We start from the raw sequence: 72,089 nt of genomic DNA, 5'->3' as shown, positions 1-72,089 counted from the left end.
GTGTACGAATTTTTTTAAGATTTCTCAATTTTTACTGAAGTTACAGCTCGCAAAGTTAGAAGGACGGACAGCTAGTCACCCGCACTTTAACTTGTCTCTTAATTCTTATCTTTTATATATATATAACGTTATAATTGACTCTATTAGTTTTAAGTGGTTCAAACATCTTTTAGGTGAAGAAATCTATTATACTCTGTAACAGCAGGTGTACCGGTATGGTGGAAACCTCCTTCGATTTGACACCCACGACTGTATGATGGAGTCAAGGTTGCCTTTCTGCACGAAGGATCCACAACTGGTGTGCCCGTACGATGTAGTTCCAAAGAAGAAGAGATTGGGAAATACTGGTGCAAATACCTTTTTTTTTAAATGCGCATAAACTTCCAATCATATATGAAAATAGATAACCACGGCTTTAGTCACATGAAACATTGAATATATTTCTTTTTGGGTACATAAAATTTCCTCACTTGCTCATATGTTGAGGATTTTCCCTACCGCCTCGTACAATTTTCCACTCTTATGTTCTGGAAATATCAGACACCCATTTAGCACTATGCCAGCCATCTTCGTGTACAAGTGAAAAAACTTAATGGGAAATAAAGAGAGACCCGAACCGTTGCCATCCCAAAACTCTTAACATATTAGGCAAACACTGTTCTGACGCCTGTTGACCGTTTTTCCTGTTGCTTGCGTTGGCCACCCACTGTGACTAGGTTTCCTGCCATTAATTAAAATAATTACTACATGTCTAATAATAATTTGCACAAGCTTCTGACAATACTCTTTAACTTGTTGTTGTTTATTTGCCTTTTTGGTAATGCTATAGCTACATATATACCCGGAAAAGTTAAAACTTAATTTTTTAAACCATATATTGTTTAAGAGTTTTAAACATTATGATGCTCAATTTTTATTACCAGTAGAACCGCGCGCCAGTCGTTTCTTCTTTTCGCTACGTGGCGCCAATTGGATATTCCAAGCGAAGCCATGTCCTCCTCCACCTGGTCCTTCCAACGGAGTGGAGGTCCTCCTCTTCCTCTGCTCCCCCGGCGGGTACTGCGTCGAATACTTTCAAAGCTGGAGTATTTACGTCCATTCGGACAACATGACCTAGCCAGCGTAGCCGCTGTCTCTTTCACGATATTCCTGAATTTTTTTAAGAAAAAGTACGCGATTGAATATTTCGAAATTCTTTGACCGTAATATGGTATATTTTCAGCTACATTTTAAGATTTTTTTTTATAAAAATGTTGAAGAATAACGGAGTTATGGGCTGTCTGCGGAAGTGCCAAAAAACAAAAGTGTTCCAACTGCTCGCGTGATTCCGGCCGAATGAGTTCCTGAAGTTTATTAAACTTAAAGATATTTCCTACACAATGAGATCTTTGAAAAATATCAAAAATTAACAAAATGACGTATATTTGAAAAAAAAAAATCGTTTTGGTCGTTTTCTTAATGCCAAATTGACAATTTGCAACCAATCAAAGAGATCGTAAGTAATTGCAAAGTAAATGTATTAAAAAATATTTTGTTTTTATTGGAAGTCGATCGGTTAATTTCTCGTTGAGTTATGATGCCAGCAATTGTCGAGAAAAACGCGTTTAAATTTTCACTTATAATAGGTTGCCAAAAAAGTCTTGCGGTATTTTCGCTAGTTGGCGCTGAAAGCGCGTAGTTCTAGTTTAATTCGTCGCATCGGGTCATGCTATACATACCTTTTTGGACAGCTCATTTCACGCGCTAACACGTGTTTGATTGATTGTCGTTTCTTTTAAGTCCTTCGTGAGTTATAGCGTCGCAAACATGGAGCAAAATAAAAAGAAAATTCGGCATATTTTACAGTACTACTACGATAAAGGCAAAAATGCATCTCAAGCCGCCTATAAAATTTGTGCAGTTTGTGGACCCGATACAGTTTCCATTTCCACCGCACAACGCTGGTTTCAACGTTTTCGTTCTGGTGTAGAGGTGGTCGAAGATGCGGCACGCTCCGGAAGGCCTCTCGTCGAAAATTGCGATAAAATCGCTGAATTGGTCGAAAGAGACCGGCATACGAGTAGTAGCAGCCGTAGCATCGGTCAAGAGCTGGGCATGAGTCATCAAAAATTCATTTCAATTTTAATAAAAAAAAAATTAATAAAAATATTGCAAGATTTTTTTGACAACCCATTATATGTATGCACCTCCGAGCGGTCGCTCCTTACAATGCTGCCATCCAAAAACTATTCAGAAACTTCAATTTTAAAGAGGAATGTTTATTATCATTCGAAAGAACATTCTTGGCATTTGTTTCTTGAAGATTATCTCTTTCGAATGTTGGTCGCGGTTAAGTCTTAGATGGTTCAGTCGTTAAGTCCAATTTGCGAAGGCTCATTCGAGCATTTCGAGTGGTAACTGACAAATGACACGAGTATTGTTTTGCTCCAAGGGAATTGTCCGCATAGACTTTAGACTTTACATATCCCCACAAGAAAAAGTCTGACGATGTGAAATCACATCATCTTGTAGGCGATTCGACCGGCCCAAACCTCACCTAGGGGAGTAACGTCGTCTTGTTAAAACCAAATATCGACAAGATCACGAGCTACACCGTCAAGCATCAAATAGTCAATTATTATGGCGCGATAACGGTCGTCATTGGCGATTACGTTCTCACAGGTATCATTTTTGAAGAAATATGAACCAACAATTCCACCGGCACACAAACCACACCAAACCTTTGTTTTATCTGGATAAAATGACAGCATTCGTCACAAATGCGAAAATTTGTCTTGCTTACATACTCATTGAGCCAGAAATGGACGTCACCGCTAAGCAAAATTTGGCTTTAAAATAATATCCCTACGTAAAATGGGCGAAGTCGTTCCATACGTCAGTTCTAGTTGCTGCAAACAGCGGCTACTTTCCGCGGTGTTCGTGTACACACTCAGCTACGACTTATATATTTTATTCACTGCGTGCTGGACGTGGTTTATTTGGTTGAATGTTATCCAGTAATGAATGCTTGATCTCAAGATGGGTGATGGTGTTGTGAAGTACGCTTAGTAGACCATAAGTTAAGTGAAGCACGAGAAAACCATTCCTTAAAAAACGTAAATTTTTGTAATAAAGTCTAACGATTTGTAAACTTTGTAAACGTTGTTTAGGAGTAAGTCTTTCAATGATGAAATGCCAAACAATGCTGAACAGAAATAACCTGGCACGACTCATACATGGTCTCATAATAATTGGATCATCCGTTAGTAGATCTTTGTTATAAAACAATATTATAAAAATATAAGGAAATTCAATTCCTACCCACAATAACGTGGTTTCTTTTTTCTTGTGTAGAGATGAAGGCTCCTTTTCTGACACGATTTTATTTTCATTTGCAGTGTGCCACACTAGGAATTCTTATTATTTTTAGACGTAAACTTGGTGAAATAACAGTAAAATGTATGTTAAAATATTCCAAACTGATGCCAAATATGAATAAAATGGCTGAGATAGTTAAGATGTACCTGTTTTTTGAAAATATTGCTAGTCTAGATAAAAACATCAGAAATAATTCTTTTAGTGAACTGGTAATAACCAAAAATTTATTTTTTGAGAAATCACAAAAGAAGTGACAAAGTAAATAGAAAAGAATTTAATGTAGCCAATTTTAATAAAGTAAAATTAAACAATTCAACTGATAATAAATGCTATGTAAACATAAAATATATTTATTTATTTATTTATTTATAATAATTCATATAACAAAAAAGAGTTTTGTTATATAAATACATAAAACGTAATTATAACTAAGTGAAAAATTCTATTTGCTATTTGGTTTTTAAGAATCTATATACAATCATAACGTTTTTTTCTGAAGGTTCACTTAGTAGTTTTATGAGATCAATGTTGCCAGAGTTGTGGGCTGTTGAGTGAAGCATCGGAGAGAGTGTGAGTAAGTGTTTGATAGAAGCGGTGTCATCGCAAAAGGGGCAAATGGATGGGCTTTTACCCGATAGTAAGTGGGCGTGTGTTACGATAGTGTGTCCAATCCTTAATCGAATATATGTCTTCATTGCGCTAGTTGGAACTGTTGACGAGTAGATTATACGATTTCTGGCTGGGTTTATGACCCCGTAGTGACATAAAATATATATCAAATAAGCATAGAGTATTTTAATTTCTCTATCTGTGGTAAAGGCTCCCTTGGGAAGCTTTTCAACACAAAAGTGCCTATTATACAAAATGCTTGATAAAACATGCAGTATATATGTATATGTATGTGAAACTATTGCAATACTATTCTTTCTCACTCATATAGAAAATTTGTATATATGTATTTTCGTATGTTAAGTACATTTTTAGGTCAACTTTGATGCGCGTTTGGAAGCCTGCGGCTAAGGGCTACTACAAATGTATGCTTAACTCTGCCTCGGGGTTGAGCAAGAGACAGCAACGAAGTTACACCACTGAAACGCCTTTCATAATAAATTATGTGTGTTATTACAACAAATTAACAAAAAAGGAGAAGTATTTTTGCTATTGGTTTAAGAAGCATCTGCTTCGCTGTGAGCAATAATAAATCTCCGTTTCAGCTGAAAAAGCATTTCATAATATTTTTTCTGCCTTTGGATTTTGTTAAACCCTGTACAGCTTCTATTATATATAGTAAAAATATAAGTTAACGTTGTTAACGGTTTTTTTTAGCTTTGAAATCTATTTTTTAGAAATTTTTTGTAGATACGAAATAACTCAATACTTTCTATATTTGCTAGTCAAGATGCACTTGATTACATGATTGAGTAAAATTTAAGACATTTTCCTTATACTTCGAAGTCTTGTGAGAACGTATGCATATGATCAAACATTTTTGATACAAAATATTTTAAGTTCATTTTACTTTGTAATATTCATCCACTGACATTTTAAATTTACTGTTGCCTTAGAACATGCATGTCAAGGTCGGTGGGCACTTTTCACCCCATGTAAATTTCGGCAATGAGTATATGTATATTTGTACGTGATTGAAAATATTCTTTAAAAACTAAGTTTCTTTTAATTAAAGTTAGTAGCCAATGAATTGGAAGTTAATACTTATACGTCAGCCTTGCTCAAGGGTAAACAAGTATGTGAGGAAGCTGACTCACATAATGCAAAATTTCTTACACTAGGATATATACACATGCTTTGCGAATTTGCGAGCAGAAGTGGCAATATGTGGAATATTAAAATATATTTATGTACGAGTATATGCATAGATGTTTAAGTTGCTATAATGATGCAGCCATTCACAAGGGTAAATTTACACATATACAAAAAATATATTAAATTCCATTTTAGGAATAAAATGTTCCTGTTTCATTACACTGTTGGTTAGGTTGACCAGTGAAAGTGCTATTATATTTAGTTAATCCTATTTTTTATTCAATCTCCTGTAAAGCGAAAAAGGTTGAAATCTGGTTAACTGTCTGTCTTTCCGTCCGTCCATTCGTGCAAGCTGTAACTTGAGTAAAAATTGAGATATCATGAAACCTGAGACGGGAGTTCCTTAGTACAAAGAAAATTTCGAGTTCGTAGATGGGCGTAATCGGATCACTGAATAACAGCTTAATAGGAACACCGCGCACTTTTTGGAAAATTACATATCTCAGGACCCGCCCAACCGATTTCAACAAAGCTTTGTACCTCTCTTCTTTTAGTATCTTGTTTTTTTCGAATATCTGGGTGACTTTACTTTATATAATTGGTTTTACACCTTAAAGTATTTCCCTGGCTTTGATTCTTGCAAGTTGCAAAGTGTTCGGTTGCATCTGAACTTATCCCTTTCTTACTTGTTATTATTTTCATCAGTTGAAGAGGAGAAGGCCGTCCAGAACGAGGCATGACCTAAATGATATTTCTGTGGATATGCGTTTACTGTTAAGTTCGAAAATTAAAATCATAATATAATATTTTTCACAAGAATACAAAATAGCTTTATTATATCATTTTCCAATTTGTAATTTTATCGTCCACAATAATCTTATTAAAATGTAGGCTTTTTCAATTTGCCTATGTTGAAAGTATCATCGCGCTTACTCCCCATTTATTTAACAGTTCTTCACCAGCCACTTAAAGTGTGGAACTCTCCCTATTTAAGATACATTTACAGTTGTGTCTTTGTGTCAGTGTACGCATAAACCGCTCATTTCCGAGCAATACACACTTTTGCTTTTCAATTAAATTCACTTGTAATTTCTGCCCGGCTTCTGCTTAAAGCAGTTACACCATCATTGACTTTGCCGCACTGTTTTGCTAATTGTTTCATATCTTTTGTGTTTGCTTTTTACTTAACTGAACTTTGTTACCATTTTTCACTGTGGCTGCACTCCTTCATGGTAGCTTAAACAGATTTTCATTGAAACTATACTGCATTTTTTTTCATATTTGTTGTTTCCTGCCTTCTCGTTGCGTGTTGTTCCGTAGATGTGTTTTGAGAAAATATCTAGTTATGTCATCATTCAAAATTGATGAACAACTTTCCACTTCATTAAGTGCAACACTTAGTGACAGAGACAACAAAGCAGACAATACATTATTGTTCATCCAGTTCGAAGGGTAAGGGAAGCTAACAACAATGTCAACAAATTTAAAAACACTCTCACTACTTTAAATGTAGCAAATCGTTGAGAATACTAGTAATTTGAAACGTTCTTAGTGATTTATGAACAATCCTCGTCGGTAAATATTTAACATAGAATTTATATTTCGTCATCGTCTGAAATCAAGAGTTCAAATTATTCATTTTATATTGTTACAATATGTTGATATATAATTAATAATAATGTTTATGTTGACAAATACCAGAAGGCCGATAACTGACGTAAATTGGCATATCGGTCAATCTGTGGATGTTAGGATTAAAAATAGGGATGAATTTTTTTCTTTCAATACTGATACTACTCTTAATTAAAATGTATACAATAATTTCGTATATCACTTTATCTTGCAAGAATATTGAAAGTTCGGTTACACCTGAACTTTGACATTCCTTACTTGTTTCCGTTTGGATTAAATTATTTTTTATAATTATGTATGCCAGCGCTTTATTTACCGGTCTGGTACTGCATTGCTCCGATACGCAATATTTAATTTGAAATATGCTGAAGCAACAGAATTAACATTAATCAATATAACCCACATACTTGTACATAATATATGTGCGTTAACAAAACAAATTAAAATACATAGGATGCAATGTAATTAATATTTAAGGTATTTAAAATGTATTTAAATGTATTATGATCCAACTTTTATGTATGTGAGTACGCAGCATATAAACCAACAATTTCTCTCACCATTTTTACTAGGTTAGTCGGCTAGCAGTACTGCATTGGTTACGCCAATAAATCACTTATACGTAGAGGTTGCCATGACTAAACCAATAGACACACAGTTCTTGAGCATCGTTGTTGCCAGATATTTTTCCATTACATCATGTTTGTACAAAATGTTTCACGTAATGTTAGGTTATGAAAATTAAATATTTTAGTATGTATAAACATATATAAATAAAAACAACTACTAATTTAAAAATAAAGTAAAATTTAATTTAATTTTTACTAAAATATGACGATTATAATTTATATTAGAATGGTATTTTAATTAAATTAAGATTTCATGAATTCAGCTACAAAACGATCAATTAATGTTTGGGTGAATACCTCACAACATTCTGTGTACTCTATGTTTCAAATGTTGAATCTATGCAATAGTTTACACGTTCATTTGCACAAATGAAAAAAAAGTTAGGGAAATCACATTTATTTACGTCATGAACGAAATTTTTCTTAACAAATCAATTATTGCTAAATATATGTATAATTGTATAAATCAATTTTCTAAATAAATTACAAGTTTGATCTCTTGTTGACATTTCGTAAAAATTTTAAGACAATTGGATAACTAAAATCGATGTTATCGATCAAAGAGTGACAGCAGCTTTTGGTCATCGGTCGTAAAATGCAAAAAGTAAATATTAAATTTTGTTTTAAACTTAGGAAAACGTTTACTGAAACATTTCAAATGATGAAAAAAGTTTATGGTGATCAGTGTCAATCCCGTGGTAATGTGCATGAGTGATTTAAGCGATTCCAAGAAGGTCGTGAGGACCTCTGTGACGATCAGAAGTCGGTCGTCTTCAGAAGTCAAAAATAATGACAATGCTGATTTGTTTTTACGATTCCGAGGGTAGTGTACACCAAGAGTTCGTCTTATCAGGCCAAACGATTAATGCTGTGTTTTACTTGTACCTTGGTGTTATGAAGCGTCTTTTGTCACGCATTCGTCGCGCTCGACCACAATAACGGTGAGGCAGGTTGCTGGCGCCTGTTGCACGATAATGCGCCGTGTCATCGGTCGACGCTTGTCACTGATTTTTTGACAAAAAACCCTATATTAACCATTAATCACTCACCCTACTCACCTGATCTGGCACCCTGTGATTTTTACCTATTTGGAAAACTTCATTTGCCCATGAAAGGTCACTGGTTTCAGGGCATTTCAGCTATCCTAAAGGCGGCAACCGATATTCTCAAGAGCATTCCGAAAAATGACCTTAAACACTCATTTGAAATGCTAATTGACCGGGCTAAACGCTGTATCGAAGCACAAGGAACTGCTTTGAATAAAAAATATAACTTTTGAAAAATATTAATTTTTTGTTGTTTTTTTTAACAGTCCTGTATCTTTTGCGGCAGACCTAGTATGTACGTTCATAGTCAAAGTTTTTTGAGTTTTGTGATTTCCAATATACTCACAAAGGGGAGTTGTATCGAATTTGGAAGGAAGCTAATACTTCCACGTATTTATTGGTTATTCATTGGTTTGGAAAACCACAAAATAAAACATTTAAGTTGAAGTTCGTGAGAAATAAATAAATGGGTGGTTTTAAAAAAAAAATGAGATTATCTCTTTTACTTTTATTTAGTAAAATTCATGACTTTAGGCGAATAATGCTTCAAGATATAGAAATCTGCTGTAAATGTTTCGCACATTTAGGTATCAGCGTTATATAAATATTTAGTTTAGGTTACCTCGTCTGTTCTTCACAATTTTATACTTACTTATTTATGACTAATTAAGACTCCAACACGCATATCTTTTATAATTCCACTAACCAAAATACAGCAAATTATGTTCATCATACGCCATGTGATACTTAATTGTCAACAGCGATTTGTTGCGCAGCGAGCTTCTGCATTTGATGCAAATATAAATCAGTTAATAGAAGTATTTATAATGACTAAGATATTAAAGATTCTAATATTTCGAAACGTTTAGAAGGCAAAATATTATCTAAAGATATACTTGGGAAAAGTTTACATGGTTTAAAGTATTTTACATACTTTCTGCTTTCTTTAATTAATTTAATTCATTCATCACTGTCTTCACCAAACAACGTTGCTAATATAGACTATAAATCAAGAGTTTGGCATATGGTCAAACATTCACTACGAATGTTCGCATAAATCATTTGTTGATTCGATGCCATAGCTGATGGTTGTTAAAATTAGATTGTAAAGCTGTAGACTAACCGGCTATGAATGACTTTTAAAAGTGGTTATGAGGATGTGATTGAAAAGGGCATTAAAGCTAGCGGCGAGTGGTGGTAATGGCATAATGCGATGTTTTCAACTTTATCAAATCCCAAAACTCAGGACATAAAGTTGGCATACGATAGTGTTATGCTTTCAGATAGCACTAAAATATTTGTGACATCTTAAGCTTTACGCTTTGAATACTAAATGCTTCTTCGATCCTCAGAATACTTTTAAAAATTTAATATTTATAATTTTAAGAGGTCATAAGTTTTTGAGAGAAAGGCCAGCTTTTTAGATGCCAAAATAAGAGACAATTCAGCAGTAAATAAAACCAAGCTAATTATAATCATATATCACCTTAAAATATTACTGCACAAAGAAGAATTACTCACAAAAACGACACATTTACACTTAGAAAAAAATGCTTTACTTAGTATGTTTTGTATGTTTAACAAAAATTACATAATGAAATTCATGGCCTATTAACTTTAAATTCATGACAATTACAAATAAAACGGTTAAGCACATTTATTAAAATTTTCATGTATAGACATAAAATAAGGTTGTTTTTAAGGTCTTAATTAAAGTTTATATCAAATCTACCATTGAAAGATTACGATTACGTAAAATATTAAGTATACGGTTAATAACGTGTCTTGAATATGAAAATATGCGTGTAGCGCATGTGTCTAAATTTAATCTGTGGAAGTGCGCACATTGTGTGTTATCACAAAGTGTATACCCCATAATGCATAGTGATTACCTAAAGACAATATTACATAATAACCAAGTGACTAAATAATTTAATAGTTGTCACGGATATTATAATTTGTACACCTAACGTATGTTCGTATCATCTTAAACCAATAGATATAGATAAAGGGATAAATTTATGGTCGTCAGTCAATTTGTGCGGAACAAATCGTGCACACATCTTTCGTAAGCCCAAATGTTCGATAAAAATGCGATAAATCGATGTTCTGGAGATGTTCAATTCCATTTCAAAGAATTTCAATGATGATTTCGGCTGACTTTTTATGAATTCACGCACAGTTTCGATGGAATTTCCGTTGATGATGGATTTTGATTGACCCACATGTTGATCGTCATTTATGTCCTCACGACCATTTTGAAAACGTTGAAACCAATCGTGTACTCTGCTATGGTATAGGCAATCATCGCCATGAAGTTCTTTCATCAATTGAAATATTTCGGTAAGAGTTTTACCAATTTTAAAACAAAATTTAATGTTGGCTCTTTGTTCGAAGCTCATTTTCGCACCGATAGCACAAACATACTGGCACTTGAAATGCTATAACTTCAATTCAATCAAATGTCATGAAATCTCACTGGACAATCGATAAAGAAAGCAAATTCTAACGCACCAGTCGACATATAGATAGTGGTATCAGGGGGAGCTAGATTTCATTTTATTAGACATTTTCCTGTTTACTTTGGAACTTTCCTTGTATATATATACATGATCAGAATGACGAGAAAAGTTTAAATCCGGTGGACTGTCTGTCTGTCCGTTCGTCAGTCCGTCTGCAAGCTATAACTTGAGTTGAGTAAAAATTGAGATATCTCGATGAGACTTGGTATGCAGGTTCCTTAGTACAAAAAATTTCGGGTTTGTAGATGCACACCTAGGGGAGAGCGTTTTGGTGTGTTTTGTTTTTGTTATTATTCAGCAGCCGTAGATATCGAATGAATCATTCATAGCATATTTAATTGTCATTCAAACTCTTGACTATTCTGTATTAATTGGTATCCATCTCCGAGTCGAGTGGGTACCGCCAAATGCAATGCTGTAACAAGAAAAGCAAAGCTTCCTCATAATAACGCATATAATGTTTATTTAGGAATAATTGTTATTTGGGTGGCCGTTATTTCACAAGATGATGGTGTTTTTGCAAACTCCGACTGTATTTCTGTATTTCCTAAAACTATGGACTTTAGTTAAACTGTGCATTCATGCAAGTGACTTATACATTATACGTTGTTTATGCGATGTGGTGTACCATGTGATTACTGAACATTTGATGCACAATTTTAAATGCGTAAAACTTTTAAAGGAATGCAAAAAATCATTAACACCTTCTTTGTAGAACAAAGCATTTAGTCTTAGAGTATCAACTTTAAAAAGTTGTTGATTAATTAACTGCAATAAAAGTAAAGTTTAATTACAAAAAATCAAAATATCGAATAAATGGGAATATTAAAAGCTTGTTTAACATGGATCTATTTTTAGTGAAAAAAATGGCGTGTGCAAAGAAAAAATTAAATGATACAATAAAAGGAATGTCAATCTGCCAAATATAGTCAATGAGTGCTTTTCCAAATTAGTACCAGTGAATATGAATTTTGTATTAAGGACAATATATGCAAAGTACATCCAACACAACTTTATTATTGTTAGTTAGACCACCACCCATCAATATATTTCAAGAAGTTTTACCCCAGAACTCTTTCTTACATGATCAATTTAGCATTCTTAGCATTAAATAAATAAAAACTGCAGCTATTGAAAATATATCTTAAGGCGTTTCAATATTCTACAGAAAATACACTAAAGTCGTAAAATCTGAAGAAAAATAAGACTGAAGAAACAATTTTTTCAAATGGTTAACTTAAAAAATGCATTATATCTGTTATTCTTCTAAATTACTACTGAGTTTTATCAACTGCTTTTGATTGTATGAGTTAAAAACAATTTTTAAATACTAAATATTATTACTATATATTGGATGCTGATATACTACATAAACGAACACATTCAGATATTTTATTACCATACGTCATTAATATTAAAATTTTACCTGTGGCGTTTTACACAGCAGGGGCGCTAGAATATAAATTTATTTACAAAATTGCTGACTTTTCTGTTTGCTGATTTTTACATATTAAGGTTGTTTAAGGGCTACCAACGCGTAATAATGAAAAATTTTATATAACCAGGTGGGCATCCGATGGGGGAGAAACCTGCATGTAGTCATGTACACAAACAAAAAGGCATCTACTGTAACGCGTGCGGAGCCCACGAAAAATCACTTTTCACTATTTACGGTCATAAGCAAACAAACAAAGATGGGATGTACTTTGTGAATACTAATTTTCTGCAATTTTGCTTTCAGCAGACTTTTGCAGCGATGTAAAGTACACACCTATGTATAAAAAGTTAAGCGGCAAAAACATATTTAGGAAATGTACCTAATTATCAGAAAAAAATATCAAATAACGTCGTGTAAAGGTATATTGATGCTTATTTGATGCCTACCTTCATTAAAAAATTTTAAGGCGACCTCGTCCTGTCCTTTATATGCTAAGAAAGTACAATTATATATATATTTAAAAAGTCATGGCGCATTTTACTCTAGCTTTTAATGCCAGTCGGAAGTGAGCTATTATCGAATCGTTTGGACCCGCAAAGTCTTTATGTGGAGCTACCTATACTAGAGTCATATTTAGAAATAATTTGGCTCTGAAATGAATAATATTGTGCTTATAATGGAAATGAAAAACATAGAAGCCAGTACCCTGCAGGCTGCTGTTGCAATAAAATGTTCTCAAGTTTATAAGCTCAAAGGTAAAGAAAGCAGCATAGGCAACAAGTGCAGCCGCAGATACCTTATTTTACTCCAGCCGCGTTTGGCAATGAAAAATAAAACAATTTTGTCCCATACGAAGTGCGTTTTTAGTTTCTCGCTGATATTTTCCTTTTTTCATTTTATATTTGAATGATGAAGTCATTCACCGAAGCTATAATATTCGTTATAAGAACTTTAAACAACTGATATTAGCATGCCATTCTTACAAGCTATAATTCAATAACGAATAAGGAAGAGTGGGGAGAATAGAAAATAGTGATGGGAAGTGTTGCCATATAACTATTTTAATGGACCTCCGAAGTATCCTTATGGTTATTTCAAACTTCGTGACGAATTGAATATACCCCATTCAAGGTATAAACATGAAACATAATAATGTAACCATTATTCTAATTGTTGTTATTGGAGCGCTTAGTAGTCCACTAGTCGCGATTAATCGGATTAACAGAATAAAGCAGTATTCCTAAAATAATATTCGGTTTTCAGTATTCGGATCTTATCTGGTTAACCGTTCGTTGTCGACTATTCGAATAGTAAACGTTCAACTTCTACAATATTTCCACAATTCAAAAGCGACCCTTCTTGATTACGTCCACTGGTGCGTTAAAATCTGCTATCATTTTCGATTGTCCAGTGAGAATGACATTTCATTGATTGGAAGTGAAGCTATTGCATTTTAAGTGTCACTATGTTTGTGTTATCGGTGCGAAAATGAACTTCCTGAGGACATAATTGACGATCAACATGTGGGCTAATCAAAATTCGTGATCACCGGAAATTCCATCGAAACTGTGCATGAATTCATCAAAAATCAGTCGAAATCATCATTGAAATTCATGGAAATGGAATTGAACATCTCCAGCATACCGGCCAACGAGCTAAAACACTTGTTCAACATGCTTTTAGACCGTGCAAAAAGCTGCATTGAAGAAGGAGGAGACTATTTTGAATAAAATAAATTGGTTTTGCCGATAAAACCCAAATGGTTCTGTTTTTTTTAAGTCCTGTGTACTTTGGGATGCTCCTTTTATCATAAGAATGGCTACAGAGCGAATATTCGAATAATCGGTTTTCATGTTATTCGAATAACTTTGATGGCCTGGTTGCTATATCCAAATTTTCAAGAGGAGCTTCTTTGAGTACTAGAGTTGTTTGGGTTAAAATCATAATAATCGTGGTAATATCATACGATCATCAGATTTAGAGGCTTTACTACTTTTAAATAAAATTGATAAATTGAAAGCTTATTTGATATGAAATGAAAAGGTAATGGAGAATTATTCTTCAACAGAAATATATCCATACCAACTTCAGTTTTCATAAAATGTGATCCAATATAAAAGCACCTGTTCAAATACTCAGAAAACGACTCGTAAAAAATGCATACAAATAAATATAACGGGCTTTTTTAATAAGAGGTGCTACAAACGTTTCGGGATATTAATGAAATTCTTTATTTCTGTGAAAGTACATTCGATGCCATTATGTATGGAAAACGATTTTTTTGCATGGCCGCCATGGACAGGCTTTCAGAAGTCCAAACGTAGAACCCAATTTTTGGCGGTTTTCAAGCATAATATGCGGTTATCATTGTGCGGTAGCGATTCATATTCACAATAACTTGAACTTGATTATCACGGAAAAAGTACAGTCGGTACAATGACGCCGTCGTCCCATAAACCGCACCAAACCGTAATTTTTTCGCTATGCAAGGGTGACTCATGGAGTACGTGTGGATTGCTGCCTGATTAGTAACGCATAATTTTCCTACTGACAAAGTCATTCAGCCAGAAAGCGATGAGGCTACTGCTAAAGATGATTTTTCGATGAATATCCGGATCATTTTCAAGTTGGTGCTCAGCCGAATTCACGAAAATACGACGATTCTGGTGATCAAGCGACTTCAGTTCTTGTATCAATTTGATCTTGTAAGGATGTAGGCCAAGATCTTTTCGCAAAATTCTCCACAACGACTTCATAGCGATGCTCTAGGGGCAGCAATATTTTCGACACTACTGGCTCGGGAACATTTTTTGCTGTACCTGTAGATTAAAATTGTTCCACTAGACGCTCAATTGTTGATCAGATAGAACGATTATGAGGATTATAAACTGGACATAGCGCTCTTGAAGTTGAGGTAGCTGACTACAAATTTCGGAAGTAAATTTTTATAATTTCGGCTGGATCAGGATATACGATGCGTCTTATCTTACCAAATAGAAATGATAAAGAACGGAAAAAAATAAAATAAAAATGTTCGTATCGGTCTGCTTTTGTATCGTGCCTATTGAAAGACCTGATAGTTGTGTGCACTCATGTCTCCAACCCCACATTTTACAAATGAGTGTTTCAACGAAATCGCTTAGCGTAACCTTAGAAACATATTCGAAAGCGGTGAGAGCGGTAAAAAGGTCAAACCAAAATGCATGTACAAAAAGTATACAAAATTTTGCTACGTGACCTCTTACAAAATATCTCTCTAAAATATCTTTGTTTCTATTATTACATCCAAACACATTGTATGTAAGTGTATTGTATAATATATGTGTGTACTTTTTATTTGTATACGTATGTGTGAGATATTTAGTATCCGCCAATGAAGCTTCACTAAATTGATGTCTTAAGTGACTTCACCAATAAATTTAGACGTAAGAATGTATTTTCTGCATGCTTTGCGTTTTTGCTGAAGGAACATTGTAACTTTTTCTTCTTTCTTTACTGAGGTAGAGAGGTAGACAACGCTTACGCGGTTATAGCTGAGTTAACAACCACGCGCAAGTCGTTTTTTCTTTTTCACTGTTTGGCGTCAATTCGAGATATCAAGTGCATTCAGCTCCTTCTTCACTTGATGTCTCCAGCGGTGCCTCCGCAGCATATAACAGAACGGGAGCAATGACTGACTTTTAGAGTTTGGGCCTTATTGTTGTTGTTAATACTGATTCCAAGATAGACGAAATTATCTACGATTTCAAAGTTATGACTGTCGACAATGACGTGGGAACCAAGTGACGACTGATTGTTTGACGACAGGAGAGTGACCACTATGTCTCTGAACTGGATCCTCTGAAATTAAAAACCCAAACAGATTTCGTTGAAATAATGCCAAATCTAGTAAAGCAAGTCAAAAAAATAAGCAAAATAAAATTTTTAGACAAATTGGCTTTTTCTAAAAAAAAAACGATTTTTTACGAAAGTTTCGGCCTTAACTTGTTTGCAAAATAAGATATTTATCGACGAGAAAGCATCTTCGATTAATTACTAAAATATACATTTAGGACGCTCGTGTTAAAATATGAGACTAATCGGTTTAGCCGTTTTCGAGTAATGTTGGTCACCGACAGTGAAAGCACCATTTTCAAAAAAACGCCTTTAATGCTTGGAAAGGACTTTTAAGAACTCTGAAACGTCTTTTCAAATTTGCGTGTAAGTTCAAAACTATTTACAGGAACGATATGACGTTTTCTCTTTTTTTCACTCTATGTCTCTGGAATTCCACATTAGTGCACCTTTCCATTAGAGCTGCCTCTGTAACCATTGTCATTTGCAACAATTTGCTTTCATTACACGGATACTAATAAAGCAAAGAAAAAAAAAAACTTCAGTACCTAGAAAACGATTTGCATTCCATTTCGAATTCCGTTTCGCATTTTTGCCTTTTCTCGTTAGCAAAATGTTTACCAATTTCTCTTTTCTACGCAGTTTGCAGAAGACAGTACAGAACTTATGCACTCTGTTTTCTAATTTGCGCCACTGAATTACTTAATTCAATGTTTTGCGTGCAAATGACATCGGACCAAAATGTAGTACTATCTACAGGCGCCCAGAAGTAAAAAAATGTAAACTTGTATTAATACCTTTCTTGTAAGCCACAAGGAATAGTATAGTGTCGGGTAAAACTGAGGTAATGCAGAGTTGCACGCCAGTGAATAGTTATATAAAATACTTTATTTAATCAAGTTTGACAGTATCATCTTAGTTCGACAGTTGGGAAGAAACTTGTAAATTTATTAATAATTGCTCCGATCTTAATAACTGACTAACGCAGCATAAATACAATGGTTGCCGGCATAAGATATAGTACTACAATTTCGCAGGTGATTGCAGTAGCCAGGGGCGCATGTGGGTAAAACATATTGAGAAAGTAGGTATGGTCCCGCCCTATAACAACTTTAATGTACATATCTCCTAAACCACTCAAGCTACAACAATCAAATACTATAACAACTCCTACTGACAGTGAAAATGGATGAAATATAATGAAATTAATGGGTTGTCAAAAAAGTCTCGCGGTATTTTTTATTGAATTTTTTTTTATTGAAATTGAAATGAATTTTTGATGACTCATGCCCAGCTCTTGACCGATGCTACGGCTGCTACTACTCGTATGCCGGTCTCTTTCGACCAATTCAGCGATTTTATCGCAAATTCCGACGACAGGCCTTCCGGAGGGTGGCGCATCTTCGACCACCTCTACACCAGAACGAAAACGTTAAAACCATCGTTGTGCGGTGGAAATGGAAACTGTATCGGGTCCATAAACTGCACAAATTTAATTGGCGGCTTGAGATGCATTTTTGCCTTTATCGTAGTAGTACTGTATAATATGCCGTATTTTCTTTTTATTTTGCTCCATGTTTGCGATGCTTTAACTCACGAACGACTTAAAAGAAACGGCAATCAATCAAACACGTTTTAGCGCTTGAAATGAGCTTTCCATAAAGGTATAGCATGACCCGATGCGATGAATAAAACTAGAACTACGCGCTTTCAGCGCCAACTAGGGAAAATACCGCAAGACTTTTTTGACAACCTATTATCTCTCCTTCCCCATATAAAAGTACGGTTAAAAACTATTAAAAGCGCCTATGAATCAATAACGAATAACGCCAGAGACGTTAAGATTTATCTCCGAAATGCTATGAGAAAACTGTATAGGAGCTGATGTAAAAATTGAACTATGGGCTTGGCACCGCCCACTTTTTCATGAAATCACATATCTCGGGAATCGGATCAATATTTCCTTTGAGCCGCCTTATACCTAATATAAACTTCCTGGTGACTTTATGCTGGATATAAAATTTGAATTATCTCAATGAAAATGAGAGAGCGTATTTTACTCATAATAGTGTATCTTTGTGGTTAAAGTAAATAAAATTGTGCAAGAACTTGACCTTGCCCCTATATAACTATTATCAGGATTTTCGAATATTCCGCTGACTTTACTCCATGAGATAGGTGATGGTATTTAAGGAACCTTAATGAATCCCAGGGAACATATTTGTGGTATGTGGCATGATAATAGTTAATAGATAATATCGAGTCGATACTGCCCCAACTCCCATATAATACATTTAATGACATTCGTTTTTCTAATAAACTTTATGCCGAATATGCCGGTCAGCGTATGAGTTATATATAGTATATGTGAGTATTTATTAAATTACTTGTATTTCGATTCGACTATGTCTTAACATACTATATTTTGTACAACTTCATGTATTAATTAAAATGAGGTTAAGCGATTCTATTAGCATGCCTCCGATTCTAAGACTACATTTTAATGTTTCCCGATGAAAGTAAGTATTAATTACTCTGAATAAATGAGATTCTTTAGAAACTAATAAAAAAATTTCCTGCAGAGTGCTTTCGAAAGCAATTTAGGCTATTTGTAGAAATTCACTGGGAAGAGAAGAAGCTTCTTTAATACGGAATGCTACTATGAAAGCAGTCCGTGCAAAAATATAGTTACATAGGTATTGAGGATATATTTATACTCTATTTAAAAATCGAAAAGTGGTTTTAGGCGTATCGAGATAGGAGCAAACTTAGTGATAATGTTTTTTTCATTGTTATTGAATTTTTCAAGGAAAATATTTCTCAAATAAATTCTTTAAAATTTCCATGAGTTCTGATAATTTACTATTTTAATAGGCTTCTTTTTAAAACTTTCTTTCAATGCATATTCATCATATTCTTTGAACCTTATGATTTACGACAGAATAGTATGATAATAATAAATTTTTGGTCACATTGTTGCCAACACGAAAACCAAACAACAAACTCCGCGCAAAAATGTGTCATCAATATGACTGTTTTACGACAATTTAACATACACTTAGCCAAATTTCGTAGTGGCATCTCATACCCATTGCATAAAATGGCATGAAGCGTTGCCAAAGTTTTTTATACATAAATATTCAATTACATTCCGGCAAAGATGTTTTATTAGACAACTTAAGTCGTAGACAATTATATATGGTCCATGTTAGTGGCAGCCTACACACAGCAGCTTTACCGTAAATCAGTATTGCTTTCATTGACTTATTTATTTGTAGAACTTCTCTAGAGTATTGGATTGAACAATGGGATCGGCACTATCTATATTTCGGTTAAAACCTCGACTCATTTCAACTAAATATACGAGTAGTTCCACCCGATGAGCAAAAATACTTAAAATCAGATTACCGAATATGTGGTTCCTACGGAGAACATTTTATTGAATATCGGTTGTCTGGTAGATACGTTAGTGAAATTCGGAGCAAAACCTGCAAACAGTAAGTGCTTAATCAAAAACGTTAAGAAATAATAAAATTCCAATTTTCATTACTGAAAAAAATTTAAACAGAAATGTCACTTTCAGTAACTATGTGCGGGTAAATTTCCAGTATCTTGCCTTTGCAGCATGGTACAATTTTCACAATACCATTTTCAGAGGCGGACTAGAGATAGTGTTGGCTTAGCTATTGAAACAGCCGGGGGCATTGCAGGGATGTGTTTAAAGATGTTGTTGCATTTACACCGAAGTTTGGTGTTCGTTTTGCTTTCATTTCGAACATAAAGGGTTTATGGTGCGGCAAGTTTGTCGTGCAATTACACTGTATCCATAAATTTTGTTGTGCACGTATGTATGTGATTTTTCATGCATACACATGTGCATATTTGCATATGCAAATGTTTTTATTGAGTTTGTGTTTTAATGAGCGCAAAATTAAGTATTTCACACTCGTTGATAATTTATTTGCGAACAGCAAGAAGGGGTGTTTATATCGCTTGACAGTTTTACCATTTTTCGACGTGCGCCCAATGCTTACGTGTTTCCACAAATTCGTTTGTATCTTAGTTGTACATAGAACTCTAAAATTGAACTGGAAAAATTCCAAAATCATTTTATCCAACCAAATTCTGATATAAAACTCAGATTAAGCGCTTTGTGAACCAGGCATTTGACTCAAATGCTTTAAGGTGCTATACCAGTGTAACCCATGAAAAATTAAGCGATTTTCATGAATTGTTTTAAAAGAAAGTACTTGATCGAATGTTTCGAAGTTCTTTGGTCATAATAAGGCATATTCTCAGCTATATTTTAAGATTTTTCCTCTAAAAAAGTATTGAAAAAGAACGGGGGTATGAGCTGTCTTCGGAGGTGCCAAAAAAAATTCGCCAACTGTTGACATGAGTCCGGCCGCATGAGTAGCTGGAACAAAAAAATTAAAAGGTTATTAAAGCTGAAGGTATTTTCTATATACTGGCCTGCGATTTTTGAAAAATATCGAAAATCAACAAAATGGTGTAGTTCTAAAAAGTCGTTTTTTATAGATAAAAAATGGTAGTTTTTTAATGTAAAATTAACAATTTTCAACCAATCAAAAAGAAGGTTTTTGTATTATAAATATATTCAAAAATACTCGGCTTCAGCGGTCAATTTCTTATTCAGTTATGATGTCAGCAATTTTCAAGAATGTCGTTTCGAGACACGCGCGTTTAAAGTTTCAACTAATAAAAAAAACATAGATTTTTGAAAGTGTCACATTGGCATAGCCCCTTAATAAAATTACGAGTTTCTTATTAATAGAGGCAGCCATCTAATACAATATCAATTAATAGGACATTTTTAGGCGAACTTAATGCGAGCTGCTAAGTCAAGCATTTAAGAAAAAATTTTGTGTTCCAGGTATTTTATGTCCTTTAGTTATAAGGTAGTGTGAAAACTGGTTGAATTATTTAAGTGTTAGCAAAAATGGCACACATCCAGTAAATACAGAAATATTTCAGTTACTCAGAATATATATATAATCTATATACATGTATATATTATTTTTCAAATATGGCAACTGAAATAGTATTATATGAATATAGTACAGCCAACAATTTCGGATTGAAAAGGTTGGAGCTTGAGTTTTGGAAAATCGCGTTATATATACTATTTGGATAAACAATATGCGTCATAAAAATTCGAGCTCCAGTATTTTATTGCAACTTAACCGAATCGACAGCTGGGTGAGATTCCATATCTTTCAGCTTCCCAAGCTCAAGCTCTTCTGCAGATGGGCGGAAGACAGATATAATACAAACAGTTATAGTGTTATATATATTTTTTTTTTCTCAATTTACATATATTTAAGAATACATACAGAAAATTTTATATCATTCTGTTGAATATTTTCGTATTTACACGAATTTCAGAGTGCTTGGAAGTACAAGGCCGGAGCAACAACACGTTTTTCTCAAAGCCGAGGACCTACATTACGCGAAAAATGGTTAAACCGATTATTCTCAAATTATAACCCGAGCTTTTTAAATACAGCTTTCATATTTAATTAAAAATATAATAAGTATTAAAAATCTCATATATATTTTTTCGCACCGAAAATTTTTTAAACAATTTAAGTCTGAAATTTTGATAAAAAATCGATTTTTTTTCTTGAAAAACAGTCATTTCGTAAAGAAAGATCTTGCTTATTCCTTCTACATACTTACTTGATTTAACTTTACTTTAACGAAATCTGTTTGGTTTTTAGTTTCAGAGGAAACAGTTCAGAGATCACTGCAAAACGTCTTTTATGAGAGGAGCTCCCGAGAATCAGCTGTAGTTCCTTTCCAAATAAATATTTTTTAGAATAAGTCCAATACAGTTAAAGGACACCATAATGTATACAAATTTTTTTTTGACAAGATATATTCACGAAATTTGGTATATGTTATTCTCTAAGGCAACAATATAATCTCCGAAAAAATTTTTCAGATCGGTTAACTATAGCATATAGCTGCCATACAAAATGAACGATCGGAAACAAGTTCTTGTATGGCAAACTTTCACATTTGACAAGATATATTCACGAAATTTGGTATATGTTATTTTCTAATGTAATCTCCGAAGAAATTGTTCAGATCGGTTAACTATAGCGTAAACTGAACGATCGGAATCAAGTTCTTGTATGGACAACTCTCACATTTGACAAGATATATTCACGAAATTCGGTATATGTTATTTTTTAAGGCAACAATGTAATCTCTAAAAAACTTGTTTATAACGGATTACTATAGCATATAGCTTCCATACAAACTGAACACATAGTTACTAACAGAAATGCACCTGTGAAGGGTATTTAGCTTCGGTGCAACCGAAGTTATCGTTTTTTCTTGTTATCTTAAATCTTATTTTCCCTCATATTCTACATGATTTAGTTTTACTTTACTTTTCCTTTTATTTCTTTATTTTCGTTTTATTTTATATCACATTCTTGGAGTCTGTCAGTTGTTTACCAATTTTAATGATTTTTAATGAAGTTATGCAACGACAGCGAAGCGTAGCAGCAACAGTGTACAAATCGTGATAATTATCACGACATCTACAACAACAGGCACAGCAGCAACAAGTACAACTGAAGAGCTTATAATTTATTCGGTGGTATGGAAGCGGCGCTTGACAGATTATATAACCTTCCTCCATATATGGTGTTTCTTTACTCTTTGTCATAAAATTATAAACTATATTATATACTTTTTGCCATAAATATTTGTTTTATATTTTAGATTATTTCAAAAAGGGCAAATTATTAAAATAATTAAAAAAAAAATTAATGTTTGAAATCAATATATGCAATGCCTCATATAAGTTTATTATTATTTAAAGATTTATTGGTTCTTCAAAATTTTCAAGAGAACTCTAAAAATAATTCAAGCTAACAAACAAGTATATATTTATTTTAATTCTTAGTAAGCTTCTTAAGCATGGCAATGGGACCAATTGCAGTCAGCATTGCGGAAAGAGATTTCTAATAGCAATGGTAAAAACTATTGTATTATTATTCCCTATTGTTTACATTCCATCCTGCGATTCTCGATATTTATAATATGTAATATGTATATTTTGCTTAATTTATACTTTCTAGAAAACCCTCTTGTTGTTGCTAAAACATTCCTGAAGTATTTTGGAAGATTGCTGCCGGTTTGACAGTATTTCGCCGGATAAAAACTTGGGTCCGCTCCGATTATGTAGACTCAACCCAACAAAAGCGACAAAATTCTCTTTGTTACCTCTCAATCCAAGAAAACGTCATAGGAGGCGTTTTTACCAAATATTACTCATATGCTCTAGTTGAAAAATGTACTGATAGCATAAGAATAAACAGATATGCAAATGGATAGTGATAATCATCGGATTTCACTTTTTTCCTAGCTGTCAGGACAGCTTTTAATAAATGCATGTTAATTTATAACTTAATTGATTTGGGATATATAAAACATAAAACATACTACTAGGCGGCAATAACCCAATTTTAAAAACTTTTGAAGCCTTTTTTATTGCGATTCATTGTACCACATAATAGTGTTGAATCTGTATTTTCGGCTTACTTATGGCAATTTATACGTTTTCGATTAATGATGTTTCCGTTTGTGGCATTCGATTGCGAATCTTCTTCTTCTTACTTGTACCAAGTTTCATTGCATTACCCCACTGTTTACTAAAATTTCACTGACAGATGGACGGCCGGACGGGTTTAGTTAATCGGATTTAAGCTCTGCTTGTCATCTATATATGTATCACACTATCTACCTCGATTACTTTTAGGTGATATGTACACCAGTTAGGTGAACAAAGCCATTATACTTTGAAGCAAAGTGTTACAAGACTATAAAAGATTAAAATTCGACTATTAATAGTCAGAGATCTTACTGGCATCATTTGAATGTCGGACGGATCAATGAAAACCATTTTGAAAGATCATTTGGGACTAAGAAAAGTGAGAGCACGATTGGTTCCAAAACCACTCAATTTTTTTCGAATAACAGTGTTGCATTAACGTCCATGGACCAATGATTGCCGACAACCAGAATGTCATCAAAGATTTTATTACTGGCAACGACCCTTAGATCTACGATTACGATCCTGAAACCGACGAGCAGTCGACCGAATATCGTGGCAAAGGTGAGCCGAAATCGAAAAAACTACGTAAAAGCAGGTCAAAAAACAACCTAAAGTTTACTGTGTTCTGCTATAATCGAGGTGTGGTGCATTCCGAATTTCTTCCTAACAGCCAAACTGTAAACAAGGAACATTATTTTAGTTTTCTTAAATAAAGAATTTTGAAATTATGAATAAAATCTTACTATTTTTTTCTCAAAGTAGTGTTTATAAGACAAATATGGGACTAAGAATATACACTACAGATTTAATTTGCTTCTGATTCTAGAACTTTAAGCAATTTTACTTCTTTCTTTCTTTTTATACTCTCGCAACAATGTTGCAAACGAGAGTATTATAGTTTTGTTCACATAACGGTTGTTTGTAAGTCCTAAAACTAAAAGAGTCAGATATAGGGTTATATATACCAAAGTGATCAGGGCGACGAGTAGAGTCGAAATCCGGATGTCTGTCTGTCCGTCCGTCCGTCTGTCCGTCCGTCCGTGCAAGCTGTAACTTGAGTAAAAATTGAGATATCATGATGAAACTTGGTACACGTATTCTTGGCTCCATAAGAAGGTTAAGTTCGAAGATGGGCAAAATCGGCTCACTGCCACGCCCACAAAAATGGCGGAAACCGAAAACCTATAAAGTGTCATAACTAAGCCATAAATAAAGATATTAAAGTGAAATTTGGCACAAAGGATCGCATTAGGGAGGGACATATTTGGAAGTAATTTTTTGGAAAAGTGGCGTGGCCCCGCCCCCTACTAAGTTTTTTGTACATATCTCGAAACTACTATAGCTATGTCAACCAAACTCTATAGAGTCGTTTTCTTCAGGCATTTCCATATACAGTTCAAAAATGGAAGAAATCGGATAATAACCACGCCCACCTCCCATACAAAAGTTATGTTCAAAATCACTAAAAGTGCGTTAACGGACTAACAAAAAACGTCAGAAACACTAAATTTTACGGAAGAAGTGGCAGAAGGAAGCTGCACCCAGGCTTTTTTTAAAAATTGAAAATGGGCGTGGCGCCGCCCACTTATGGACCAAGAACCATATCTCAGGAGCTACTAGACCGATTTCAATGAAATTCGGTATATAATGTTTCCTTAACACCCTGATGACATGTACGAAATATGGGTGAAATCGGTTCACAACCACGCCTTCTTCCAATATAAAGCTATTTTGAATTCCATCTGATGCCTTCTCTGTATAATACGAGTATAAACATTAGGAACCAATGATGATAGCGGAATAAAACTTTACAAAAATACGGTATTTGAAAAATATGTAAATGACGTATTATGAAATCTCGATTATCACTTTACCATGCGAGAGTATAAAATGTTCGGTGACACCCGAACTTAGCCCTTCCTTACTTGTTCGATTTTAGTTTGTGCTACGACTCACTGCTTCGTCACTGTCACAGTTTCCAACTTCTAAACGTAATTTCTACCGCGGCTCAATTCTTTGCACAGTTCTTTTACAAACACTCCGCCAAATCGCTTTATGCAATCACACACAAAACCACTTATGTATTTGTTTTTACGTATATAAAATGCGTCTCTTCTTTTAGTTTTCTCAACGATTTGTGCGACCAACAAGGAAAAACCGCAGGCAGTCACTGTTCACTTTTTAGATTTCCAATTGTTTGCTTTATTCATAACGAAATTCATAGAAACATATCACTTAGTTTAGCCAAAAGTCATCAAATTAGCACCGAGCGTGGCTATGCTCGCCGTTACAATCAAAGAGAAAGAAAATATATGTATATTTAAAAGTCACCAAATTCACAATGCGTTCGTTACGCTGGATGTTGCAATTAGTAAAGAAATATCACTTAAACTCTACGAAATGTCACCTTAATCGGCACGGTGCGTTTTGCTACGCCCGGCCTTATACTCAGGAATAGAAAATACAAAAGACACTTAAATCGGAACACTGAGTAAGATTGCGCTTAGCGTTACAAACTGGAATGTCACTTAGGTCAGTTAAGATGAGTCCTACTCCGCTCTGCGTTATAATCAGGAATGAATATATAAAAATGAAAATTATGGACACTAAGCTTTACGATATAGCAAAGATAACCCAATTAAATTAGAGAAATTGACAGCTGTATGAATTTGTGTTTTTGTTTTTGTTTTTGTTTACATATTTTCTTCTTGTAAAAAATAAGTTAATAAATGAGTGATGGATTCAAAATTGAAAAAATGTTTACTTTTGTTTGCTACAAACCAAGAAGAAAGCAATAAATATCTAGCTGCATTAAATTCCTGCAGCCGAGAATATTAAGTTGCTATCCAACAAAGTGAGCAGGAATTACGGATACGAAGAGCTCGAGTAATATCGATTTATTATGAAATATTAATGTTGTCAACAATACTTCTTTGTAAGGAAATAAACCCAAGAAGTATTTGGGCATACGTAAGTAAAAAAAGCATAATAAATTATAAACACATTTAAATACATATACTAAAAAAACCACGGGTTTAATTGCAAAAGCAAATCCCGAAACACAAAACTGTAAAAATTGCCAAGAGTCACCATGTTGCTCAAAGGCACAAAAAATTCAAAAGCTGCACAGCGAAACACAAAGTGGACTACATAGTTGCAAAACCAGTTTCCACCATACCAACTTAAGTTGAGGACAAATACCTTAATTCAAAATTAAGGAAATTGCAAAAATTAAGGAAACTTCCAATAACAAACAAAATTATAAAAAATCAGTATTGTGAGCAATTCTCTAAAGCCACAACTACTCGATCAAATAACGACAACCACTAGAGCCACATTTTTCAAATACCCCACATAAATGTAGAAGAAGCAAGGTCAGATTTCCTCTGACAACCTCATATAAAAACACAAATATATGTTCGTAACCTTTCGGCCCCGCAGGATGGCTTTCGCCAAAAATGATACAAAATCCTGATTCAAAAAATTTGAAGTTATGTGGCGCGCTACTAAACGCCAAATAAGTGCATATGCACTAAAACATAAAATATAACAAAATGTTCTTCAAAAGTCGAAAAGACGACACATTTTATACAATATTGCCCCATAGAGGCTTAAATTTTCAAATATAAATAAAATCAAAAAGGAAGTCAAGGGATCACAATACTCCCAATGCGATACATTGGCGCACCTACGCTTACAAAGCTAAGGTCGCTTTTAGCACATCTACTCGTATCAAAGAGCTCCTCATATGGGTGGGTTATGGAAATTAGCTACATAAAGCATCAAATAAATTATGAAGAATTGTTTACTCCACGAATCGAAGCCGTTCTCCATTCACGACCATTCTCTCGCAAGATCCCTCTATTGTCACAGTCCTAACTCCAGGGCTAAATAGTACCCATTCTGACCATATCTGGCCAGGCGTGGAGTTACTATCCTTTATAAGCCGAGAGTAAGTAAAGTCCAAACATTGCCGATAATACAGACAAGGCCTATAATAAATACCGGTATGCCAAACCGATAAATAATAAATTGTACACAGCTAAAAAAATTAATAAAAGCAAACAACTTGTTTGGTATAATAATACAATAAGTCGTAAAAGCACGCAAAATCAATTATTACCTTAAGCACAAATATTTACAAAAAATACAATTGGCTATTAAAACCAAAATCGCTTCTTACGGCTAATATTCTGCGGCCTCGGTTACCCCACCAAGAGTAAGCCGAATTATATGCATCAAATTATATAGTATATATAAAACTAGGCAAAATATTCGCCTAGGGGGGCCAGGATATTTAAATGAGTTAAGCATCCACCCCCTCTACTCGGTAAAACTAGCGCATCCTAATGCGACAGCTGATGACATTACAACACACCACACTCGTACGCAACCCAACTCACAAAAGGAATGGACAACCGGAAAGCTATCCTATTCGTCAGCCGCAGTTCGCCCATCAACATTCGTCTCTTACAATTTGCACGTCAACATTCGTTTTCCGACACCCATCCCGCGCGGTGCAATTTTCGCTAACAACGTCACCATACGGTTCCTGCTCGCGGCCAGTCCTGTGCGCTACGGATATATTTCGAATCTCAGCGGTCCTGCGTGATATGGTCGCCGTTAACATGCGCAATCATTTTTACAAACATATCTGATTTCAATACTACTACATTTTACGTTTGCGCTGCACAAACATTGCTATAGATTTTCGTACGTACCTAGCGTACGTGTTCAGCCGCTTTCGTGTGCGTGTGATATTTTTCGCAGTAGCAGAATTATCAGTCAAACACGCGTGTTTGGATTTTTATTGCGTTGAGCGCCACTGCCCTAAAGTGTTTAATACCTTTTAAATTAATGTGTTTTCCTTTGCCGAAATACTGGGTGCTTATTGAACTGAAAATAAACTGGTGGAGCTTCCCACTAAATTGGGCATCCATTTAATCACATATCAAGCACGAAGATATTCTTTGGTTTTCTTTTTACTCTGATATGCTTTTAGTAATAAAAATTATCATGTACTACAATGTGGATGAAAAGTGAGTTTTTTAATTAAATAATTTTTAAATTTATTCTAATCAGAAAATCTGTTAGACTTAACCCAATATCTCTTTATTGTCTGGTAGAACTTTGTGAATTTGCATTATACTATATATCCTTAGTGGGCAGCATGAGAACATATGTCTTTTGAAAAGAGATACTATGGAACATACTGAGATATATGATGAGATAAAGATATTCAAGAAATGGAAGGCAACCCTTCAATATACTGCCTCCATAATTAAGGTACCTATTTCGGAAGAAAATAAGAACTTAGCAGACGACGCAGAAAATTTATCCCACTTAAACAAATCTAGCGATAATTAATAAAAGTTTTCATAAAATTATAATATGATGAGATTTCCAAGTGTTTGAATTGAAAATTTTTCATTTCACTTAGCTTTATTTAAATTTTAGTGTAAATTCATGACACACAATTTATGAAATGAAGTTAATAATTGTATCTTTAATAATGAACTACTGATGTTAGTACATCCATAATTAGTTTAAATGTAATGTACTTGTGTCAATACTATAAAGAAACGACATGTGTCCAAAATATCGTAATACTAATGTGATTATATTAGTCCTGTAAATGATTCATAATATTTTTATGTACACACGAAGCATTTATATTTTACTAACAGATTTACCCGTTTTTATATATATTTTATTTTGGTAACATTAATGACCTTGGAGACAAAGAAATTTTGTAGGTTTATATTTTGTACATTTTCTGCTTTCTATTCTGTAAAAAAATATTAATAATTTTTAATAGTAATATTTTTATGAATTTCATTTAAATTCTCTAATACATGCTTTATTCTATAAAAAATATTTATTGTTGTATAACATACATACACATAATATATTAAAATTATTGAAAATGCTCATAATATAAAATAAGTAGATACATTTTTCTATATATTGATATTGAATAATACTCTTCAAAGTATGTGCTTACACTTGGCTTGATACATTTTTTTCATCATTTACCATAGTGATATGGAATTGCGTTTAAAGTATCACTTGTGGGCACAAATGGGTTCTGATCAATCCACTTTGTCAAATCTACTTGAGGAATATCTGCGCATGGCACAACGGGGTTTCTGAAAAAAAGATAAAAGATTATATGTATATCTTAAGAAATTTAAAAAGCAAAACCTGAATAGTTAGTGTGATATGTTGGGAGAGTAAAAATGTGTTGAATAGAAATATACATATGTATGTATGTATATGAAAATGCTTCATTGCTTACGATTTAGAAACGAGTATGAAAGCTTGTGACTGCATTGATGCGATTTGATTTCCATTATCGCATAGTAAACGGGCTATGCTGGCTTTGCGAATTTCAGATAGTTGTTCTGTAAATATAATTTGCAATATTAGTGCTTCAATAATTTTCAGTATTTTATATTATTAAATAAATTAAATTCTCTGATAAAAAAAAAATCGAATTAAGAAATGAAATCTAATTGAAATAAACACCATTTATTTGCGTTCTTTTTTGTTTAATAAATATTGTAAATACCTGACTTACTAACTCCAATACCTTTCTTAGTTTAAAATTGTTGAAAATAAGTCCGTTGCCAATGCGACTCTGTAACAGTAAACATGCATACTAACAAAAAATGAGCAAAGCGAACACGTCTATGATTTTTCACTCTAACTGTTTATTCCTGCTAAATACTTTGAATAAAGCGGAATCTCAAGATCAGAGATAAAGAGATCTTTAACTCCTCTCTCACTGGAAGTGAGAGAGCAATTGCTAAACGTCAAAACCTACTGAACTTTGACAGCTAATCGAGTTCAGTAGGTTTTGACGTTTAGCAATTGGAAACGAGCGATGGCCAGATTGAAATCTTACCAAAAAAATATGTAAACGGAGGGATTAGTTGCATCGTTCAAGACCACTTATAAAAATGAAAATTAAATGAATTTGTGAAATTTAAAGGTATTTGATGAAAGGTTTTGTAATTTGAAGCATCATAGTATATTTTCAATGGAAAATGATTAAAAACATTTAATGATTGAGAGCTAACAAGCTTAAATCCTATTATTGGGTATAGAAAAGACGAAAGTCAGTTGTTATAATATTCTTTAAAAAGATGTAAATAGTTTCTCCATATAATAAATAACCACTATTTAGTAATTTTTATTCATACTAAATGTTGGGTATTGGGTTGATAAATGCCCAAAAATTGTAATTTTGTTCAATCTGGCCATAATGGAAAATGTTATAAAAAACGCTAATTTTGAGGCGCTCTCACACTGGAATAAGTTTAACAACCCTTTATTCCTGCTCAAGATGTTATGGGCCCAGGCACGTGGGTCCCGCGTTTTTTATATTTAAAGAATATAGTTTATACTAGTAGTACTTTAAGAATCCAATCGCAACTGATACCAGATTGAACCATGTACCAGATTGAAAAATTAGATGAAGATAACTATGATACCTGGAGCATCCAAATGCGCAGCGTAATGGTGCATGCAGAGGCGTGGAAAGTCATCAGGGGACAGAGACCAGCAGCAGACGGAGAGGGCTGGGATGCACTCGATAACAAAGCATTGGCCATGATGACATTGAGAAGCCATCGCAATTGTACTATCTAAAGAACTGTACAACTTCAGCTAGTGCCTGGAAAAAGCTAAAAGAGGTGCATCAACCCAGTGGAGCAGTAAGAAAAGTGTCGCTCTATAAGCAGTTGCTTGGTTTGGGGATGATGGAAGGCGACGCTATGCCCGGCTATATAATAAATTTTGTACAACAGTTGACAAGCTTTCAGAGGTTGACATTAAGCTCAGTGAAGAGCTGGCAGTAATAATATTACTTTCAAACTTGCCTAAAAGCTTTGAACATTTCGTGATCGCCATGGAAACACGCGATACACTGCCTTCCCTTGACATATTAAAAATAAAGTTATTAGAGGAAGAAGATGGCAAGGGCAGTTCAACTAAACCAGAACATTACAGTGAATAACAGGCGTTTCAAGCAACCACAAAGCCGATGGAGAAAAAGGGAGAGCAGAAGAGTCATATCAAATGTTACAAATGTGGTCAACGGGGTCACTACAAAAATCAATGCAGAAATAAACTAAAAGAAAAATCGACTTAAAACACTCGTGATGGTACCTGGACAGCCGCTGCAGCGGCGCGACGGCACATATGAGTGGCTCACGTAATCTTTTTACAAATTATGTCACACAAGCAGAGGATGTTATGTTGGCCGACAACAACATTATACCCGCAGTGGGCAGAGGCGACGTTGTAGTTCAAACAGATTCTTGTGAGCTAAGGGGAATTTTGTATCGGTGAGTCGAGCTGTCGAACGTGGCTGGACAGTAAGCTTTAACAACGAAAACGCTTTCGTAAGCCAGAATGGCGAACAAATTTTAAAAGCAGAAAAAAGAAATAAATTGTTTGTATTTGAGTGTATTAACAACGCGTGTTTTGGTGCAGCACAGTGCAGTGCAGAAGTTTGGCATAATAGATATGGCCACTTAAATTATGACAGTTTGATGAAGCTAACAAAAAATAAAATGGTGTTTGGCATAGAAAATGTGAAGTTCGCAGACAGTACGCAGTGTAAAACGTGTCTGAAAATTGAGCTTGTGCATACCGACGTATGTGGCCCATTTGAAAAGCGTTCTCTTGGTGGCTAATCACATTTTTTAACTTTCATCGGTGGCATGTCTCGGCGTATTTTCACATTTTTTCTCAAGTCTAAAGATGAGGTGTTTGAAAATTTCGTAACTTTCAAGAAAACGGTCGAATGCCAGACTGGGCGGAAAATCAAGGTTTTACAAAGCGAAAACGGCTGAGAATTCATAAATAAGCGTTTCGAAGACTTTCTAAAACAACAGGGCATAACGCGTCAGCTGACGGTACCCTACAGTCCCCAACAGAACGGCGTCGCAGAACGAGTGAACCGCACTTGAGATGGCAAGAAGTTTACTTGTACACTCAAATATGCCAAAGTTTCTATGGGCAGAGGCAGAGCAGACAGCGTGCTATATCCGCAACAGATCGCCAACTGCAGCGTTGATTGGCATGACACCATATAAAGCTTAGAGTGGTAGATAAACGAATGTAAAAAATGTGCGTACATTTGGGTCCGTGGTTGCTGGCTTAGACAAAACGCGAAAAACAAATTCCATGCGAAAGGTAAAGAGTACAGATTCGTTGGGTACTCCTTCGCATCAAAAGCTTACAGACTCTACGATCAAGAGAAGCATCAAATTGTAGAAAAACGTGATGTTTTGTTCTACGAACATTTCAACGAATCCCAGTCAGATGATCAAATCGATTTTGATGTATTACCAGAAAATTTGCCAACTGATTCAAATCCAAATGAAGAAACATTTATCCCGTGCAGAAGTGAAGTTAAGCAGGAGAAACGTTTGTACAATGAAGAAAGCGACGAACACGGCAGTGCAGATGAGCCAGAGCTGGAGCAGAAACGTAAGATAGGACCAGGTAGACCTAGAATTATTCGGAGCGGTATACGAGGACGTCCGAAGAAGAGCTACAATGTTATACAGGCAGTGCAATCAGTAGAGATACCATTACCACAGACGTTCAAAGAGGCAACTGACGGCAAGTATGCTTCATACTGGCAGGCGGCTATGGACGCAGCGAATAAGGCCTTAGTGGCAAATGGCACGTGGACTGTGGCAGACCTACCAAAGGGTGAACAAGTAATTGGGGGTAAATGGGTTTACACAGTTAAAAGAGATAAAACTGGCGCAGCTGAGCGGTACAAAGCACGTTTGGTAGCCAAGGGGTGCGCGCAGAAGTTCGGCGTGAACTATAACGAAACATTTTCTCCGGTGTGTCGATATGAAACAGTACGCTTGATACTTGCGCTCTCTGTCGAGTTGAAGTTACACCTGCATCAGATGGACGTTTGTACGGCTTATCTCAACAGCTAGTTAAAAGACGTGATCTACATGAAGCAGCCTGAGGGGTATGTAGACAGAACGTGTGTAGAAAAAGTGTTACGATTGAACAAAGCGAATTACGGGTTAAAGCAAGCAGGAAGGGAGTGGAACCCCAAACTGAACACGGTGCTGTGTGATATTGGTTTTTTTCAATGCCAGAATGAACCGTGCCTATATAAAAAGGACATAGAATGTAGCCGTTGTGTATTATTAATCTATGTAGATGATTTACTTATAGCATGCCAGAAGAAGCCTGATTTAATACAAATTAAAACAATGATCTCAAGCAAGTTTGAATACGTTGATAAAGGCCCACTTCAGATGTTCTTGGGTATGCAGATTCAGCGCGATGGCGATACAGGCGATATTTCAGTGAATCAGTCTCCTTACATAGACGATATGCTACAACGCCACGGCATGCATCAATGCAGGGTAACAACGACGCCATTGGATGCAGGATATCAGGTAGCGTGCAATGAAAAACGTGTGAGGAAGTGGATGCAGCGGCTTATCAGTCAGCAATAGGCGAATTGATGTGGTTAACTTTGGCTTCCAGGCCCAAATTTACCATTCGGTTGTGAAATTAGCAAAAAGGAACAACAACCCTTACACCGGACATCTCACAGGGGTGAAGCATGTAACGCGATATTTAGCAGCAACAAAAGACTTGACACTGAATTATCACGGTTGTGGGCAGGCGCTTGGAGGTTATGTGGATGCAGACTGGGGAGGTGATATGAGTGAAAGTCGATCATACGCCGGGTATCGTAGAAATCGGAAAACCAAAATTCCGTAGCCCTTAGCAGTGCGGAGGTTGAGTATATGGCTTTATCGTCAGCGGCCAAACAAGCGTTGCACTTGAAACATCTAATTATTGAAATTGGCTGTGGCAAGGCTTGTACACCAACAATATTGTATGGCGACAATCTCAGCGCACAGAATCTCGCTAAGAATCCATTTTACCGTAACAGGTCAAAACACATCGACATCAGATATCATTTCGTCCGAGAAGTTGTCCAGAATGGTGACATAGAATTAAAGTACAATTCAACCGAAAATATGATAGCTGATATACTAACAAACAATCTTTCGAAAACAAAGCACTTACATTTTGTTAAGTTAATGAATTTAAATTATATTTTATGTAAACAGAATCACATTGAGGAAGGGTGTTGAAAATAAGTACGTTTCCAATGCGACTCTGGAACAGCAAACATGCATACTAACAAAAAATGTACAAAACGAACACGACTATGATTTTTTTCACTCTGTTCATTCCTGTTAAATACTTTGAATAAAGCGGAATCTCAACAAAAATATCAGTTTTTTAAAGTAAATTTATTCGAAAATACGAGGACACCTAACAAAAGTATGCTTTCGGTGGTGATTTTGAAATTTTTGACGTGAGTTATTGCTTTGTAGAAATACCTTGCATAAGGGGGGAGCCTGCTTTAGAAGCTTAAAAAAATCGATTTTTTTTTGCTTAAATCTCTTTAAAAATTATCTAAGCATATGTCCCCAAAGTTAAATATTGTCAACGTTCGAAGGGAAATAGTGACTGAGCATATAGCAGGTACTATATCTATGAACGCTTGGATAGAAAGCTAAAACTTTGACGCGCGATTTCTCGGATTTTCATTTATACGATTTTTTTTTAATTGGCAGGCAGAATAGAAAAAAATTAAACGTCGTTTGGAACTGGGGCAAAGTTTTTATCTTTGGCATTAAATTATCTTTTACTTAAACTAAAAAGTCATGTTGGAACATATTTTGAAACAAAATAAAGTATATTTTTTATGGTTCACTTCACTTTGTTTTTGACCACTTTTTTCAATTTTTAAAAAATTGTAGAATTTTATACTTTTGGAATTTTCTTGGTTTAACTATAAGATTAGTTGCTAACAAGTATGAGTCTTTTTGAATTTTTAGTGTCTGATAAAAATTGCGACCTGCATCCTGTCCGCCGTCCGACAAATCCACATGCGAGATGCATCGGGCAATTGCTTCCCAAAGGCAGGACACCCAATATTTCGTATCCAAAAAATTTTCGAATGATGTTTAAATATATAACTATAAACCCTACAAATTTTGCTTTAATGAATTATTTCTTTCCCTCCCAAAAAATCCTCAAAAAAACTAGATTTTTTGAAGCCTCTAAATCAGGCTGTCCCCTTAAAAGTGAGTTATAATTTCTGTGGGCAAAAAAGAGTAAGACTTTTTAATTTGAACTATACCATGACCGCCACTTAATTACAAGATTCGGCTGCAACCAACCTAGAAAAGAATACGATTTCGACGAGTTTCGAGTAGTTTATACAACCATTCTTATAAACTTAACAAGATTTCGCCATACAAAAATGACAGTTCCCAATCTCGTCTCCGAAGTGATTTGAATCTAATCTACGCGAAAACTCTTTGTGCGACTCTGATTTAGCATCATCTACTTCTCAGCATTGGAAATCTACTTGTATTTCATTATCACAGCTGATTTAGACACTACAAAGAGAAAAAATGTAAACAAACAAATGAATTAAACGCAATGAATCTCAATTCACCTGAAAATCGACTCCCCAAATAAAAAATGCGTCAATTACTTCCATTGTATAGGAAACATTTAAAAGAAGACGGATTTTATATATTATATATACTATATAACAATGTTTTCTTTTAATAAATAATAAGCTATGTGAATTCTTGAATGACAAATACATCTGTTTTATCATCAGTCCAACGGCAGTGAGAACGGGCTTGATTAGTGAAGAGATTAATTGTAATCTAATCACTTAAAATTTTTAGTGGGAATGTCATTGACATCTGTGGCAAATGTCACATCTAAATAATCATTAATGTTCAGTATATGCTAGTCTTTCTGAAGTTCATAAAGTGCATTCGGTGATTTTCTCGATAAGTATTATAAAATTATTCAACAAAGAAGTTCTATTAAATTTTGTGCGCGGAATCAAATTTCTGGTGCCGAAATCTTCAGAATGTTAGATAAGGTCTTCGGTGATAATTTTTTGTTGTGATCAAGTGTTTTTGATTGGTATTAATTATTCAAAAAGGTAGAGAATGCATTGACGACGAAACACGTCCACGACGGCCATCAACATCAACTAATAATCAACACGTCAACTAAATAAAGGAGTTGGTGTTTGACAATCGACGATTAATAGTCAGAGATCTTACTGACAAGGTTGAAATATTGAAAGGATCAGTGAAAACCATTTTTAAAGATAATTTATAGTAATACCCAACGATTACCCTCCTCCCGCCCAACCGACGCGAGGGGCGCAATCCGCGAACGACCGGAATTAGCCGAGTCATAAAAGGCAAGAGAGTTTTAAGCGTTGCGATCTTAAGCTGCTCAGCTACAGAAACAAAAATTTCAACAGCCCAAATTAAGAATTAGATTAAAGTTTATAATTTTAAATATTACTTGTTAAGAGTAGATAAAATAATTTTTTTAATGGTAAAGAGTGAGTCTGTTAGATCAAATGTGCTGGAATGAAAATTCAAATCATCACATTTACGGCGGAATGGTTCGTTTAACTCAAAATTTGTTCTAGAAAATTTAAAAAGTAAGGGTCTAAACTGCCTGCCTGCGAGCGGGAACGTTAAAATTAATATCAGATAAGAGAGATGGGCTACAGACTGACCCATTCATGAGTTTTACAAGAAATATTATACCAAGCATCTCCCTACGACTAGCGAGTGTCGGGAGATTTATAAGTTTCAAACGGTTAATGTAAGGGGGAAGATTTAAACTGGAATCCCAATGCAAATGATTTAAGGCAAAAAGTAAAAATTGTTTTTGAACGGACTCTAACTTATTCGAATGGACTTGGTAACTAGGGTTCCAAACCACAGAAGCATACTCCAATATAGGCCTCACCAGAGATGTAAAAAGAATTTTTGTGGTAAGCAGATCTCTAAATTCTTCACACCAACGTTTAACAAAACAAAGAGAAACTGTGGAAGATGCGTGAAGATTAAAATTGAGTTTGGGGTCCATAGTTACTCCCAGATCAACAAAACTGCATACTTGCTCCAACCTAAAGTTTTGTATTGCGTATGAGCGTCTACAGCTCTACGTGAAAAGCACATCGTTTTACATTTTTTAAGGTTCAATGGCATGTCATTTCTATCACACCAAGAAACTAGGTTGTTTAAGACTGTTTGCAACTGACATCTTTCGCTGTTTGAAGTATACGTTTTAAAAAGTTTTACATCGTTAGCATATAATAAAACTTTTCAAAACTTAACAACAGATGATATGTCGTTAATAAATAACAAGAACAGAATTGGACCAAGATGGCTACCTTGAGGAACGCCTGAAGGAACATTGATTATGTCAGAAAAAGTATCTTTAAATATGACTTGTTGAATTCTATTACTAAGATAAGAAGCAACCCATTTTAGAAATATTGGTTGAAAACCAAGAAGATCAAGTTTATTCAAAAGAATTGAATGGTTTACTTTATCAAAAGCTTTTCTAAAATCTGTGTATATAACATCAGTATTCTTATTCTCCCAAAAGCCCGTTGATACATGTGATACAAATTCAAGCAAATTAGTTATGGTAGATTTCCCTTTACGAAAACCGTGCTGAGAACAAGAAACTAGTGAAGAGATCCGGAAGGTTATGTCGTCAGTTATAATTGCTTCAAAAATTTTAGGTTTTGCAGACAACTTTGCTATTCCCCTATAGTTTTTAATAGATGACCTAAATCCACTCTTATGCAAAGGAATTATAAATGACTTTTTCCATATGGATGGAAATAAGCCTTGCATAAGAGATGAATTAAATAGTTTGGTTAGGGGTTGGTATATATATTTGGCACATTTCTTAAGAAAGCATGAGGGAATCATATCTGGGGCTATAATTGTATAATTTTTGTAACACATTTAACTGATTTAAGACGTCTGCTTCGGAAAGGGTAGGTGCATTAATGACAGAAATCGGACATAACTTGTGCTGATGCGGAACATTTTTTGGAGTTTGGAGAGTAATTGGACCTAAAGAATTCAGCGAACATATTAGAAATGGTGTGATTGTCGCTAGACATACTAGACTTATATTTCATAGCGGAAGGAAAATTAGAAATCCTGCGTTTGGAGTTGACGAAACTATAAAACATTTTTGGATTACGTATAATATTATTTTTTACTTTATTTATATAATTACTAAAATATTTTGTTAAGTTCGGCAAATTTTCGACGCAATTTAGAATATTTTGAATAGTTAGCAACTAAACCAGTTTTTTTAAAAAAGTTTAAAAGCACGAGATTTTCTATTTTTTAATTTACATAATTCTTTCGAAAACCATAAATTAGACATATTTTTCAAATACTTTTCAAAACTTCGGAACATATTTTTCAAATAAGTTTACAATAGTTTCATTAAAGTGGGATGCACTAAATTCAATATTGCCACTTTAATCTGGCCAAGTTATTTCAGAAAGTTCGTAATTAATCTTCTTAAAATTAGCTTTCGCAAAGTTGAACCGAAAACAATTTGGGCATAAGAAAAGTGAAAGCACGTTTTGTTCCAAGATCACAAAATTTTTTTCGAAAACAGCGTTAAAGTCTTAATAAATGCTCTCTGACCACCAGGATGTCTCGAAACGTATTATTACTGGCGGTGAGTCTTGGATCTATGCTTACGACCCGGAAATAGACGATCAATCAGGCGAATATCGTGGCAAAGCCGAAGTCGAAACAACCACGTCAAAAATTAAGGATTTGTTGATAGTTTTCTTCGATTATCGAGGTGTGGTGCACTTCGAATTCCTTCTGACCGTCCAAACTGTCAACAAAGAATACTTTTTAGTGCGATACGTCGTTTGCGCGAAGCTATTCGTAAAAAGAGGCCAGAATTATGAGCCGACAACTGGGGTTTTTGCGAATTTTTCGCCAAGCATTCAACTAATATCGTAGCGCAATTCGCATGATTTAGTTCTGTGTGACTTTTGGCTATTCAGCAAACTCAAACAACCGCTCCGGGGAAGTTGTTTTAAGTCGATTGAAGACATTACACGTGAATCGCTACGCGCATTGAAGGATATTCTGAAAATTGACTTTAACAACTGTTTCGAGGATTGGAAAAACGTTGTGACAAGTGTATTAAGGCTAAGGCTGATGACATTGATTTTGAAGAATAAATTAGGAGTTTGAAAATTATGAACAATAGCTTTCTGCATCACGATACCTGATGTAGACCGTTCGGTTATGTAATTAAAACTTTAGCAGTTTTTTCTTGAATTTATGTAATAGGTCTGGGTGCCAGACCTTGTCTAATGTTTGACAGACATCAAGGAAAGCTGCAAAACTGTATTTACCATTTGTGATGTCATCAGTTATAAAGTGTTAAAATTTTCTGAAGCTAAACTGGTGATCCGGGATAAGTTATTTCTCCTCCAGCAGAGGTAAAAGTTTGCGTAATTATTTTCAGCTCCAAACAAATGGAAGTACATATGTACATATATGTCTTGAGTTAAAACCTTTCGAAATAACTAAATCAAGAACATCTGGAATTTTCGTGAGATCAGATGGTCAATAAGTTGGCTCGCCAACTTCATGACATGACAAATCTTTGAGACGAGATTTTGAAATATGATCGATCATTAAATTGTGTTTCTCTTACAAGAATTACAACAGTTGTTGGTTTTAATATAAAGCTTTACCTCGACTCTACTTTTGCGTAGACAGTTAGCATTCTAAATTGTAATTTTAATCTTAATTGCATTTGTTAATGGACGTCATGAGTTGAGCAATGAATTCCGTAAATTGAGCTGTCATTTGCATGACCATGCATGCATTTGTTGCTTTTTTTTGCACTTTTTTCATTATTGACTCTTCATGGATGATTAGTGTGCATTGCGTATGTATCCTAGCCCGATATTCATATTTTTTAGTTATGTAATGTAGACCCTTTAATATATTATTATAGGCACGCTGCTCTTTCATCTGATATGTCTGAAATTCTACTTTAACCTCAGTAAGTGCTCTGAATAATTTTTATCGGTCTCTAGAAACCTTGTACTGATAGTAGCAATTCTTTTCCTGTAGAGAGCCTTTCATTCGCATATGTAGATGTTTTACTATCTCCTCTTCTACCTTTTAACGGCTTCTATATAAGTATAATAATCGTTGTATGGTGAACATAGTCTACTGGCATGCCCGCCAATTAAATAGTGACCTATTTGCACTTCTACTAGACTTTTTATCATTCCTTTTGAATTTTACTAGTCGACATGTACGGCCTTGCATTCGCTTTCTCATTCATGCCACTATCAGAGATAAAGAGATGTCCAACTCCTCTCTCACTGGAAGTGAGAGAACAATTGCTAAACGTCAAAACCACCTAAACTTTGACAGTTGACTGGATTGGGGAGGTTTTGACGTTTAACAATTGGAAACGAGCGATGGTCAGATTGAAATCTTACCAAAAAAATATGTAAACGGAGGAATTTGTTGCCGCTGTTCAAGATCGCTAATAAAAATTTAAAACAATGAAAATCAAAGAAAATGCGAAATTTAAATATATTTCATGAAACGTTTTGTAATTTGATGCATAATAGAATTAATTTTCAATTACAAATGATTAACAACATTTGATAATTGAGAACTAACAGGCTTAATTCACCTTATTAAGTATTGAAAGATCAAAAGTCAGTTGTTTTAATATATCATAAAATCATAAAAAAGGATCTAAGTAGTTTCGTCATATATTAAAAGTCCAATATATAATAATTTGCAATCGTAATAAATGTTGGGTGTTTTAATTTAAAATGCCCAAAAATTCTTATTTTGTTCGATCTGGCCATAATGGAAAATGTTATAAAAAACGCTTATTTTGAGGCGCTCTCACACTGGAATAAGTTGGGCTTCGCATTATCCCTGCCACTATTGCCTGCTTGTTGCGAAGGCCTGGAATTGACTCCACCGAGACTCGTTAGGCAAGAGCCTTACCTAACCGTCTCTGCCTGCCTTGTCATTCCCATGATGTTTTTGATGTCAATACATATATCATGAGATGTTGATGATGAGTTATTTTTTATTTTTTCACAAAAATATAGATTTTTTCACACATTTTTTGACCTTGAAAAAAAATATCACTGCTATTGGTCTTAGGGTTAGAGTTTCCCTATTCTTATGTACATAGTTAGTTGCCAGTAATCAATCTATGATTATTTTGCACAAAAAAAGGAAATGTATATGAGTTTTCTTTTTATAAGATTTCTCACAAAATAAATTTACATATTCGAAAAAATTTTAATTAATATACAAATTTGTGTTTTCTTAAGCGTTATTGAATCTCCAAAATAGTAAAGACTGCTTTGGATGGTTTACCTGATATAAAACATTAAATATATTCTGTAATAGTGTTATACAAGTTTTTTCTGGAACTTGAAATTTTAAAATTTTTTATTTTCATGGTTGACTTTAAATTGAAAACAAACAAACTAACTACATAGGTAACTTATTATATTAAATAAAGTTAAATTTATTTTATATAGCATTATTATATTAAAAAAAATATTACCTTTAGTAAAACCAGTTAATGAGTCACCATTTTCGTACCAGAAACGATCACCAACACGTGTACGATAGAATTGTTCTGTAAGAATACAGAGGAATGTAGGACCAGCAAGTGCGCCAGCCACATGAGCCTCCACAGCTCCTCCCACCGTCAGATCTACATCCTCGTGGCTTGCGTACAAGGTTTTCATTTTTTCAATAACCTGCAAGGTATCAAATTATATTTTATCCTATTTGCTTTTAAAGACATATGCATACATCGAGTTCAATAAGATCGCTGTAATCTTCCCATCTATTTGCTCTCTTTACTCCACAAAATTCTCTTAAATCGTTGTAAGACGCCAATCCATGGTCCCGATTTCGCTGGATATCAATTGCTCTCAGATCACTTCCGAAAGGCATGTTGCGTCTCAATAAGAAGTGCTTTATCTGAGAATATAAAATCAATTAGGGATTACTTTGATTACTAACCATTTGGCGGCAATTTACTTATTACTTACACACATAATTAGAAAATCGCTTAAAGACAAACAATATTTTTGACAATACGTTTTTTGAGTTGGAAACAACGAGGAAGTTTAGCCTTTTGCTTTAAAATAGGCATCAGCCTCAGAAATTTTTTTCTTTCTTAAGGTCTGAGTAAAGTAACATATGTATGTATAGACGTCAAATTTTGGTTTATTAAGATTGAACAGCTCCAAACACTTCTCAAAATGATCAATTTTTTCTCATTTTAGTGATAACTTTCAACCGATTTACGGCCCGAACGGCAGCATAAAAAGGAACGATTTAAACTATCGGGTCTGATATAGAAGATATAAAAGTTGACCAAAATGCAACCATTTAACATTCACATTATCTGTAAACAAAATTTCAAGAGAACAAATTTACTACTTTTCTTGAAATAAAATTCTAGTGTTCTCTCTTAACTTTCTTCGCTTGCAAATTTCTTAGATATCAGAAATACAATATAAAAAGAGTATTTAAACATCATGAAATTAAAAAAAAAGCCTTAAATTACATGCATTGTTAACAAAAAAAATTTTGCTTTCAAATATTTTAAAATACTTAATTCAATACAAATAATAAATTGCCATTTGTTAAAAAATTACTTACAAACCATTTATTAGAAACCCAAACTATTATAAATTAGTACATACCTCTCTGTCGAAATTGATGTCGGTAAGCTCCTCGGGTTGTGTTGAATGACCTCGGGTTAATGAGTCGAAATTGTCGCCGACCTCAATTATGGATGGCCGGTTCATCCAATCGCTTAAGCGTAGTGATCCCAAAACTGATCGCAATTCAGAAACCAAACTAAAATTGATATATTTTATACGAATATGCATATACATTTATATGTAAAAAAAAAGTTTTACTTACTCAAGACGACCTTCTATTTGTGAATGGAAATATCTAAAAGCTGCAGTCGCATGTTCATTCAAGACTGATGGATCAATTGCGCTATCAAAATCGTTAATGAAATTTTTGGATGAGGTTTTGTAAATTAATCTGTTTTTTAACATATTTTCGGATCCAAGGAATATGGGCAACCACTCGTAGTAACTAATATGTTGGTATTGGGCAATATTTATTTTGCGTGCCTCTTGGAATAGTGTGCGATCATTGTAATGAGGATTTAGTTTAGCCAGTACTTTGGCAATGCGATTGTGTTCTCTGAGTAAAATAGTATGTAAAATGGCCAAACCAGGATTTTGATTTACACGAATATCACCAGCTTGATAACAGACCTCCCCAGGTGGAGCAGCATCACAATCGCTAGAAGCATTTCGAGAAGGGGGTAAGTATTCTGCACCATTCCTTTGATCAACCGACATGCGACCGCCTTGAAAAGCCCGTATCTCACTATTTTGTTGTATAGAATTTCCATAAACTAATGAGAGATCAGCATATGATGTCACAGCAGTCAACTGTTCTGCTGGGCCTTCTTCATATAGGCATTTAATGTCACGATCTGTTAGTGTTCGCACGAAGTCCAGACACTCAGTTCCTACTTGAGAGTATGCGGGATCATTGGGTGGCACAATTATAGGATAGCATGTTGTGGGAGCTTCATTCGATGCTATTAAACGACCATCGTCAGTACAGCATCGAGTTGGATGTTTTCCTGTAGAAAAATATAACAATGTTAAAAAGTGGTAAAATGAAAAATTTTTCTCGACAAGATTGCGTACTGGCTTGCGTTCCTCCTGCCTGCATACTCATATCATGTGTCATTATCTGACCCCATTGCATATTGATTAAAGTAAATTGCGGATCTGGAACGTCCATCTCACCGAAAACAACAAGTGAAATAAGTCTAGCATTTGGCAGATCTTCTCCAATTAATGTGCGCGTTGGTGATGAAATCCCATCTCCGTATTTCGGTGCTAAAAGGCGTCCGTACCTAAAATATTGTACCAGTTAATTATTTGGTAGTTATACACCGTTATTAATAGAGGACTCATATTCCTTCGGTATATCATATACCTTCAAAAATGAAAATTATTTACACTAAAACTTACTAAAAAGAAATTCAAATGTACCTCAAAAAAATCGACACAAGTAACTTTTTCAAAGTCTCTTGTAGTTGCGGACAACGTCAAAGGGCTATAAATAAACAAATGAGTATTGAGAGTTGTTCTGTTGGTAAAAATCAGCTCTATTTTTGACTCATATAACTGTCATTTCAATCTCATTAACATTTAAAACTATCATAACTCACCAAGTTACGAATATGTTGCATCAAATAGTTGTATCCTTGTTATAATATCTGAACATGTTACACAGAGTATATAATAGTTGTTTCATCTAAACGATAACTTTGCTATCACTTTGGTGCATACAGGGTTTTGTCCTAAAAGTAATAGGACTGATTTTCTTCCGTCGTGTCTGTACTTCGGTCTGTGCGGGCACCGATTGGATTCCGTAGAGGACGTTCCTAGCTAAAGAACGAGCGGCTTCTCAGTTGTTTGTTATTTATAGGATGGCCGCAGAAGCGTTGTGATGCCAGCCTTGGTTAGGTAGCTGTTCACAAGGAAGGCGTGGCTTGTCGGACCCGATTGACCCTTCGTTTGAGTCTCTTGAGGACTTCCACGTAGAACTTGGCGTTGACAGTTTGTCCAGGAAGTACAAATTCATGGTGGACGATACCTTTGATGTCAAAACAGACAATGAGCATCGTTTTCACTTTGGATTTGCTCATTCATCAGCGACCTTCCAAGGTGCTCGGAGACAACTGACCAGCCGCTTGTTCCTTAGCTGGGAACGCTCTCTACCGATTCCAGTCGATGCGCGCACGCTCCGAAGTACAGACGCGACAGAAGAAAATCAGTCCTATTACTTTCCGGATAAACCATATGTATTTATGCTGGGCTATTCCGGAAATTGTCTTTTACAGCTGTTTCGAGGATTGGACTTTGGCCCAAATGTATTGAGACCAAGGGGAATTACTTTGAGGGGAACGACATATATTTTGAAAAATAATTTAACAATTTTAATAAAATGAGCAAAGTCTTACTATTTTTTGCTCATCGCAAGTAGTATATTGTTAATATTAATCGGTAGGTGGAACCATGTGCAGAAGTTCACGTAAATGAAGAGAGTTCTCTAAGCACCATTCATTTGGGTGGGGTCATAAACAATTCTTTTACATATCGCTCAAGCTGCTCACGACCAAGTATTCTCTGGGTAGCAAAAAAATATCTGTTTGCAGGTGAGCTAAAGTGAAAAGGCGAACCCTCCCTCCCCAGGGATGTGCGCTAAGTTTGGGACGTCACGTAAAAAACCTCAATGAAAAGTAAACATCAGCCTTGGAAAAGAAACCCCCTTTTGATGACGACCCAAGCAAACGTAATAAGAACTATGATTTAATGGCATGCACCTCGAATTTTCTGTCCCTTAATTGGGAAAGTGCCGCTGCCCAGCTGGTTGATGTCCTAAAATTAAAGGCTGACATCACCGCCGTCCAAGAAGTGCGATGGACGGGACAAGGACTGAGACGAGTAGGTCTTTGCCGCATTTATTACAGTAGTCATATAAAAGAGCGAAAATTCGGGGCGGGAGAGAGACTCTGTCACCGTGTACTCAGATTTACCACGGTGGATGAACGTCTAGCCACAATCTGTCTAAAGAAAAGGACGATGTGACGACTTAAAGACGAAAGACACATCCACAGTGTTTTAGATGTGCGTAAGCTCCGAGGTCCTAACATCGTCTTTGACCACTCCCTTGTTGGAAGCAAGATACGCACCCGCCTCTGTTCAGCAAAAAACCCGTGTCAACAAACACAAGGATGGTCCAATGCCAAGAAGCTGCTCTACTCGACTTGCACTCCTGATCTCTGAGAGCACTCATCAACAACTCGGTATAAGGGAACTGTGGGATGGCATTTCAAGCTCCCAACGTACAGCTGCGAACGAATGCACTGGTTTTCGGAAAAGGTAAAGGAACAGCTGGTACGATGAGGAGTACCAGATCGCAACGGAGAGAAAGCAGACTGCCTAGAGGCTGAAATCTGTGAGTACGAAGAGCTTGACAAGCTGGCCGAAAGAGGTTATGCCCGAAAATTCTACAAAAATATGCGGCGACTAACGGAAGGTTTCAAAACCGGAGCACACTCTTGTAGAACCCCCAAATTCGATCCAGTGACTGATGCCAAGTGCATACTGAAATTATGGAGGGAATATTTCACCAGCCTGCTGAATGACAAAGAAAGCATATCAACTGGAGATGGTGAACCTGATTTCGCAATCGATAACGTTGGATCAGACGTTCCATTGCCCGACTATGAAAAAGTTCGCCTGAAGAACAACAAAGCGGTGGGTGAGATGTATTGCCGGACGAGCTATTCAAATACAGCGAAGAATAACTAATAAGAAGCATGCATCAGTTGGACGGAAGCGTGACAACCGATTGGAGTATAAGTGTGCGGGAAGGACCTCTCCGAGCTGTTCGATACTAGACGAGGTTTCAGGAAAGGCGTCCCCAATCGTGCGACTTCTTCAGTTTATTGATGGGGAAAATAATCGACGGTCATAACTTCGAAGTCGTTGATAATTTCGTCTATCTTGGAGCCAGTATTAACACCAACAACAATGTCAACCTCGAAATCCAACGCAGAATGACTCTTGAGTAAAATTGAGTTTGGGATCCATAGTTACTCCCAGATCAACAAAATTGAATACTTACTCCAACTTAAAGTTTTGTATTCCTATGAAGTAGGGTCTATAGATATACGTGAAAAAAAATCGTTTTAAATTTTTTAAGGTTCAATGGTATATCATTTCTAACACACCAAGAAACTATGTTGTTTAAGTCTGTTTGCAACTGACACTCTCACTATTTAAATAATTTGAACACTTAATAACAGATGATATGTCATTAATAAATAACAAGAATAGAATTGGACCAGGATGGCTACCTTGAGGAACGCCTGAAGGAACATTGATTATGTCAGAAAAAGTATCGTTAAATATGACTTATGCAATTCTATTACTAAGATAAGAAGCAACCCATTTTAGAAATATTGGTTGAAAACCAAGAAGATCAAGTTTATTCAAAAGAATAGAATTGTTTATTTTATTAAAAGCTTTACTAAAATCTGTGTATACATATAACATCAATATGCTTATTTTCCCCAAAGCCCTTTATATGTTATACATGTTATACAAATTCAAGCAAATTAGTTACTGTAGATTTTCGTTTACGAAAATCGTGTTGAGAACAAGAAATTGGTAGAGAAATCCAGAAGGTTATGTCGTCTGTTATAGTTGCTTCAAAAAGTTTAGGTATTGCTGACAACTTTGCTATTCCCCTATAGTTTTGAATGGATGATCTAAATCCACTCTTATGTAAAGGAATTATAAATGACTTTTTCCATATAGATGGATCTACGCCTTGCTTTAGAGATGAATTAAATAGTTTTGTTAAGGGTTGGTGTATACATATATTTGGCGTATTTCTAAAAAAAGCATGAGGGAATCATATCTGGGCCACAATTAAGTGATTGTTCTAACATATTTAACTGGTACAAGACGTCTGCTTCGGAAATGGTGGGTGCATTTGTTATAACAACAACTAACCAGTTTTTTTTTAAGTTTAAAAGGTCGAGATTTTCTATTTTTTAATTAACATAACTCTCTGGAAAACTATAGAATATTTGCATAGTTCAGTTTATTATGTGCAGCTCTTTTTGCATCATTTTCGTGGAGTGGCAGTTAGTGGATCCATATTTTGCTTATAAATTCAATTTGAATACAAACGTTTTCAGTTTTATTTATCAAAATTTAAATTTTTTCCTCTACCCTGCTTTAGAGGCTTCAAATTTCGAAATGTCAATATTCAAAATTAAGTCTGGTAACAAACAATACTCCGAAAATTTTGTATATCGTTTCAGTAATGTTTTCACAAAATATTAAATAATGAAATATGTTTATTTTCTGAAACAATTTTCATTGAATTTCTTAAAAACAAAACGAATACACTGGTTAACACTGTTTTTGTCACTTGAACATTGCGATGATTTTTCTTTAAGTTGGTGTACCCTCATTAACAATATATACTAATTTTGTTTCAGTTTTTGTAATAATTAAATATTAATTTCTGACTGTATATTGTATTGACTATGCAAGTGTTGTTAACGCTTCGAAAGTTTTTGTTATGCGTGTGGAGAATTGAGGGGGGAGCCTGCTTCAAAAAATCGATTTTTTTGGAGAGGAAAAGAAAAAATTGATTAAAGCGAAATTTAGAGGGTTTATAATTATGTATTTAAATACATTTTTTTTTTATACGAAATCTTTGATATTCTGGCTTTGGGAATCAATTGCCTGATGCATCTCGCATGTGCATTTGTCTGACGGCGGGCAGGATGCAGGTCGCAATTTCTACCGGAAACAAAAAATTCAAAGAGATTCACATTTTTTAATAATTTATCTTCTAATTAAACTGAGAACATTCCAAAATTGCTTAAAAATATGTCCAAACTTGACTTTTCTTAGTTTTTGTTAGTTTAAATAGAAGATAATTTAATGCCAAAGATAAAAAACTTTGCCCAATTCCATACGATGTTTAGTTTATTTTCTATCCTGCCTGCCAATTAAGAAAAATTGTAAAAGTGAAAAACCGAGAAATCGCGCGTCAAAGTTTTCGTTTTCTGCCCAAACCCAATATACCTGCTAGACGCTCAGTCACTATTTCCCCTCTAGCTTCGACAATATTTCGAATTCCATCTATAACTGTGGGGACATATTGTTACATAATTTTTGAAGAGATTTAAGCAAAAAAAAACGATTTTTTGAAGCTTCTTAAGCAGACTCCCCACTTAAGTTTTAAAACCCAGCGTAATATCATTAATTGAACAAAGCTTTTAGACTATATGGGATTTCCTGTGGACTTTTCATCTCGGTTTCTTTTCGGCAAATTTGGGTGCTGTGAGTGACGTGTAAATTTTTAAATTTTTTTGCATTGTTTCGCAAAATAACCATGCCTCAAATTCACAAGTTATCATATTTTTTATGACTTTTTTTAATTCGATAAATCACAGATTTTGTTTTTTAGCACGATTGAAAAAAAGCGGTACAAAGGCATCTTATGATAACACACATACATTTGTATGTATGTAGTTACAAGTTTCATGCATTAAGTTAACGAAACAGTAAAACTGAGATGTACATACATATGTTATCAACTAGGCATGGCGGTTTAAAAAGAAATCATTGTCAATATCGCTTAAATTAGGAAATATAATAAAATTCCGAATATCAAAGAAAAACTACTTGTTCCATACTCGGAACTTCACATTTTGATCATTCAACACTGATTCTCATTTTCAGTATATGACGAATTAGGTGTAACAACCTGGAAAAATTATCAATTTCGTATGCGAATTGTAAACAAAAACCTAAAACATCTTGAAATAAACTTTATTTATTAGGTTACAAATCAAGTTTCTGTTTCCAGCAATAGTTTTCTGTGTCGAAATTTGAAATTTTGATTTGATAGTTGATATATGTAGTTGCTTAAAAATAGCCTGGTATATGTATATAAATTAGAAAGATTTCAACAAAAGTGCTATCTACCTTGAATTCGCAACTCCCAATGCGGGGTTATCCAGATGATTACAAGATCCATCCATGGTTCTATATACCGAATTTTCGCAAGTAGGAGGAGCCATAGCACATATTGCTACGCCTCCGGTAGGAAAATGCGCGCCATAAGAGGGATTGAACTGAGCAAATGGGTTCGCGGGTGCAGAGGACGTTGTGCTAAAAAGAAATATTGTTGATTTTTTTTTGTGAGTACGTTATCCCATTTCCATTAAAAACCTTGGAAATTTTTGAATTTATACGAAGTTTATATCTTATTACCTAAGAATCTATTTTGTCTCCTTCAATGAAAAATTACATTTTATACATAAGTATATACATACAAATATACTATACATTCATACCCTTGTATTCTATTTGAAAGTAGTATTGGTGGCGGAGGGGGACTTCGATAGCGTGGCACGTTCTCTCGAAGAAATCCAAACACTTCTTGAATTGGATGATCATTGTGGATAATATGGTATGTTGAACTTGAAAGTTTAGTGAATCCATAAATTAGGCATCTTGTCACTAATATAATATATATGTATATGCTGGTTTTAGAAATCATCTGCAATAAGAATATCAAAACAAATACAGTGGACTAATAAAGTTTACATACACTTAGTTCTATTAAATTACGACACGTTTATTTGTCTCAAAATGAATAAATTTTGTGGTTTTTTTCTATCCATTTCAAGATATGTATATTTAACATTAAATATAGCATATCAACAAATTTTTCCAAAATAAAAAAAAAAATTAATGCTAAAGCTAAAAATGCGCCAAATTCATATCAAAAAAGTTTACGTTCACCAATGATTATTTATATAAATCAAAAGTAATTACAACAGTTTTAGCGGTTTTTGGCCTACATTTTGTTGCAATTATTGTCATATGCTCCCCACTCGATTTCTAGTATTATTTAAGGATATTTTGACCCACTAATCGATGATCCAGATTTTTGGCCTTATTTTGAAGAAATTCAATGTTTTCGAATACCGTTTTCTACAAAGTTCTAGATATTTTGAATAGAATTAATGTCTGCTGATTGCGGGACCTATAAATTTATTTTTAATTCCATAATAACTATTCACGTACAAGATAAGTTGTGTGTTTTGGGTTGTTATCCTGTGGTAAATAGAAATGGCTGCTATTAACAGCCGATTTAAGCACACTTAAACTTTAAATTATTTTGTTAAAATTTTCAGAAACATGTGTTTATCCATTTTTGAAATGGATCGACTTTGTGGGTCAAAATATCCTTAAATAATACGTCGACGTCTAAGGACAATAATGGCAACAAAATGTAGGCCAAAAACCGGTAAAACTATTTTAATTACTTTTGATTTATATAAATAATCATTGGTGTACGTAAACTTTTTTGATAGGTGTATGTAAACTTTATTGGTCCACTGTATGTATGTATTACCATTGGGTAAATTACAAATTCTTACACTTGTTAGAGATGACTGTAGGGAATTGAATTTATTTTGGGTATAGTGTTTTCTCACAAGACTTGTAATGAGTTCTTTGCAATTATTTACTGATTTCGATCTGTGTATGATTTCATGATTCAATTATAATAGGTTGTGTCGGCACGGAGGTGCTTCCTCTTACGAAAGAAGTCTTTGTATCCATAATGACAAAATCACTTGTTTTTTGTTTTTCTCATTAAATTTATGTCTACTTTTTGATAATTTTGTGTTATTTACAAGCTATTTGTATTCAGTTATCACCGACAAAATGCATTTTCATTGGTTGGAATTTTAAAAAATGCAAAAGAAAATATCTGATTTTGACATTGTGGATCCAATTACTTTTGACAAATTGTTGTTTTTCGCTATCGGCTCAACTTTATATAATTGAATCATGGTCTGATTTAAAGAAATATTGTGAAGAAAACTACACGGAGCAAATATATGTACTTTTTGGCAATATCCCCGATGTCACATAAAATTACCATTTTTTCTTAAAATTAGCTCATTTAATTTTTCTAATATAATTTAACATTTTTATATACATCGAAAATAGAAACATATATTAAGTACATAATAGAGGTCAAACATAGCTAAAAGTATTTGCGTCTATAACGTTCATTTCCTGTGTTTGCAAATTTACATACAACTAAATAATCAAGAAAATTTTTGGAATTGATAATTGATTTCCATATCGGTTGAACATAACGGTAGATTCATATCAATTATTATACAGTAGTAAATTGAATAAATAGCCTTATACCGAACTTCTGTAAGCAGTTTCTAGTCACTATTTGAGGCATTTTGAAGTAAAGTCTCAATTTGTGACTACAAGGTGCGTTCCAAAGTAAACAGGACTTATAAAAAAACAGAACAAATGGTTTTTTTCGGTAAAATCAATTTATTTTATTTTTTTTTACAGCTTTTTGCACGGTCCAAAAGCATGTCGAACGAGTGTTTTAGCTCGTTGGTCGGTATGGCCGCCAGTATGCCGGTGCAAGCCTTTTGAATGACCTCTACGTCTGCATAACACTTCCCTTTCATGGCCAAATGCATTTCCCGAAAAGGAAGAAGTCGCACGGTGTAATATCAGGTGAATACGGTAAGTGGTTAACGGTTAAAATGTATTTTTGGTCAAATAATCGGTCACAAGCGTCGTTCGTTCTGAGCAATTTTTGGTCGTCAGTCAATTTGTGCGGAACAAACCGTGCACACAACTTTCGTAAGCCCAAATGTTCGGTCAAAATGCGATAAATCGATGTTTTAGAGATGTTCAATTCCATTTCCATGCATTTCAATGATGATTTCGCTGATTTTTGATGAATTCACGCACAGTTTCGATGGAATTTCCGGTGATCACGGATTTTTATAGGCCCACATGTTGATCGCCATTTATGTCCTCACAACCACTTTGAAAACGTTCAAACCACTCGTGCACTCTGCTACGGGATAGGCAATCATCGCCATAAACTTGTTTTATCAACTGAAACGTTTCGGTAAAAGTTTTACCAATTTTAAAACAAAATTTAATGTTGGCATTTTGTTCGAAGCTCATTTTCGTACCGAACACAAACATACTTAAAATGTCATGAAATTCTCACTGGATTCTAACGCACCAGTCGACATATAGTCCTGTTTACTTTGGAACACACTTTGTTGCTACTATTCACTAAACAGTCTCTAGCGTTAATCACAAAATATTGTCCTGATAGTTAGCACGTCACATAACTAAAAGGAGTTCTCTTGAATATACTGAATAGAGATCATGATAGACATTATTCGATTGTCTTTTTTTTATATTTTGTAAGCAACTCAAACACGAAAAAGTTAAAAATAAATCATATTTACATAAATTTCGTAAATATTATGAAACAAAATCAACATATTTTTATTTTTATTGGTAATTATGTTTTTCGACTACGTAATAGAAAATTTAATATTTGTTATCGACATATTTATTTTGATTCAAGTGTAAATATACCTCTGAATAATGAATTGTAATAGATTTTTGTGACTGTCATTTACAGAATTGCAAAATAGTCTCAAGTCACAAAAATTGTCTGTAATTTAATTTAAATTTTAGAGACTTGTGACTGTGTCACAGTACAGAATCGCTCAGATAAGCTTTCCTTAACTAATTTCACTCTTTGCCTCATAATCGCGATAATTTCAAATACAAATGATTAATCACAGGGAATGCTAACTTGTTTTACGACAAGAATATTTAGTGACCATTTAAGTAAAATTAATCTGCTAGGCCTATTTATTTACTAATTATTATTATAATCATGCAATACTTATTTTCTTATAAAACATTTCAATTTGTATTTAATCGCTTTTATTTGGAAAATTTTAATATTATTATGCATTTACTAGTGTTACCTATTGACATTAGCGTGTGACAAATATAATACAAATATACTTACGTTACGATTTGTTATGAAGTGGGTAGTTAAATTGGCATTTGGGTGCAAATATCAATCGAGTTTTGTAAATAAATAAAACAAATATCCAAGAACTGTGGGAATAATCGAAAGATAATTTCATATACACATTGTATAGGTACGTGGGTATATGTATGGTAATTAAACATTGGTTTGTATATACATATGTACACTTAAAGTGGGTAAAAAAAAACGAATGTTTTTTGTTTCGTTTGATACTCCAAAAATTGGTTAGTATACACCCCTAAGAGGTTTTATCTTTTTTTTTTCTTCTTTTCAGATAGAAAAAATGTATCTCCCTTCAAACTACTTGAAAAAATATTCGTTTCATAGGTTTTATAGGAAGTTGAATGCTTTACAAAATGATCTCCAACGGATTTTTTCGTAAACTTAGCAGTATATATGTATACACGAGGGTGTTTTTTTTAACTATTAATTTTTTTTCAATCCCATCATGAAATTTCCTTGGAAATACCCTAAAAAGATTCCCTCAAAATTTGAACCCTTAATATTAACATTAAGTACTAGACCAAGGCATATAAAAATTTTCAATTGAAAATACACGACAAACGTGATTTTTTATCTTTAAATTTCTATAGCTCAGAGGTATTTTATGGCATCGCTTTGACTTTAGGCACATATTCCTCAGAATTGAACACTCTACAAAACTGACCTTTGCGACAAAGTCGAAACTCATACCGGCGAGGTAGTACGGTGCTCTAAACCTGATTTTTCCACGAAGTTCGCATTTTTTTGTATATACATATCTCGTTAATGACAAGAGCCATAGAAAAAGTGTAAATGGCAAACTTGTAGGAAATTACAAAAAAGGTCTGGTAACTATCAGGTCACAAATTCGAGGCAATATTTTGAGACTAACGCAAGAGACCGTTTAGAGAATAGTAACTAGTCACAAATTGAAACTTTACCTCAAAATGTCTCAAATAATACTAGAGACTGCTTACAGAATCGCGCTATAAATGGCCTCAAAGAAGTTGTGATTGAACACCATTAGACTACTTCTTGTGCGGTTATTTTAAGTCACTGGCCTTTAACAATGAACCAGACTCTCTTCAAGTTTTAGAAGTCAATATTGACTGTGCTATTCATGACATACAACTTAATTTAGTGGAAAGGATTCATCGAATTCGTTCCTGCAAAAGAAGCTGTGGGAGCCATTTGAATGATGTTAATTTCAGAACTTAATTGTATCGTATCGTAGTGTATTTTTTTTTAAGAAATCATATCACTTTTATTCGAAAACCATTTTCAAGTAGTTTGTCTGCAGAATAAAAACTAAATGCGCTAAAGTCGCCTTTTTATTACTTTGTACTGTGCATTTAATATTATAAAAATTGTAATATATGTTTGTAAATTGATAGACATAACTGGAAATATGCTTTATTGTATAAAAAAGGACTGGTCGATGACTCCATTCAAGCAGTTAATTGAGAGTGGTGCTCATAGTCCAATGACATGTTTATCGTAGAAAAATTAGGAAGATTTCAAAAAACCAAAAAAAGCTTCCATAGCGTGATAGCGAATGACGTTAAAAATGTTTTCTCCACATTGAAACTAGATATCTTAAAAACTCTTCCATGGAGAGTGAAACCCGTTTTGAAAAACACCATTCTGAGAAAAACGCGTTTACGTATACTCCCGCTCTCATTTGTTTGCGGGATAATGTTTGTTATGGTTTCATTTTCTTAGATAGCGTTCAACTGAAAGGTTGTCTCTTATTTTTGTCTGCCTTTTTGTGTTGGAAATTTACAATGTTCAAGCGAAAAAGAGTAGTGTTGTCTCTTAATTACAAAGTGAAGATAAATAAGAGTATAAAAAATGGAGAATCTGGCAGTAAGTTGGCACAAATATATAGTGTAGGAACTTCTACGATATCAGACATTAAAAAGAATTCCGATTCCATAATGAAATTCACCTGCGCGCTTGAGAAAGAAGATGGAAGTTCGCAACGTAAAGTTATGAAAAAATCTCAAAATAAAATTATGGAGAATGCAGTTTTTACTTAGTTTTTACAAAAGAGAGCATACGGCCAGCCCATATCAGGACCTCTGTTATGTGAAAAAGCACTGGATTTTAATCAAAAACTTGGTGGTGATAATTCTTTCAAAGCGAGCTGTGGATTGTTAGCAAAATTCAAATTTAGACATGGCATTCGAGAACTAGAGATTAAAGGAGAGAAACTTTCTGCTAACGATATGATGAATACGATTTAGATTTTGTATACTATGCAGATGCAACAGGTCTTAATTGGAAAGCTCTACCAAGCAGATCGTTAGCATCGCGTCGTGAAAATGCAGCACCTGGGCACAAAGTGAGTAAGGACAGAGTTACAGTTATGACTTGCCCAAACGCTAATGGAACACATCGATTGCCACTGCTACTTATTGGTAAATCAAAAAATCCGCGCTATTTCAAAAATGTTAAAATCTCCTTAACTTACGCTAACCAAAAAAAGCATAGATGAACACAGAAATTTTTCTTACTTGGTATGAAAATACGTTTATTCCCGAAGTGAAGAAATTTCAAAAGGACGTGGGGAAAGAGGGCGACGTATTGTTGTAGTTAGATAATGCGCCAACGCACCCTTCCGCTGAAACACTAAATCGAGAAAATGGGAAGTTCACAGTTAAGTTTTTACCCCCTAACGTAACATCGATATTGCAACCAATGGACCAAAGTATCATTTAACTTTAAAACGTTTATACAGAAAGCAACTATTGCGTCGTCGTTTGACAACAGAGGACAGTGAAATAGAAACGACGTTAAAGTTTTTTAAGGAAACAAATTTAAAATATTGTTGTTATATGCTGGTAGAAACGTGGAGCTCTGTGGAATTGCAAACATTAAAAAGCGCTTGGAATAAATTATTAAAATTAACTCTATCTAATTCCTCGATTAAACCGCATGACGATTTTAAAGAAATAACAGAAGCAATGAAAATTCTTAGCATTGGTGAAGGGTGCGATGAAAAAAATATTAAGGAATGGCTGAACTGCGATAATGAAGACCCTGGATTCCAAATATTAACTGATGAAGAAATCATTGAGGATTTGAACAATAACGAGAGAGAAGATGAAGAAGAGACTGAAACTGGGGAGTACGTCAAGTACCATCTTACGCAGAAGTTTTTGAAGCTCTTGATATTGCTTTTAAGTGGTTTGAAAGACAGGATGTATCGGATCCCATACAGTTGTTACAACTGAAACGCATCAGGGACTTGGCCGCAATGAAACGATGTGATTCTTTACGTCAAAGACCAATAGCAAGTTATTTCCAACCAAATTTTTAAATTATTTATAATTTATCGTTAAAGCTCGGTTTTTATGTATCGTACATATTATCTAAACTACACTTGTAAAACTTATTACATAATAAAACTTTATTATAATTTAAATATCGTTTGATTTATTTACTTGCTCTATCGTGCTATGTTTTTCACGAAACCCGAATTGTTGCGTTGGTTTTATATTATTTTCGTGGAGGAACGAGACATATTTAATTGCAAACTGTTTTCAAATATTTTAGAAAGACAGGTCTGTAGGAAGGCGGCTGTATTATGTCTTTCCCAGGATTATACTTCAAGATAATCTGTGACTTTTTTCATGAAATTGGATAGTATCCGAAACTAAGAATAGCATTGAAGAGCAAAGAGAGCACCTTTACAGCAGTATTTTGTAACTCAATAAGCACTATTTTCTAGGTAATATAATATGGTGACTTTTTTAGATTAGGTAAGATTGACAGCTTAAAGTTGTTCTTTGAGCAATTGAGCACAACAATTACCCTTTCCGTCGTCACTTCGAGCCCAATCTCCACCCAAGTCTCATATAGGTATGATGGAGTCAATTGGATGGCTTTCCAAAGGGAATTTTTCTTGCTTGAATGTGGACACAGCTTCTTTATATACATTTAAGTGCTGAATTTTACACGTGCGTACGCTCCGAAGTCTTAACTATCTTTTTGCAACCAAGATACGCACCCGCCTCTGTGCAGCAAAAAACGCACGACAACAGACACAAGGAAGGTTCGACGTCGAGAAGCTGCAATCACAACAGAGAGGTGAACGATTTTCTACTCCACTTGCACTCCAGATCTCTGAGAGCACTCATCAGCAACTCGGTATAAGGAAACTGTAACGGCAATTCAAGCTTCTTACGTTCAGCTGCAGCGAGACGAATTAGCAGGCAAAAAAAGGGAGGTCGAAATGCGTGAGTATAAAGAGCTTGACAATACCGGAGCAGATTCTTTATTGGCGTAGCAACCGCTTACGCGATTATAGTCGAGTTAACAACAGAGCGTCAGTCGTTTCTTCTCTCCGCTACGTGGCGCCAATTGGATATTCCAAGCGAACCCAGGTTCTTCTACACCTGATCCTTCCAACGGAGTGGAGGTCTTCCGTTTCCTCTGCTTCCTCCGGTGGCTACAGCGTCAAATACTTTCAGAGCTGGAGTGTTTTCATCCATTCGGGTAACATGACCTAGCCAGCGTAGCCGTTGTCTCTGAATTCGCTGAACTATGTCAATGTCGTCGTATATCTCATACAGATAATCGTTCCATCGAATGCGATATTCACCTTGGCCAATGCGCAAAAGACCATAAATCTTCCGCAGAACTTTTCTCTCGAAAACTCGCAAAATCGACTCATCAGTTGTTGTCATCGTCCAAGCCTCTGCACCATATAGCCGGACGGGAATTATGAGTGACTTATGGAGTTTGGTTTTTGTTCGTCGAGAGAGGACTTTTCTTCTCAATTGCCTACTCAGTCCGAAAAAGCACCTGTTGGCAAGAGTTATCCTGCGTCGGATTTCCAGGCTGACTGGTTCCAAGATAGATAGATATTTATTTGATGACAGGAGATATTTCGTCTTGCCCTCGTTCACTGCCGGACCCATTTGCTTTGCTTCCTTGTCCAGTCTGGAGAAAGCAGGACTAACGGCGCGGAAATTGAGACCTATGATATCAATATCATCGGCATATTCAGTTCGAATTATTTTCTCCAGCAGCAGGTTGAAGAAGTCGCACGATAGGGAGTCGCCCTGTCTAAAACCTCGATTATGACGGAGTTTTTGATATTGCTCAACGTCAGTTTACACATGCGTATTAGTTTTGCGGGGATACCAAATTCAGACACCGCGGCATAAAGGCAGCTCCTTTTCGTACTGTCGAAAGCAGCTTTGAAATCGAAGAAGAGATGGTGTGTGTCGATTCTCCTTTCATGGGTATTTTCCAAGATTTCGCGCATGGTGAATATCTGGCCGGTTGTTGATTTGTTAGATATAAAGCTACACTGATAAAGTCGAATCAGTTTGTTGACGGTGAGCTTTAATCTTTCACACAATACGCTCGATAGAAACTTATATGCGATGTTGAGGACGCTTATCCCAAGGTAGTTGGGGCAGAGTGTGGGGTCTCCCTTTTTGTGGATTGGGCAGTGCACACTTAAATTCCAATCGTTGGGCATGCTTTCGTCCGACCATATTTTACAAAAAACCTGATGCATGCTCCTTATCAGTGTTTGAATAGCTCGGCCGGTAATCCATCGGCCCCCGCCGCTTTGTTGTTCTTCAGGCGGGTAATTGCTATTCGAACTTCTTCATGGTCGGGCAATGGAACATCTGCTCCATCGTCATCGATTGGGGAATCGGGTTCGACTTCTCCTGGCGTTGAGCGTTCACTGCCATTCAGCAGGCTGGAGAAGTGTTCCCTCCATAATTTAAGTATGCTCTGGGCATCAGTGACTAGATCACCTTTGGGAGTTCTACAAGAGTATGCTCCGGTTTTAAAATCTTCTGTAAGCCGCCGCATTTTTTCGTAGAATTTTCGAGCATTACCCCTGTCGGCCAGCTTATCAAGCTCTTCGTACTCACTCATTTCGGCCTCTTTCTTTTTCTGTCTGCAAATGCGTCTCGCTTCCCTCTTCAACTCTCGGTATCTATCCCATTCTGCAAGTGTTGTGGTCGATCGTAACGTTGCGAGGTAGGCAGTCTGTTTTCTCTCCGCTGCGACACGGCACTCCTCGTCGTACCAGCTGTTCTTTTGCACTTTCCGAAAACCAACGGTTTCGGTTGCAGCTGTACGTAGGGTGTTGAAATGCCGTCCCACAGTTTCCTTATACCGGGTTGTTGATGAGTGCTCTCAGAGAGCAGGAGTGCAAGCCGAGTAGCAAATCGTTCGGCTGTCTGTTGTGATCTGTGAATATTGACTGCAACAAGATAGTGGTCCGAGCCGATGTTAGGACCTCGGAGCGTATGCACGTCTAGAACACTGGAGACGTGTCTTCCGTCTATCACAACATGATCGATCTGGTTGGTGGCTTTTTGATCCGGAGACAGCCAGGTAGCTTGATGTATCTTCTTGTGCTGGAATCTAGTACCACAGATAACCATATTTCGGGCCACGGCGAAGTCGATCAGCCTCAACTGATTTGGGGATGTTTTGTCGTGGAGGCTGAATTTACCGACGGTAGTGCCAAATACACCTTTTTTGCCCACCCTGGCGTTAAAGTCACCAAGCACGATTTTGACATCGTGACGGGGGCAGATCTCGTAACGCGCTCCAAGCGCTCATAGAAGGCATCTTTGGTCATATCGTCCTTCTCTTCCGTGGGGGCGTGGGCGCAAATCAGCGATATGTTGAAGAACCTCGCTTTGATGCGGATTGGGGCTAGACGTTCATTCACCGGAGTGAATGATAGTGCTCGGCGAAGGAGTTTCTCTCCCACCACGAATCCAACACCAAACTTGTGGTTGTGTGCGTTTTACGTGGCGGGTCCCAAACCCAGCGCACAACCCTATGTAGGGGATGTTTCGCCTTCTCACTTTAGATCGCCTTCAAAAGGCTACCCAGAGGATACTTGGTCAAAGACCGGAAGTTGTGAGCTGCTTGAGCCATGTGTAAACTGAACTTCTACACATGACACCATCCTATTTAATGTTTTCAGTTGTCTCTTTTTACTTATAACACTCAAATATTATTTCTGGTTGCCAGTTTGTTAGGTCGAAAGGAATTCGGAGTGCACCATATCTCGAAAATCGAAGAAAACTGTCAACATAACGGTGATTTTTGACCTGTTTTGTCGTGTTTTTTCGGATTCGGCTTACCTTTGATATTCGGCCGATATTGTTTCACAGACGTTAATATGACCCCGTTTTTCGAAAAAAATTAGCAAGTTTGAAACCAATCGTGCTTTCACTTTTCTTATGCCCAAATGATTATTCAAAATGGTTTTTACTGATCCTTCCGATATTCCAACCATGCCAGTAAGATCTCTGACCGTTAATCGATTCTCAAGTACCAACACCTTTATTTTATTAACGCGTTGATCACCAGTTGATGTTGATGGCCGTCCTGAGCGGGGTTCGTCGTCAACGCGTTCTCGACCTTGTTTGAATAATTTGCACCAATCAAAAATACTTGCTCGGAATAAACAATTATCCCTAAAGACCCTTTCCGACATTTTAAACGTTTTGGCACCAGAAATTTGATTGCGCACACCGAAATTAATGGAAATTCTTAGTTGAATAAATGCTCATATCGTCGCCGAATGCACTTTTTGTACTATAAAAATATCTTCCGAGTTAATACGGAAAGTAATCGGACTGATTTTCTTCCGCCGCGACTGTACTTCGGAGCGTGCGCGTACCGACTAGATTCGGTAGAAGGCCTTCCTAGCTAACGAACGATAGGCTGATCAGTTGTCTCCAAGCACCTGAGGAGTCAGGACAAATATTTTCACGCGACTTGTTTCTGTAAGTGGTGTAGCCGAAAATTCTGCGTTCGTTAAAACAGAGGTACACGATTAAATTCTGTGTGAAACTCGGTAAAACTACGACAGGGTTTTGATATGATCAAGCAGGCTTACGCAGATGTTGCTTTAGCAAGAAATGGTGTGTTTCGGTAGCACTAGACCTTTTTGGAGAGCCGTAAAGAGGTCGCCGATGAAGACGGTGCTAGGAGACCTGCGACTTCGACAAACAGCGATAATGTGACGGTCGACTAAGTAAAGTCTGTTGAGTATGATCTCAAAACAAAGAGGCAATCTACCGAGTGGCACACACGAGGGAATCCAAGAAGCATGCACTTCAGTTCTCAAGGCTATTCCGTAGAATTCCTTCCGTGACGCCAAGTCAAGTATAGAAAGTTTTTAAAGAATTGTAGCGATTGGTTCAATACATTTTCTTAAATCGACTCAGTCCTATTACTTTCCGCACAAACCATGAATACTAAACACTAATGATTATTTTGATGTTATATTTTGCACAGTTGTCACTGAAACTCATACACACTTAAAAAAAATATATATCTACGAATGGGTAGTAAATCTTCCACTGCACAATGAATTGCTGTTACCAAATTTGGTCTAATAAATTCTTTTAAAATGGCTTATAATTCTCCACTGCATCATATTCTGTTAAGTGCGTTTAATTTCCAAAGATTTCGACCAAAACATCGATCAAAAAACTGTTTTTGCATAATATTATTTGTTGCTTAAATTGGTTTACAGGTTTTTCTGTTTCTTGTATTTCAATGCTTTTACCACTCTTCTTCTATTAATGCCTGAATGCGTTTTATACCATGTCGCGATTATAACCGAGTTAACAACAGCTCGCCAGTCGTTTCTTCTTTTCGCTACGTGGCGCCAATTGGATATTCCAAGCGAACCCAAGTCCTTCTCCACATGGTCCTTCTAACGGAGTGGAGGTCTTCCTCTTCTTCTGTTTCCCCCGGTGGGTACTGCGTCGAATACTTTCAGAGCTGGAGTGCTTTCGTCCATTCGGACAACATGACCTAGCCAGCGCTGAACTATGTCAATGTCGTCATATATCTCATACACCTCATCGTTCCATCGAATGCGATATTCGCCTTGGCCAACGCGCAAAAGACCATAAATCTGTCGCAGAACTTTTCTCTCGAAAACTCGCAGCGTCGACTCATCAGTTGTTGTCATCGTCCAAGCCTCGGCACCATATAACAGGACGGGAATTGTGAATGACTTATAGAGTTTGGTTTTTGTTCGTCGAGAGAGGACTTTTCTTCTCAATTGCTTACTCCGTCCGAAATAGCAACTGTTGGCAAAAGTTATCCTGCGTTGGATTTCGAGGAGATCTTTCGTCTAGCGCTCGTTCACTACTTGACCTTATCCAATCTGGAGAAAGCAAAACTAACGGCGTGGTTGATGTCATCGGCGTACGCCAGCAGTTGAACACTTTTATAGAAGATAGTACCTTTCCTATTTAGTTCTGCAGCTCAAATCATTTTCTCCAAGAGCAGATCGAAAAAATCGCACGAAAGGAAGTCGCCATATCTGAAACCTCGTTTGGTATCGAACGACTCAGAGAGGTCTTTCCCGATCCGACGGAGCTATTGGTATTGCTCAACGTCAGTTTACACACGTATTAGCTTTGCGGGGATACCAAATTCAGACATCACCTTTTCGTGCTGTCCTCTTTTCACGCGTCTTTTCCAAGATTTGGCACATGGTGAATATCTGGTCAGTAATAGATTTTCCAGGCCTAAAGACACACTGATAAAGTCAAATCAGTCTGTTGACAGTGGGCTTTAGTCGTTGACACAATACGCTTGAAAGAATCTTATAAACGATGTTGAGGAGGCTTATCCCACGGTAGTTGGCGCAGATTGTGGGGTCTCACTTTTAGTGAATTGGGCATAGCACACTTAAATTCCAATCGTTGGGCATGCTTTCATCCGACCATATTTTACAAAGAAACTGATGCATGCTCCTTATCAGTTCTTCGCCGCCGTTTTTGCTGCTTGTTTGTTCTTTAGACGGGTAATTGCTATTCGAACTTCTTCATGGTCAGGCAATGGAACGACTGCTCCATCGTCGTCGATTGGGAAATCGGGTTCGCCTTCTCCTGGCGTTGTGCGTTCACTGCCTAGATCACCTTTGGGGGTTCTACAGGAGTATGCTCCGGTCTTGAAACCTTCTGTTAGCCGCCGCATTTTTTCGTAGAATTTTCGAGCATTACCCCTGTCGGCCAGCTTATCAAGCTCTTCATACTCACGCATTTCGGCCTCTTTCTTTTTCTGTCTGTAAATGCGTCTTGCTTCCCTCTTCAACTCTCGGTATCTATTCCATTCCGGACTAGGAGTAGTTTATCTCACTAATCTAATAAATTTAACAACATTTCACCATACCAAAATGACAGTTCTTAATCTCATCTCCGAGGTGATTAGAATCTAATGTATGCGAAAACTCTCTGTGCGACTCTGATTTAGCACCATCTACTTCTCAGCATTGGAAATATATTACATTATGATAGCTGATTTAGATACTCCAAAAGAAAAAAATGTTAACAAACAAATGAAATAAACGCAATGAATCTGACTACACCTGAAAATCGACTTCACAAATAAAAAAATGCCTCCATTATTTCCAATATAAGAAAAATATTTAAAAGACGACGGCTTTTATAACAAAATATTATGTAACAATGTTTTCTTTTAATAAAAGGCAAAAACATCTTTTTTATCATCCGCCTAACGGCAATGAGAACGGGCAAGATTAGTTTTTTTTTTATTACACACATTTTTAAAACTTTAACTAACTTTAACTTTTAAACTAACGAGCAGTTTGATTTGAATAACTTAAAATCAAATTACATAGAAATTAATAGTAATATTCATACATATACGGTATATAGTATAATTATTTTCTTTTTATTTTAGCTTCCAACTAAGCTATGTGGTTTTTTGCGACATAATCGACCAGAGAGACATGTGTCTAAAAGAAGATTTCTCGCCTCCTCGTTCACATGTGCATTAAGCCTTTTGTAGTGGACATCTGCCTGACTCCTGATTTCTTCGGCGACTGTATTCATCCTTAGGTCTCGATGAATATCAGCATTTCTGCAGTTCCAAGGAGCATTTACAATGCCTCTTAGCACCTTGTTTTGAAAACGTTGTATAATATTAATACTGCAATCACTGGCACATCCGGCTTGATTATTTGTTTATAAAGAAGTAATTTGTTGTGTATGGACAGATTTGACCTTCGCCCAATTAGCCATTTCATTTTCGACAATTTCAGATTAAGTTCAATCCTTTTTATTTTAATATGCTCCTTCCAACGTAATCTAGCATCGAGCGTAATGCAAAGATATTTAGCTGTATTTGCGTATGGTATGCAGACATCTAGAATACTTATAGGTTGATAAGTGATTCTTTTGTTTGTAAAATTTACATGAACCGACTTGCCACCGTTTAGTTTTATTCTCCATTTTTTAGTCCAGCTTACTACAGAGTTGATTGCATGTTGCAGATTTAGCGCAGGGTTTTCTGCTGTTTTTTCGACGCATAGTATTGCGGCGTCATCAGCAAAAGTGGCAGTCATACTGTTTGGTGCTAACGGTAAGTCTCTTGTATACAAAATATATAAAAGTGGACCTAAGATACTTCCCTGAGGAACTCCTGCTTCAATTTCTTTTAGTTTAGAGAATTCATTTCCTTGTTTTACACGGAAAAATCTCATGGTGATATACGATTCTAAAAGAGCACAATACTCAACCGGAAGACATGATTTTAGTTTTTGTATAAGGCCTTCGTGCCATACCTTGTCAAACGCTTGTGCAACGTCAAGGAATACAGCTGAGCATACGTTTCCCTCCTCCAGGGATTTTTCTATTTGTGATGTTATTCTGTGAATTTGTTCTATTATTGAATGCTTATTTCTAAAACCGAACTGATGCGATGGGATTAACTGATTTTCGTCGATTATAGATTTTAATCTTAGATAAATTAATTTTTCAAAAAGTTTTGAGATTTGTGGAAGTAGCGTAATTGGTCTATATGACGAGACTACGTGAGGATCCTTTCCTGGCTTAGGAACCATAACAACTTCGGCAACTTTCCAAAGGCTTAGAAAATATGTCAGACGGATTGCTGTATTGAAAAGATAGGCGAGCTTCCGTAAACATATGTATGGTAACTGCTTTAACACTTCAGCTGTAAATAAATTTCTTAACTTTAAGCTTTTTAATTTCACTTTTAAGTTCACAAATGGTGATTGCTGGGATTGTTGCATGATCCTGTTGAATGCTACTGAGGAAAGCGATTTCACTATCCTCGTTTGGAGGAAAGGTTTCAGCTAGGTGTTTTGCAAATGCATTAGCTTTATCACAATCACTTCTAGCCCATGTATTGGAAGCAACTTTTAGTGGTGCAACGTGACTTGTTGGACGTTTCAGATACTTAGTATTTTTCCAGAGTGAGTAATCATCTTTTTTGTCAGCGGATAGTTGAGATAAATATTTATTAATTGACTCATTCTTAATATGAGCAATTTCTCGTTTTAATTCTGCTGTTGCCTTATTAAGGTTAGTTTTGTCGAGTGGTGAGCGGGTTTGTTGCCATTTCCGTCGTAACTTTCTTTTCTTAATTAGAAGGATTTTTATTTCTTTAGGGTAATTTGAACCTACACTTTTCCGCTTTAACTCCGGAGTATTATCCCAAGCTGCTTGTTGAATTTCTTTCGTAAATGTGTTAACTTCTAACTCTAGTTGTTCAATTGTTGTGATTTTCGGACACTTTATTATAGTCTGAAGTATTTGTTTGAACGAAGTCCAGTCCGTATTTTTGTTGCATAGCTTCAGACTAAGATCTCTTTTAATGACTGTTTCCCTTACTGTTAAACATAATGGGGAGTGATCAGAGCTTAGATCTAATCCACCTTCTATTTCTATGAAATTTCGAGATATCTTTCTGGTTATAAAGAAGTCAATTACATCTGGTATTTTGTTGGTGTCCGTTTGCCAATAAGTTGGTGTTCCGGTCGATACAAGCTCACACCCCGTTTCTTGAGCTGCCTGGAATAAGTGTCGCCCTTTAGCTGTCGTAAGGCTCGATCCCCAGTAAACATGCTTAGCGTTAAAGTCGCCTAATAAATTTGTGTTTGTGCATATTGAGAAGTTCTTTATATTCTACAACGAGGATTTTGTATCTCGGCGGGCAATATATTGCAGTAATTGACAAGGGTTGGTTCTTTGCTTTTAATGTAATAGTTGTGGTTTGAATATTGTGCGTACTGATTTTTCTATCCTCATAATGTATAATGCTGTTTTTAACAATAACAGCAGTGCCTCCCCTCGCACAATTACTAGGGTGGATTGTATGATAGATATCGTAGCTTTTGAAAGTTATTTGGCTGTGTCTCGTAAAATGAGTTTCGGAAATAAGACATACATCTATTTTTTCTTTTTGTAAAATAAGTAGAAGCTCTTCTTGGTGCTTTAATAGTCCATTTGCATTCCATGTCATAACTCGGAGAGCACCATTCATGCCTTCAATTATGTTTTATTTTTATTTTTTTCGAGGTTATCTAAGCGGCTGCACAGATCGTTATTGAATTTTTCTTGTTTATTTAACATCTCAAGTATTTGAGTTAGTAGGTCTTCGGTCATCTTTGTGTTTTTTTCGTTCACCACGTTTGAGTTGCCTTTCAGTACTTCAGAAAAAGTGAGCTTACTCGTCTGTACACGATTCTGCTTGTTGACAGTACTTTTATTACCAATGTGTGGATTAATTGATGTACTGGGCAAATTTGTGGTAACTTTTTGTTTCTTCAAGGCTTTGTTACGAATGCTTTGAAGCTCCTTGGCAACAATACATCCCCTGTGGTTTGCCGGATGGCTTTCGCCACAGTTACAGCATTTTGGTTTTTCTGTGTTTGGTTTTTGCCACTCGATGGTTTTGTGCTTACCACCGCATTTAACGCACTTTGACATTTTGCAACAGAAGTTCTTTGTGTGTCCAAATGCCTGGCAATTTTTACTTTGTGGAATAAGTTTAGAATTCCTAATAGGCTCGATGAGAACAACGGTGTGAAGAATGTGTTTGATTTCATAAATTTTCTTTATGTCTTCATTAGAATCAAAAGTGGCTAAAAACATGTTCAAAGGTACTCATGTTTTCCACTTGAATTTATTTACGACGTTCATAACATGTAAACCTTGTTCTTTTAAATCTGCGATAATATCACTAATGCTACACGAATGGTGGAGATTTTTAATCATAACCTTTATTGGACGCGTTTGTTTGTCTTCAAAGGAATACCATGAATCTCCCGACGCAGACAACATTTTTGTAACTGATGTGTAGTCATCACTTGATGTAACGCTTATTTTATGGATGTCGTTATTTAATAGTTTAAATACAAAAGAACTTTTAGTATTATCTTTAATTAGGTTATTTAGTTCTTTATAATTAGAGATATTCGAAATCATAATAGGTGGAGGTCGCGGTTCATATTTCGGTTTTTCTTTTTTTAGCTGTCTGGTTTTCACCGTTCGAAGAAAAAGTATTTTCTTTTAAAATCACTTCTGGTGAAGCTTCGGCCTTACGCTTTTTGCTATGCCTTTTATTTTTCTTTAAAATCCAGTCTGTTTCCAGAGCTAGTTCTTCTTCATCAGTTTCGTATTGAGATTGACTATAATTAGGCACAAGTGGGCGATTATTTTGTTCTTTAAGCTTTTGACTTTAAATTTTTAATTGTTCGCATAATTGTTCTAATTCTCTCAATTTTTGTTTCAATTCATCTATTTCGGAAACTAATTTTTTCGGTTGGCTTGTTGGTATTTCCTGACCCCCTCCAGGGGGCGGGGTACGATGCATAATCCAGCTATATACTATATGCAGAGAACGTATATTATAGAGAAGGTTCACGATGTCGAGAATTTAGGGATATTTGGACTTTGGGATATTTACTGTTTTGGATGAGTGCATTTCACCACAGAAAATTATTAGCGCATTTCACCACTTAACATCAGGGGACACGAAAATAGCAGAATTGAGCATTTTCAGTGTTAAATGAGAAAAATAATCATAATTCCAATGTTAAGGAATGTACGCTTACAGATTCCCTTTTTTACTATGCGCAAACGATGCTGCATATAATTTATAGATCGGTATACATATGTATGTACATAAGTTAACGCCAAATACGTTAACAGTGCCAAAGGCACCTCACTTCCGCCCCCAAACTTTCGCTGACGCAGCACACGCGCCGACGCACAGTGGTGCCGCTTCATACAATCCGCGGCAAAAAATAGAAGGAATCGAGGTAGGGCTTTGAAATTTGGCACACATCTCTCATATTGCCAAATTAGATGAAAAAAAAATTTGTTAAAATCCGCCCACAACCACGCCCACCTCCCATATAACACAAAAATCAAAAATCATCCTACAGTAACAAAATTTTCTACAGTGTAATATTTTGTAAATATAAGCTTGTCCAGAAAAAATTAAGCAAATCCGCCCACAATTACGCCCATCTCTCATATAATATAATCACAAAAGTTGCAATATTTTCGCTGTTATCACAGCTAGTTGTAGTAGATTAAAATGCTAATTACTCATGAATTGGCAGCTAATGGCAGCTGATTTTTTTTTCTATCGATTAAGGAGATTTTAAAGTTTATTTTGTGTAAGTGGCTAACCTGCGCGCTCCTGCGCACAATAGTTATATTCTGTTGAAGTTGTGAAATATATGATTTTTTTGGACCATGAAAAAACATCATATTAAAAAAAATCTTGAAAAAGAAAGTATACATTTGATGATGTAAATCACATCTATAACATTGGTTTTAATAAATAGAAACTTTACAATTTGTATTTTATAGTTAACTTTTGAGTTTTAACCTTTGCAATATTCATCACATTTTTCTGAGTAACTTTGCGTTGATACTTTGTTGGACTTTGAAGCTCTCCCAACAAAAAACCATTGAATATATCAAGCCCAAGTATTCGGACAATGTTATTTGATTAGTTCTTAGCTTAAATTGAAAAGATGGTACAAATTTGGAATGATAAAAAAAATCCTTTTTTTCCGCTCTGGCACCACTGTGCGACGTTTGCTTGCAACACCCAGACTTCACTTCCGCTCCCAAGCTTTTGCTAAGGGAGTTCTAGGAATCCGATCACCAGGCAAGACAGGTGACCGGATCAGTTAAGGCTAGTTTAAGCTTACATTTAAGTTTGATAATTGTAATTATTGCAGTCCGTTTTTAGACTCGAATAAAGACGGCCAGAGCTTGTGCTCTGGCCAAAATAAAAATACATTTTTTTATTATTTCCCGCGTAGGGGAAATTAACTCATATATTTGTTATGAAAGCACATACATAAGGATGTACATACATATGTATATATTTTAAGATTGAGCTATTTTATGATGAATTCCATAAAATCTTTGCAAATATATAATTCAATAAGATTTGTATTACTACCAAAATATGCATTTTATATAGGTTTGGTACGACATACATATGTATATTTATATACTTAAATAAATATTTGCTTTGGTCATTAAACTTTTGGATATCATGTTAAAAGACCAAGCGGTCGCACATTTGTCTATATATCATTATGTGTGAATGTAGACAAATATAAAAGAACCATACGCATAATGTTTGTAAATTTGTTTACATGCAACAAATGTATGTAAATATGTACATCAATGCTTCATGCGAAATTTCCGTTGACGCGGACAAGCAATGGCGAAGCTCATATTTTTTGCTTTCATGTCAAAGAATCAATGTGTCGAAAGAATGACGCGACGACAAAGCTTCACAACATTGTGATGTTGGTAGAAAATCCGAGCTGTGCCGAAAACACAAACGAACGATCGCCAATTGCCACTGCTTCCCTTGCCGCTGTAGCAGCTTCTCGAACAAACCAGCGTAAATATGTATGTTTCTGTATGAGCTTGCATACATATCAACGCAGAATTTGCAAGCCGCGTAACAATATTTTGTACATTCCTTGACAAATACAGTCAATCCCGGTTAAGTGCCACAATCAAAGATACAGATTTTTGTGCTTTGTTAAAAATAAAAATTAATATGGCACATAAGCGGGTACGGATACTTAAGCGAGTGGTACCTAAAACAATAATTTCCATGTATATCAAAAAACAACCGTGAGATGCAGCCAGATATGGGCAGTTAAGAGGGCTGATTTTCATTTAAGCGGAATACTACTTAACCGGGATTCACCGTACACATAAATCAGAGGAATATTGAATAAAAAAAAAAAAATAAACTATGTTGTCAATTTTATTCTATACTTATATTTGCGGGGTTGTCGCTTTTTCCTTCTCATACAAATATCAGAAATTGTTCAATTTATGATTTTTAGCTTTTGCCATCGGCGCGAAAAGACGCTTGTTGGCAAAGGCATGCTCGGGGAGATGTAATGGTATTTGTTTTTATGAATGAACCAAGTTTGCCTGTTGAAAGGGTGCTTGCGTTCATGAATGAAAATATTGTTTTTGTGTGTTCTTCTACAAATTTGGGCATCGACTTTGCTGCCATATTGACTTGTGACGCTGCTGATGCTATTTGAAACCATTGTTATTTTTGTAGAAGAATATTCGTAGTTTTTGCGGGTGACATATCTACATGTGAACGTATGTATAAGTATGTATGTTGTGTATGCATTATTTGTTCGGCAATGTCGTACACATATGCATGTACATACATATAGAGCAGTGCGCGCACATTTTTTACTGATAAATGATATTACGATTTGAATTTGAATTGTACTTACATATGTATGTACATATGTGCATTGGTAATTATGCGCTGATATGTAGATGCGTATGAAAATTAAATGACATATTATTGTAATATGTACATATATTATATTTACAAACATATTCATATACATATGAAATTATAATACATATGTACATATATTCTCAAACATAAGAAATAT

The 72,089-nt window shown here is 35.3% G+C and overlaps 1 protein-coding gene across 2 annotated transcripts; it reads right to left on the bottom strand.

Annotated features, from left to right (window-relative positions):
* Nucleotides 1–29,535: 29,535 nt before the first annotated feature.
* LOC120776797 (peroxidase) lies at nucleotides 29,536–50,989 on the bottom strand. 2 transcript variants are annotated; one of them, XM_040107799.1, is made up of 10 exons: nucleotides 50,784–50,989; nucleotides 50,413–50,598; nucleotides 44,530–44,741; nucleotides 43,718–44,462; nucleotides 43,495–43,651; nucleotides 42,593–42,763; nucleotides 42,339–42,537; nucleotides 30,112–30,217; nucleotides 29,818–29,962; nucleotides 29,536–29,601 (listed from the first exon to the last, which is right to left on the bottom strand). In XM_040107799.1, the coding sequence occupies exons 1-9, from the start codon at nucleotides 50,987–50,989 to the stop codon at nucleotides 29,842–29,844; spliced, it is 2,103 nt and encodes a 700-aa protein (XP_039963733.1). In that variant the 3' UTR covers nucleotides 29,536–29,601; nucleotides 29,818–29,841. The 2 variants fall into 2 exon arrangements, with proteins under 2 accessions (XP_039963733.1, XP_039963724.1); XM_040107790.1 differs by lacking the exon at nucleotides 29,536–29,601 and having other exon boundaries at nucleotides 29,752–29,962.
* Nucleotides 50,990–72,089: the final 21,100 nt, after the last annotated feature.

The sequence above is a fragment of the Bactrocera tryoni genome, chromosome 1 (assembly GCF_016617805.1).
Source record: "Bactrocera tryoni isolate S06 chromosome 1, CSIRO_BtryS06_freeze2, whole genome shotgun sequence".
Lineage (NCBI taxonomy): Eukaryota > Metazoa > Arthropoda > Insecta > Diptera > Tephritidae > Bactrocera > Bactrocera tryoni.
Note: the sequence above shows the minus strand (reverse complement) of the source record. Positions and strands in the feature narration are given on the sequence as shown.

Bases quoted from the DNA above. Each gene is read 5' to 3' on its own strand.
- LOC120776797 (XM_040107799.1), bottom strand. From the start codon at position 50,989: ATGATTTCTAAAACCAGCATATACATATATATTATATTAGTGACAAGA. The intron at 44,742-50,412 runs GTAGATAGCACT...ACAATATTTTAG, and splicing joins TTGGGAGTTGCGAATTCAAG to GTACGGACGCCTTTTAGCAC. The intron at 42,538-42,592 runs GTATGCATATGT...GATACCTTGCAG, and splicing joins GCGATCTTATTGAACTCGAT to GTTATTGAAAAAATGAAAAC.